This window comes from Oncorhynchus clarkii, chromosome 32 (genome assembly GCF_045791955.1).
Source record: "Oncorhynchus clarkii lewisi isolate Uvic-CL-2024 chromosome 32, UVic_Ocla_1.0, whole genome shotgun sequence".
Lineage (NCBI taxonomy): Eukaryota > Metazoa > Chordata > Actinopteri > Salmoniformes > Salmonidae > Oncorhynchus > Oncorhynchus clarkii.
This window is the reverse complement of record NC_092178.1, coordinates 29585367-29646314: the sequence shown is the minus strand read 5'-3', so window position 1 is coordinate 29646314 and position 60948 is coordinate 29585367. Positions and strand designations below refer to the sequence as shown.

The 60948-nt window shown below is 43.0% G+C and overlaps 1 protein-coding gene across 1 annotated transcript; it reads left to right on the top strand.

The window, feature by feature from the left end:
• The first annotated feature begins 855 nt into the window (after positions 1-855).
• On the top strand, positions 856-42674 carry LOC139391949 (brevican core protein-like). The gene is made up of 14 exons (XM_071139559.1): positions 856-1055; positions 22663-22742; positions 23408-23794; positions 24030-24204; positions 24586-24713; positions 25706-25999; positions 27694-29367; positions 30384-31364; positions 35701-35808; positions 36984-37142; positions 37711-37793; positions 37932-38076; positions 38390-38572; positions 39634-42674. The coding sequence occupies exons 1-14, from the start codon at positions 1036-1038 to the stop codon at positions 39711-39713; spliced, it is 4497 nt and encodes a 1498-aa protein (XP_070995660.1). The 5' UTR covers positions 856-1035; the 3' UTR covers positions 39714-42674.
• Positions 42675-60948: the final 18274 nt, after the last annotated feature.

The following is a 60948-nucleotide window of genomic DNA, read 5'->3' as shown; positions in this document are numbered from 1 at the left end:
AACAACCAACTTGAATGAGCTTGAAACTTAAAAAGAATATTGTTCAAATATTGTACAATCCAGGTGTGGAAAAAGTCAAGGGGTGTGACTACTTTCTGAAGGCACTGTATGTACTGTGTACCAACCACTCAACTCTACTCTGTTTCCCAAAATTCACAGTTTAACCCTTGGGATGGGATGCCACACTGTGCTTGCTTTAACTTTGAAGTTCAAAGGTCTTTGTCAACCTTTGTGGACATAAACATTGCATGTACTCATTTTGATCTAAATAATATCCCAATTTAACATAATATATAGAATTTCTAAATAATTTGCATTATGTTCATTGACCAATATTAAACTATTGTAAGTGTATTGTAAATGCATTATTCATGGTTATCTGCAGGCATACGTTATATTCAATATACTTTTTTCGTAGGCTGCAGCCCATCTTCACATCGTTTTCTTGCCTGCTTCCTGCTAATCTAGTGGATACTCTCTCTCAGCGCGTGCCTGCAGCATCAGCAACTTGCCCGCATGCTGCACTGACTGACGCACTATCCCCATTTGTCTCCTCTCTACGCACGGCATTTCTCTTCTCTCGCCCTTTTACTGCAATAGAACCCTGTGTCCTTTCCATTAAATGTCATATTCACCATCAGTTTTATGACGAATAAGCCTACATTGAGACGTTGCTCAAGCAGTTCAACTGCATTGCTCTGTAGGCTGTCATTCCATCCCACTTTATACCCCATCCCTTTTTGACGGACACATTCTCCTCCATCCTCTTAGTTGCATGAAAAAAGTGGGCAGTTCAAGATTTTATATTTGCCCTCACTGTCTCAAACTCCCTCTTTTCTCCCTGTTCTTTGCAGCCGGTCGGACGCACGCGTCCCATACCTGCATAGAGCTCCCTGCATTTTTGAGGACCGTCCCTTATCGAACGTCGCAATATCCCGCGCGCACTGCACCAAGAGGGAGCCGATACCGAAAATAATTAACTTCACTTCAACCAAAAATATTATAAAGTCCAGTACTTCACAACCATTAGTCGAAATGTTTGTCAAAAGAATGCGGTAGGTGACGTTTTATTTCATTTAGCCTAACAGCTTTGGACCGATGCCGCTTAAATGAGGGCAGAAAGTTATAGTTGACCATGTCAGAGTATATTTATTGTATTTACCCATAACCTGCACTTATATGTGACATGGAGCTTTTCTTTCTTTCCTCGCATTGCGTTCCTCCCCCGGTGGTCCTGAATTTAGCCTACTCTTATTTACATGGGCTATAATAGGGCTACAAACAGGATTAGACCATTTAGGGTCGTATTTCTTTGAAGCTCACCCGCGCACTGTCAGGACAAAAGTATATGTTAAGAACAATACCTTTCAAATTTCTTTATTCCACTGTGACATTTGGCAGCGTAATTTTAACGTCTTTGCATCAGATTGAGGATAAACCCAGTAACATAACTTTTCATGACATAATCTTAATGCAGTGTCTTTTGGCTGATACGTTTTAAACTTTGTTTTGGAGCTTAAAGTTTGAACCAACTATGTGCCGAAGGTGTCGCCTATTAAATGCTGCTGATGAACGAGGGTTTTTATGTGGACATTTGAGAGTTCTGATATGGTTTGTGGAACATCTTGCAAAGCTCTTTAATGACATTAAGAAACGTACAGTAGACGTCTTCACCCTTTTTCTAATGTAGAAACTTACACATAATTCAACTCCATACTTTCCTTCACCACTTTCTTTTTTGCTCTTCTCCACTAGTACAGTACCCCTCCTAGTAACTCTCAGTTTAGACAGGGTCATAAATAGCATCTCTCACTGTCTTTAGTCTTTCTTTCTCTCTTACACTCCCTCTCTTGTCTCCTCCCTGCTACCTCTATTTCTCTATCTCTCTCTCCTGCTCTCTCTCTCTCACTCCCCCCTCTCTAATGCAGTCTCTTAGTGGACATGTTGCCTTTGGCATCACAGGCTAGAAGCCTCAGTCTCTGTCAGTGACATTCGACTTTAAAGGTCCAGTACAGTCAAAATCGTGATTACCTGTGTTTTCTATTTATTTCCACACTATGAAGTTGGAATAATATTGTGGAAATTAGGACAAATCCCTTTTTGTGTAAGAGCTGTTTGAAAAGACTGCTTGAATTTTCAGCCTGTTTTGGTGGGATGGAGTTTTGGCCTGCCTGGTGACATCATCAATAGACCAATAAGAGAGTTCCAAACCTCTCTGCCAATAACATCTAGTTTTCAGTTTTCCCCTCCCCACTCAGACCACTCCCAGACAGTCCTATCAAAATTCTTGCTTGAGAAATAGCTCTTTGCTAAGAAGCTATTTTTGTTTCATTTTGACAATTTTAATTGAAAACAAAGTAGTAAATATAGTAAATATATGTATTTATTTATCCTTTATTTAACCAGGAAGAGCTCATTGAGATTAAAATCTATTTTTCAAGAGCGCCCTGGCCAAGATAGGCACCACCAAGTCATTACAAAATAATTACAGACAGGACAACATGAAAAACTACAAGTAATCTAGTAAACCATTGAATTCACAAGAGTATAAAACAGCAAATTAAAAACATTGACAGGTCAGGGAATCAGCCTCAAAATCCTTCATCAGTGATTTAAAAACACCAATCGGGACAAGTTCTTCCAGTTTAAAATTATTTTGTAAGGTGTTCCAAGATGATGGCGCAGAGTACATAAAAGCCCTTTTACCAAATTCAGTTCGGACATTTGGAACAGTTAGCAGGATAAAGTCCAGCGAACGAAGAGAGTACCCACCACATTTCTGAACAATAAAAATGCACTACTAAAAAGGTAGTAAACCCAAAATGGCTTTGTAAATAAAAGTATTCCAGTGACAGCCTACGAGTGACTAGAGAAGGCCAGCCAACCCTGGTATACAAAGTGCAGTGGTGCGTAAGGGTTTTGCAGTTTAAAATACATCTCAAAGTGCCATGGTAAAGACTGTCAATTGATCTCAAACACTGAGCGGAAGCATTCATATACAGTGCCTTGCGAAAGTATTCGGCCCCCTTGAACTTTGCGACCTTTTGCCACATTTCAGGCTTCAAACATAAAGATATAAAACTGTATCAACAACAAGAAGAAGAATCAACAACAAGTGGGACACAATCATGAAGTGGAACGACATTTATTGGATATTTCTAACTTTTTTCACAAATCAAAAACTGAAAAATTGGGCGTGCAAAATTATTCAGCCCCTTTACTTTCAGTGCAGCAAACTCTCTCCAGAAGTTCAGTGAGGATCTCTGAATGATCCAATGTTGACCTAAATGACTAATGATGATAAATACAATTCACCTGTGTGTAATCAAGTCTCCGTATAAATGCACCTGCACTGTGATAGTCTCAGAGGTCCGTTAAAAGCGCAGAGAGCATCATGAAGAACAAGGAACACACCAGGCAGGTCCGAGATACTGTTGTGAAGAAGTTTAAAGCCGGATTTGGATACAACATTTTTTCCCAAGCTTTAAACATCCCAAGGAGCACTGTGCAAGTGATAATATTGAAATGGAAGGAGTATCAGACCACTGCAAATCTACCAAGACCTGGCCGTCCCTCTAAACTTTCAGCTCATACAAGGAGAAGACTGATCAGAGATGCAGCCAAGAGGCCCATGATCACTCTGGATGAACTGCAGAGATCTACAGCTGAGGTGGGAGACTCTGTCCATAGGACAACAATCAGTCGTATATTGCACAAATCTGGCCTTTATGGAAGAGTGGCAAGAAGAAAGCCATTTCTTAAAGATATCCATAAAAAGTGTCGTTTAAAGTTTGCCACAAGCCACCTGGGAGACACACCAAACATGTGGAAGAAGGTGCTCTGGTCAGATGAAACCAAAATTGAACTTTTTGGCAACAATGCAAAACGTTATGTTTGGCGTAAAAGCAACACAGCTGAACACACCATCCCCACTGTCAAACATGGTGGTGGCAGCATCATGGTTTGGGCCTGCTTTTCTTCAGCAGGGACAGGGAAGATGGTTAAAATTGATGGGAAGATGGATGGAGCCAAAATACAGGACCATTCTGGAAGAAAACCTGATGTAGTCTGCAAAAGACCTGAGACTGGGACGGAGATTTGTCTTCCAACAAGACAATGATCCAAAACATAAAGCAAAATCTGCAATGGAATGGTTCAAAAATAAACATATCCAGGTGTTAGAATGGCCAAGTCAAAGTCCAGACCTGAATCCAATCGAGAATCTGTGGAAAGAACTGAAAACTGCTGTTCACAAATGCTCTCCATCCAACCTCACTGAGCTCGAGCTGTTTTGCAAGGAGGAATGGGAAAAAATTTCAGTCTCTCGATGTGCAAAACTGATAGAGACATACCCCAAGCGACTTACAGCTGTAATCGCAGCAAAAGGTGGCGCTACAAAGTATTAACTTAAGGGGGCTGAATAATTTTGCACGCCCAATTTTTCCGTTTTTGATTTGTTAAAAAAGTTTGAAATATCCAATAAATGTCGTTCCACTTCATGATTGTGTCCCACTTGTTGTTGATTCTTCACAAAAAAATACAGTTTTATATCTTTATGTTTGAAGCCTGAAATGTGGCAAAAGGTCGCAAAGTTCAAGGGGGCCAAATACTTTCGCAAGGCACTGTATAAAATATCCCCATAGTCTAGTAAAGGCATAAATGTAGCTGATACTAGCCTCCTTCTGGCTTCAAAAGAAAAACAGGCCTTATTCCTAAAATAAAATCCCAATTTCAGCTTCAATTTTTTTGTAAATAGTTGAATATGCAATTTAAAAGAGAGGCCGTCATCAATGAAAATTCCAAGATATTTATATGAGGTTACAACCTCAATCTCCTTGCCCTGACAGGTAGTAATAGGTGAAAGGTTCAGAGGACTATTTCTTGCATTAGAAAACACCATTAGTTTAGTTTTGTCAGTATTGAGGATAAGCTTCAATTGACACAAGGTATGTTGAACAGTATAAAAAGCAGTTTGCAAGTTCTGGAAAGCTTCTGTAAGAGACAAGGCACAACAGTAAATAACAGTATCATCAGCAAAACATGAAGTTGTGCATTTTGGACATTTTTGTCTAAATCAATTATATAAATAGTGAATAAGAGAGGACCAAGTACAGAGCCTTGGGGCATACCATTCAAAACAGACAATTTAACAGACATAAGACCATCAAATTGAGTGCACTGAGTTCCATCAGACAGATAGTTAGCAAACCATGCAACTGCATGCTCCGAAAGACATACACTCGACAATCTCTGCCCTAGTATAGCATGATCAACTGTATCAAAAGCCTTAGAGAGATCAATAAAAATTGAGACACCGTGCTGTTTTTTGTCAATGGCTTCAGTGATATCATTTAAAACCTTCATGGCTGCTGTAAATATACACTGCTCAAAAAAATAAAGGGAACACTAAAATAACACATCCTAGATCTGAATGAATGAAATATTCTTATTAAATACTTTTTTCTTTACATAGTTGAATCTTTGAATCTTTGAATTTATCAACCCATGGAGGTCTGGATTTGGAGTCACACTCAAAATTAAAGTGGAAAACCACACTACAGGCTGATTCAACTTTGATCTAATGTCCTTAAAACAAGTCCAAATGAGGCTCAGTAGTGTGTGTGGCCTCCACGTGCCTGTATGACCTACCTACAACGCCTGGGCATGCTCCTGATGAGGTGACGGATGGTCTCCTGAGGGATCTCCTCCCAGACCTGGACTAAAGCATCTGCCAACTCCTGGACAGTCTGTGGTGCAACGTGGTGTTGGTGGATGGAGCGAGACATGATGTCCCAGATATGCTCAATTGGATTCAGGTTTTGGGAACGGGCGGGCCAGTCCATAGCATCAATGCCTTCCTCTTGCAGGAACTGCTGACACACTCCAGCCACATGAGGTCTAGCATTGTCTTGCATTAGGAGGAACCCAGGGCCAACCGCACCAGCATATGGTCTCACAAGGGGTCTGAGGATCTCATCTCAGTACCTAATGGCAGTCAGGCTACCTCTGGCGAGCACATGGAGGGCTGTGCGGCCCCCCAAAGAAATGCCACCCCACACCATGACTGACCCACTGCCAAACCGGTCATGCTGGAGGATGTTGCAGGCAGCAGAACGTTCTCCACGGTGTCTCCAGACTGTCACGTCTGTCACATGTGCTCAGTGTGAACCTGCTTTCATCTGAGAAGAGCACAGGGCGCCAGTTGGGAATTTGCCAATCTTGGTGTTCTCTGGCAAATGCCAAACGTCCTGCACGGTGTTGGGCTGTAAGCACAACCCCCACCTGTGGACGTCGGGCCCTCATACCACCCTCATGGAGTCTGTTTCTGACCGTTTGAGCAGACACATGCACATTTGTGGCCTGCTGGAGGTCATTTTGCAGGGCTCTGGCAGTGCTCCTCCTGCTCCTCCTTGCACAAAGTCGGAGGTAGCGGTCCTGCTGCTGGGTTGTTGCCCTCCTACGGCCTCCTCCACGTCTCCTGATGTACTGGCCTGTCTCCTGGTAGCGCCTCCATGCTCTGGACACTACGCTGACAGACACAGCAAACCTTCTTGCCACAGCTCGCATTGATGTGCCATCCTGGATGAGCGGCACTACCTGAGCCACTTGTGTGGGTTGTAGACTCCGTCTCATGCTACCACTAGAGTGAAAGCAACGCCAGCATTCAAAAGTGACCAAAACATCAGCCAGGAAGCATAGGAACTGAGAAGTGGTCTGTGGTTACCACCTGCAGAACCACTCCTTTATTGGGGGTGTCTTGCTAATTGCCTATAATTTCCACCTGTTGTCTATTCCATTGAACTGTTGTCTATTCCATGAACTATTTTCTGAGGAGAGTTTATGATGGGTATTCTTCTCCTCTCAATACAACCCCGCTTGAAGAAGATCATTGCACATATATGATCTGACCCCCGCGGTACTGCTTTGGCACTTTAATCTAGTGGCACCAATAGGATTCTAGCTCATAACTACCAAACTATTATCAATATTCAACTTCAGGGCTAATTTTAACCAACCTAATTTGCCAGACGTGATTTAAAATGGCTGGTGACAGAGTGGGAGTATATTACTTGTTATTATCCTTGGCTTGTGTGCTTTGTGGTCACAAAGGTTGTTGTCCAGAGCCCACATTAGTGTAGAACATCCACCCCCCAAGCTACGTCTGAAGATTCAGTCTTGACAAACAAATGTTATTGCCACCATTGGTTGTGAATTTGATCTTTTGAAGAGTTTGTCAACCACTGGTAGGTAGTACAACTATGTTGACACAAGGGTTGGGGTCAATTCAATTTCAATGAAGTCAAATCAGGGGGTTGGCTAAAATTCAATTTCCATTTTTTTGATGCTATTTCAGTTTATTTGAAGACACTTTCTGATAGACTCTTGGGTTCAATCAAATGTCATTTTCACTCCCAAGTGGAGCAGCTGTTAAGGCACTGCATCGCAGTGTTTCTAGAGGCATTGTGGCTTGGCAGGGTCATGTTTCGGAGGACACATGGCTCTCGACCGTTGCCTCTCCCGAGTCCGTACGGGAGTTGCAGCGATGGGTCAAGACTGTAGCAATTGGATATCACAAAATTGGGGAGAAAAAGAGGTAAAAGAACCACAACAAAAATTATTTTCAACCAAGAATCTGAAATTGCAATAGTGGGGGTGGTTGTGTGATTCACACACTTTTTATTAGCTACATGAAAAGGAAGGATGGATGGATAAATAGATAAATCCATTAGGATTTATAATCTATTGAATATGCAGCCCAAATAATATGTAATAATCCTTACTAGAGATTTCCACATCAATGACATCAATCTCCCATTGACATTAATACTTGACTTACGTGAAAGTTCAAGTTACAGCACACACACATTTCTCAACTTACAATGCAGCCATAAATGACTGTAGAGGTAAGATGAGCAAACTCTTGGGATGTGTGATAGAGAAAACAGACACTGGGGAGTTGAAGAGTAATCTTCCCTAAGGGGCTTTTTTTGTGGTAACGGGACATGAGTGATTTATGAATATGTGGAAGCAGGTTAAATGAACTTAACAGAAAGTAACTGGGTTCTACATGGTTCAAATCAAATCAAATCAAATTTTATTTGTCACATACACATGGTTAGCAGATGTTAATGCGAGTGTAGCGAAATGCTTGTGCTTCTAGTTCCGACAATGCAGTAATAACCAACAAGTAATCTAACTAACAATTCCAAAACTACTGTCTTGTACACAGTGTGAGGGGATAAAGAATATGTACATAAGGATATATGAATGAGTGATGGTACAGAGCAGCATAGGCAGATACAGTAGATTGTATCGAGTACAGTATATACATATGAGATGAGTATGTAAACAAAGTGGCATAGTTAAAGTGGCTAGTGATACATGTATTACATAAGGATACAGTCGATGATATAGAGTACAGTATATACGTATGCATATGAGATGGATAATGTAGGGTAAGTAACATTATATAAGGTAGCATAGTTTAAAGTGGCTAGTGATATATTTACATCATTTCCCATCAATTCCCATTATTAAAGTGGCTGGAGTTGAGTCAGTGTCAGTGTGTTGGCAGCAGCCACTCAATGTTAGTGGTGGCTGTTTAACAGTCTGATAGCCTTGAGATAGAAGCTGTTTTTCAGTCTCTCGGTCCCAGCTTTGATGCACCTGTACTGACCTCGCCTTCTGGATGATAGCGGGGTGAACAGGCAGTGGCTCGGGTGGTTGATGTCCTTGATGATCTTTATGGCCTTCCTGTGACATCGGGTGGTGTAGGTGTCCTGGAGGGCAGGTAGTTTGCCCCCGGTGATGCGTTGTGCAGACCTCACAACCCTCTGGAGAGCCTTACGGTTGAGGGCGGAGCAGTTGCCGTACCAGGCGGTGATACAGCCCGCCAGGATGCTCTCGATTGTGCATCTGTAGAAGTTTGTGAGTGCTTTTGGTGACAAGCCGAATTTCTTCAGCCTCCTGAGGTTGAAGAGGCGCTGCTGCGCCTTCTTCACAATGCTGTCTGTGTGAGTGGACCAATTCAGTTTGTCTGTGATGTGTATGCCGAGGAACTTAAAACTTGCTACCCTCTCCACTACTGTTCCATCGATGTGGATAGGGGGGTGTTCCCTCTGCTGTTTCCTGAAGTCCACAATCATCTCCTTAGTTTTGTTGACGTTGAGTGTGAGGTTATTTTCCTGACACCACACTCCGAGGGCCCTCACCTCCTCCCTGTAGGCCGTCTCGTCGTTGTTGGTAATCAAGCCTACCACTGTTGTGTCGTCCGCAAACTTGATGATTGAGTTGGAGTTGGTTGTTAAAGGGTTGGAGTTGGTTGTTAAAGGGATAGTTCACCCAAATTGCATTGTAATTTGCATGAACTATCCCTTTAACAGACAAGGCTGCGGGGAAGAGTCAGAGGTAGTACTTAATAAAGGAACTTGAATGAGCCTCCGGTATTCATTGAAAAAGGGGAAGTTAGATGAATGAACTAGGGTTACGGAGGACAGACCAGCGATGAAGAGACAATGAGCTGAGAGAATTAAAAACAAGCCGCCAACCTTCTCTTGTGTGTCTGTGCCAGAACCGTTCCTTTTGTAGTTTTCTATAAAACAAAATGCGGATGTTGTGCCTCGCTGGGCCGTGCAGAGACTGCTAACATCTTCTGCTTCCCCTGTGACACTGTCTCCTCAGTCTCCTCATCCAGGGAAACCAGGACATCATGCACCTTCTTGTCTTTCATCCCACCCTGCAGGAGGCGAGAGCCGGGCTGCTCTGAGTGCACTCTGTTTCTCTGGCTTTCACCACGCAGCCTCTGGGACTGTGGGCTCATTTAGTTCACTTCAGTAATGGACACAACATATAGGCTGGGCGGGTGGAGAGGAGAGGGGGAGATGGAGGAGTGGGAGCATAAGCAGAGAAGTGAGAGGTGTCCTGACAGAAGTGAAGGGATGGAGAGCAGGAGGTAAGGAGGGAAAGCAAGATTTGATCTAAACTAAACACTCCATTAAGCATCCCCCAACCTTGAAATTAAGTGACAGAAAACACAACCTCACTAAAATGGTTGCAAGAGCTACATAGCTTCAAATCAAATCAAATTGTATTGGTCACATACACATGGTTAGCACATGTTATTGTGAGTGTAGCGAAATGCTTGTGCTTCTAGATCTGACAGTGCAGCACTATCTAACAGGTAATATTTAACAATTCCACAACAAAACCTAATACACACAATCGAGTAAAGGAATGGGATAAGAATATATAAGTATATATGGATGAGCAGTAACAGCGGCTAAGATGCAATAGATAGTAAAGAATAGATAGTGAAGGATACAGTATACAGTATATACATATGAGATGAGTGATGCGAGAATGTAAACATTCTTAAAGTGGCATTATTTGTCACGACTTCAGCCGATGTCGGTCCCTCTCCTTGTTTGGGCGGTGTTCGGTGGTCGATGTCACTTATCTTCTAGCCATCACTGAGCCATTTTTCATTTTCCATTGGTTTTGTCTCGTCTTCCTTCACACCTGGTTCCAATCCCATCAATTACATGTTGTGTATTTAACCCTCTGTTTTCCCTCATGTCCTTGTCTGAGATTGTTTGATTGTATGTTAGTGTATTATGTGTTGGTGCGCGATGGGTTTTATACCCACTTTTTATTATTTTGTCATTTTGGTTTTGGAGTTTTGTGAAGCACTGATTAAACAACTCCGTTTACACCAAGTTCGATTCTCCTGCGCCTGACTTCCCTGCCACCAACCCGCACCCATTACATTATTAAAGTGACTAGTGTACCATTTATTAAAGTGGCCAATGATATCAAGTCTGTAGGTAGGCAGCCGCCTCTCTGTGCTATTGATGGCCTTGAGATAGAAGCTGTTTTTCAATCTTTCTGTCCCAGCTTTGATGTACCTGTACTGACCTTGCCTTCTGGATAGAAGCGGGGTGAACAGGCAGTGGCCTTGATGACCTTTTTTGCCTTCCTGTGACATCGGGTGTTGTAGGCGTCCTGGAAGGCAGGTAGTTTGCCCCCGGTGATGCGTTGTGCAGAACTCACCATCCTCTGGAGAGCCCTGCCATTGTGGGCGGTCTGTTGCCATACCAGGGGGTGATACAGCCCGACAGGATGCTCTCAATTGTGCACCTGTAAAAGTTAGTGAGGGTGACAAGACACACAAAAAAGTTAGTGAGGGTGACAAGACACATTTTTTTCAGCCTCCTGAGATTGAAGAGGCGCTGTTGCGCCTTCTTCACCACACGGTCTATGTGCGTGGTCCATTTCGGTTTGTCGGTGGTGTGTACACCGAGGAACTTAAAACGTTTCACCTTTTCCACTGCTGTCTCGTCGAAGTGGATAGGGAGGTGCACCCTTTGCTGTTTCCTGAAGTACACAATTATCTCTTTTGTTTTGCTGACATTAAGTGAGAGGTTATTTTCCTGACACCACACTCCTAGGGCCCTCACCTCCTCCCTGTAGGCTGCCTTGTTGTTGTTGGTACTCAAGCCTACCACTGTAGTTGCATCTGCAACTTGATGATCGAGTTGGAGGCGTGAATGTCCTCGCAGTCATGGGGGAACAGGGAGTACAGAAGGGGGCTGAGAACGCACCCTTGTGGGGCCCCAGTGTTGAGGATCAGCGTAGCAGTGGTCATGTTTCCTACCTTCACCACCTGGGGGAATCCCGTCAGGAAGTCCAGGGCCCAGTTGCACAGGGCAGGGTCGAGATCCAGGGTCTCAAGCTTAATAATGAGATTGAGCTGTAGTTGATGAGCAGCATTCTTACATAGGTATTCCTCTTGTCCTGATGGGATAGGGCAGTGTGCAGTGTGATGGCGATTGCATCATCTGTGGACCTATTGGCGCGGTAAGCAGTTGGGTGTGACAGGTAGGTTGGAGGTGATATGATCCTTGACTAGTATCTCAAAGCACTTCATGATGACATGATACGTCTCGTGTTTGAGACTTTGAATTGCGACTCCACTTTGTCTCTATACTGATGGTTTGCTTGTTTAATTGCCTTATGGAGGGAATAACTCATCTGTTTGTATTCGGTCATGTTTCCAGTCGCCTTGCCATGATTAAATGCGGTGGTACGTGCTTTCAGTTTTGCGCGAATGCTGCCATCAATCCACGGTTTCTGGTTAGGGAAGGTTTTAATAGCCACAGTAGGTACAAGATCTCCTATACTCTTCCTTATAAACTCGCTCATCGAGTCAGCGTATACGTCAATGTTATTGTCTGAGGCTACCCGGAACATATCCCAGTCCATGTGATTGAAGCAATCTTGAAGCATGGAATCCGATTGGTCACACCAGCATTGGATAGGCCTAAGCATGGGTGCTTCCTGTTTTAGTTTCTGCCTATAGGAGGGGAGCAACAAGATGGAGTCATGGTCGTATTTGCCAAACAGAGGGCGGTGGAGGGCCTTGTATGCATGGTGGAAGTTGGAGTAGCAATGGTCGAGCGTATTACTCGCTTGTGTACTGCAAATGATATGCTTATAGAATTTAGGTAGCCTTGTTCTCAAATTAGCTTTGTTAAAATCTCCAGCTACAATAAATGCAGCCTCAGGATATATGGTTTCCAGTTTGCATAAAGTCCAGTGAAGTTCCTTGTTGGCCGTCTTGGTATCCGCTGCGGGGGGATATACATGGCTGTGATGATAACCGAGGAGAGTTCTCTTGGGAGATAATATGGTCTGCTTTTGATTGTGAGGAATTCTAGGTCAGGTGAACAAAATGACCTGAGTTCTTGTATGTTGTTACAATTACACCATGAGTTGTTAATCATGAAACGTACACCACCGCCCTTCTTGTTACCGGAGAGATGTTTATTCCTGTCGGTGCGATGCACTGAAAAACCCTCTGGCTGTACGGACTCCGACAGCATGTCCCCAGCTAGCCATGTTTTTGTGAAACGGAGTATGTTACAATTCCAGATATCTCTTTGGAAAGCAACTCTTGCCCTGATTTCATACATTTTGTTAACTACTGTAGGGACTGGATATTAGCAAGTAATATACTCTGAAGCGCACATCCGAAGCCTCACTAAAAGACCGCTCCGGTACCCTCTCCTCCGACGGCGTTGTTTTGGGTCGGCCTCTGGAATCAGTTCAAATGCCCTGGGAGGTGCAGACAAAGTATCCATTTTGGGAAAGTCGTATTCCTGGTCGTAGTGCTGGTTGTGCTGGTAAGTCAACGTCTCTCTGATATCCAACAGTTCTTTCCGGCTGTATGTAATAACACTTAAGGTTTTCTGAACTAACAATGTAAGAAATAATACATTTAAAAAACGAAATAGTGCACAGTTTCCTAAGGACTAGAAGCGAAGCTTCCATCTCTATCAGTGCCATCTTGTAGCTGTTTATGTGATTTGACCTTGGTATGCCTCTTGTATGAGACATGTACTGCGGCAGTACACCTGTATACAACCAACCCAGGATCCAGGAGAGATACAGGGTGTGCAGGCTTTTGGTTCAGCCCTGCACTAAAGGCACCATAATGAACTAATTTGATTCAACTAATTGATTGGAACAGAAGTGTTTGTGGTGGGCTGGAACAAAAAGCTGCACACACACACTCGCCTGGTTGACCAACTACTTCAGTGTGCCAAATCGGAGGGCCTGTTGTCCGGACCTCTGACAGTCTCTATGGGTGTGCCACAGGGTTAAATTCTCGGGCCAACTCTCTTTTCTGTATACATCAATGATGTTGCTCTTGCTGCTGGTGATTCTCTGATCCACTTCTACGCAGACGACACCATTCTGTATACTTCTGGCCCCTCCTTGGACACTGTGTTAACTAAGCTCCAGATGAGCTTCAATGCCATACAACTCTCCTTCCGTGGCCTCCAACTGCTCTTAAACGCAAGTAAAACTAAATGCATGCTTTTCAATTAATCACTGTCCGCACCTGCTCGGCCGTCCAGCATCACTACTCTGGACGGCTCTGACTTAGAATACGTGGACAACTACAAATACCTGGGTGTCTGGTTAGACTGTAAACTCTCCTTCCAGACTCACATTAAACTAAGCATCTCCAATCCAAAATTAAATCTAGAATCGGCTTCCTATATCGCAACAAAGCATCCTTCACTCATGCTGCCAAACATACCCTCGTAAAACTGACCATCCTACCGATTCTCGACTTCGGTGATGTCATCTATAAAATAGCCTCCAACACTCTACTCAACAAACTGGATGCAGTCTATCACAGTGCCGTCCGTTTTGTCACCAAAGCCCCATACACTATCCACGATTGCGACCTGTACGCTCTTGTTGGTTGGCCCTCGCTTCATACTCGTCACCAAACCCACTGGCTACAGGTTATCTACAAGTCTCTGCTAGATAATGCCCCGCCTTATCTCAGCTCACTGGTCACCATAGCAGCACCCACTCGTAGCACGCGCTCCAGCAGGTATATCTCACTGGTCACCCCTAAAGCCAATTCCTCCTTTGGTCGTCTTTCCTTCCAGTTCTCTGCTGTCCATGATTGGAACGAATTGCAAAAATATCTGAAGCTGGAGACTCACATCCCCCTCACTAGCTTTAAGCACCAGCTGTCAGAGCAGCTTACAGATCACTGCACCTGTACATCGCCCATCTGTAAACAGCCCATCTATCTACCTACCTCATCCCCATACTGGTATTTATGTATTTATTTTGCTCCTTTGCACCTCAGTATCTCTACCTGCACATTCATCTTCTGCCGATCTACCATTCCAGTGTTTAATTGCTATATTGTAATTACTTCACCACCATGGCCTATTTATTTCCTTAACTTACCTCATTTGCACTCACTGTATATAGACTTTTTGTTTCCTTTTGTTCTATTGTATTATTGACTGTATGTTTTGTTTATTCCATGTGTAACTCTGTGTTGCTGTATGTGTCGAATTGCTACGCTTTATCTTGGCCAGGTGGCAGTTGCAAATGAGAACTTGTTCTCAACTAGCCTACCTGGTTAATAATGTCCTCTTGAATCTAGGGGGCACTATTTTCATTTTTGGAAAAATAACGTTCCCAAAGTAAATGGGCTATTTTGTCAGGACAAGATGCTAGAATATGCATATAATTGACAGCTTAGGATAGAAAACACTCTAAAGTTTCCAAAACTGTAAAAATATTGTCTGAGTATAACAGAACTGATATTGCAGGCGAAAGCCTGAGAAAAATCCAATCAGGAAGTGACCCTTTAGAAACCTCTGCGTTCCTATGCGTCTCTATTGAGCAGTGAATGAGATATCAACCAGATTCCTTTTTCTATGGCTTCCCTAATGTGTCTAGTGTCACAATACATAGTTTCAGGCTTTTATTTAGAAAAATGAGCCTGAACGTCAACATTGCGTCAGTGGTCAGCTGGAGTCTCTCAGAGTGTTTTGTGCGTAAGGGACAAATGCTGCCATTGTTTCTCTCTTTCCTACTAAGAAGCCATCTGTCCCAGTTGATATATTATCGAATAGATATTTGAATAACACCTTGAGGATTGATTATAAACAACGTTTGCCATGTTTCTGTCGATATTATGGAGCTAATTTGGAATATTTCTTGGCGTTGTCGTGACCGCAATTTCCGGTCGAATTCTCAGCCAAACGTGAAGAACTAACGGAGTTATTTCGGCTACAAAAATAATATTTTTGGAAAAAAGGAACATTTGCTATCTAACTGGGAGTCTTGTGAGTGAAAACATCCGAAGCTCATCAAAGGTAAACTATTTAATTTGATTGCTTTTCTGATTTTCGTGACCAGGTTGCCTGCTGCTAGCTAGGCATAATGCTATGCTAGGCTATTGATAAACGTACACAAATGCTTAACAAGTGATAAACAAAAGGCTAAGCTGTGTTTCAATATATTTCACTTGTGATTTCATGAATATTAATATTTTCTAGTAATATTTATGTCCGTTGTGTTATGCTAATTAGTGTCAGTTGATGATTACGCTCCCGGATCCGGGATGGGTAGTTACAAGAGGTTTTTAAATAAAGGTGAAATAAATAAAATAAATGTAAAAAACACAGCCCCCTTGGCTCAGGGTTGGTGACTATAGTGCACAGTGCATCACAACACAGTACAGTACAGTATAAGTGTTTGATATCATAATAAAGTGCAGTATGGGTTGTGATAACCTATTTCCCCACAGTTACTTCTCCACAACGTTTTGCTTGCATTCTACCTGTCTTTTTGTGTCTGCATAAAACGGGTAACATAGTCCAAACCTTGTATGCATTGGCACAGCAGTGTTCTAGAACATTGTACCATTGGCATTCATACTTGTCAAATTCTCAGCGCGGCCCAAGCAATTTCTCTAACTGTCAACACGTTCCGATGAAAAAAATAACTTGTACATGGGAGCCGCCTTGGTTGTGAAGTTTGGGAAGGTGTGCGTTGGAGCTGTGCGTCCCCCGGGGACAATGGTCTCAGAGCCGCGTATGTCACAATGGGACGCCGGACTATCAAGTCTTAGTGTCTATGGACTATGATTTACGCTTTAAAACCTCTTAAGGATATGCCCCCTTATTTTCAATTTTCTCCTAAAATCACATAACCAAATCTAACTTTCTGTAACTCAGGCCCTGAAGCAAGGATATGCATATTATTGGTACCATTTGAAAGGAACACTTTGAAGTTTGTGGAAATGTGAAAGGTATGTAGGAGAATATACAAAACAGATCTGGTAAAAGTTATGAACCGGTTGAAAGAGCCCTATTTTATACTGTGTGTATCATGTACTTGAGGATATTGCACAGGCAGCTTTTTCTGGATATGGAATTGCTCTTGGTGGTGTCTCTGGGTGATGCTTGAGTTCTATTCACTGTTTTCTTAATTAAAAAGAGCAGAAAAGCTGGCGGCACAATGACTTCAAGTCCAAGGACGTTCTTCCTGAAAGATAACCAGGCATGACCTCCATTTTATTCCTCGTCATCAGTCTGTCGCCATTAGGATGGATACAAACCTGTGTTTATGGATACTCATATAACAATTATATAGTTTCAGACATCCCTGGTTAGCGTCCTCTTCATGTGGTCAAGTCCTGTTTAAAGGGATTCCTAGTGGTTTTCGGCTTCCTTTTCCATAAAAAAATTGAATAAAGTGTGCCAGAGCATCTTGTCCTGTAATCTTCCCACATGGACTTTTGTAAGAGAACTGATATAAAGGGAAACACAGTGTGCAGCTGTCCTCTTGCCCGTCACTCGTCTTTTGTGAGACATTTTCTAGTGGAGAATACTAATGGCTGCATGTCTGTGGAGCTAACCCAGCTGGCATGAATACAAACAACATTTATTCGACCACAAGAGAGTGCTGTTTTATACTACACTTGTGTCTCTTTGTTGTCCTTGTTTTTGGAGACCTTTGCATGGATAGGTTGTCATTTGATATAAAGTAACAGTAATGATGAGAGTAAGGATTAAAAAAACACAGATGAATGACCTGTGCACTGCGATTGACTTGATTGCGAGTCTTCAGCTAACATGATTGCCTTTTAAAGTATACTGTTGTGCGCAGCTCACTAATCTGTGTTGGATGGTATCCCGGCCTAAATTTTGACTCAGAAAGAAACACATACTTTATAGTGCATGTGTGCTTATGTACAGTACCAGTCAATAGTTTGGACACGCCTACTCATTCAAGTGTTTTTCTTTCTTTTTTTAAACTATTTTCTACATTGTAGAATAATAGTGAATACATCAAAACTATGAAATAACACATATGGAATCATGTAGTAACCACAAAGTGTCAAAATATATTTTTTTATTTCAGATTCTTCGAAGTAGCCACCCTTTGCCTTGATGACAGCTCTCACGCCCTGACCTTAGTTATCTTTGTTTTCTTTATTATTTTGGTTAGGTCAGGGTGTGACGAGGGTGGTATGTGTGTTTTGTCTTGTCTAGGGTTTTTGTACATCTATGGGGTTTTGGTATGTCTAGGTAAATGTAGGTCTATGGTGGCCTGAATTGGTTCCCAATCAGAGGCAGCTGTTTATTGTTGTCTCTGATTGGGGATCCTATTTAGGTTGCCATTTTCCATTTTGGTTTTGTGGGTTATTGTGTAGGTGCATGTCAGCACTCGGTTTATCATAGCTTCACGTTAGTTTTGTTAGTTTGTTTAAGTGTTCTTCGTTAATTAAAGAAGAATGTATTCTTATCAAGCTGCGCCTTGGTCTCATCATTACGAAGAACGTGACAACAGCTATGCACACTCTTAGCATTCTCTCAAACAGCTTCATGAGGAATGCTTTTCCAACAGACTTGAAGGAGTTCCCACATATGCTGAGCACTTGTTGGCTGCTTCACTCTGCGGTCCATTAGTACAAAGGACAGATTTCCACCGGTCTAATGTCCATTTTTCGTGTTTCTTGGCCCAAGAAAGAGTGCACAAAAACAGTTGAATGAGTAGGTGTGTCCAAACTTTTGAGCGGTAGTATAGGTATATATAAATAAATACATATATATATATATATTTATACTGAACAAAATATAAGCGTAACATGCAACAATTTCAAAAATTGTAGTGGGTTACAGTTCATATAAGGAAATCAGTCAATTGAAATTTATTAATTAGGCCCTAATCTATGGATTTCACATGACTGGACAGGGGTGCTGCCATGGGTGAGCCTGGGAGGGCATAGGCCCACCCACTGGGGAGACAGATCCAGCCAATCAGAATGAGTTTTTCACCACAAAAGGGCTTTATTAGACAGAAATACTCCTCAGTTTCATCAGCTGTCCGGGTAGCATAGTTACATGTGGTCTGCAGTTGTGAGGCCGGTTGGACATACTGCCAAATTCTCTAAAACGACTTTGGAGGCGGCTTATGGTAGACAAAGTAACATTAAATTCTCTAGCAACAGTTATGGTGGACATTCCTGCAGTCAGCATGCCAATTGCACGCTCCCTCAAAACTTGAGATATCATTGGCATTGTGTTGTGTGACAAAACTGCACATTTATTTATTTATTTGTACTGTAATCATTGAAATGCAAGAGAAAGGCCATAATGTATTATTCCAGCCCAGGAGCAATTTAGATTTTGGCCAGTAGATGGCAGTAGTGTGTGTGCGCAAAGTGTTAGACTGATCCAATGAAGCATTGCATATCTGTTCAAAATGTTGTATCAAGACTGCCCAAATGTGCCTAATAGTTTTTTAAATACATTTTCAAGTTCATAATTGTGCACTCTCCTCAAACAATAGCATTGTATTATTTCATTGTAATAGCTACTGTAAATTGCACAGTGCAGTTAGATTAACAAGAATTGAAGCTTTCTGCCCATATCAGATATGTCTATGTCCTGGGATTTTATTTTGTTACTTACAACCTCACGCTAATCACATTAGCCTATGTTAGCTTAACCGTCCCGTGGCGGGGACACCGATCCTGTAGAGGAGGTAGACTCAGCGATGCAAGATGTATACACAATATCGGGCTGATTTCCTCAACAATGTTGAAGCGTGAGGCTAAACTTATCCGTTGTTTTGGTTCTGTATCTACTACGTTGTAGCAGCATGAAGCACACCTGCACACATGTGTAGATCATATGTGTGACTGTGTGAGAGCAACGTCTTGCATCGTTCTCAGCTCAACTTCTGTGGTGCTGCTCGTGCCAATGTCGTAGCGCTGAGTCTACCTTTAAATATTATGGAATAATATGTATTTACACTGTAGTTAAACTGTCTCTGCCTACGTAATTACTTTGTAAAGACACATTTTTAGGCAAATGCTTTGAAGTGGTCCCGAAATGCTCACATTCAAAGGGTCATATAAGGACATGACTTTCAATTTCACTTATCTCATCAGAGAGTGAATATCCACAAATCGTAGTATTAGGAGTAGTAGTTTATTACATTTTACATGTAGGCCGTACTTGGCAGCCTAAAGCTGAATTGCAGTACACAGCATATATACAAGTAACAAATCTCAAAGCGCTTGAAAAGCAAAACAAGCATCAATTAAAAGTATGAATGACATGAGTATAGGTCTGCACAGTTCTAAGTACTTCAAGCCTCTAAGAGATGAAGCGACAACCGCTTATACATTTGTAGCTACAACCCGCATCAGAGTAGCACAGTAACACAGACAGCTCAGAGTAAACTATGTGTTGTCTCCTGCATTTACATATCCCTTACCATGACTTGTATCATGATGGAAGCTGATCTTGGATATCCAGAGAAGTGTACTGGTATAACATATGTGCTGGGTCTTCCTTGGTCAGTCGAATGAACGTGGCTCTTTTTTGAGGGTGTCTGGGGCTCGTTTAGTAGGTTTAGTAGTAAGCTTTGTGAAACGGTGGGTGGTGGATTGGTGCAACTGGTGCTTGACTATTAGAATTTCAGTCACATAGAATGACTAGAAAAGCCTGAATCAAGCCAGCTGGATAGGAGTGTACTCTCCCAACACAAAGACACACAAACACACGCGCGTGCACACACACACACACACACACACACACACACACACACACAGAGTATTTGTGTATATTTTGACGAGAAGACATTCTTCATTTAATGTGAGCAGGGTTGTATTTTTTTGAGCAGCTCACAGACTCTGCTTGTCTCGGAAACAGTGTCTGCAGTCCAAGTGACTTAATAGTCTACTGTGTCTGTTAAAAGTCTACTGTGTCTGACTGAAAAATAATACAAATGAAACAGAAACAATATTCACAAATATGTGTAACAAAGACAGATAACTAAGGGTTGGTTTCCTGCAATCATTGCAATTTTTGCAGAAAAGGCAGTCAAGTTTTCCTTTATCCGCAGAATTTACAATTGCTGCAGAATTTCCCCAAAATGCATTTTTTCTTCAGCGCTACTAGATGGCACCAGCCACACTGTATACTTACCCAGTCAGCTAACCTAACATAGCTAGGCGTAAAAGAAACACCTGAAACTAGATCCTGGCAGGGAAGGTTCTCTTCTGCACTTTTCAACCAATCCAGTAAATGTGAAGGAGAAGTTAAGATGGAGTGTCGCCTCGTTAACTTCCGTTTGTTGGCAACTCTGCTAATGCTACCAGTCGACAAACATTCAGGGAGATTCTCAATTGGCCGAAAGTCTGTCCTGACCTCAACTCCGCTCTCCTCTGTGACCCGGAAACGGGTAAGTGGTCAAGTGGTCGAGGAGAGTGTCAGTTTGTCAGTAGGCGAATGCCGGAGTGTCCTCTGCACCTCGATAGCCTCGTCTCGCGAAATCCTCCGCAGAAGAGTTTTGAAATCTGCCACACCACCTTTGAATCGGCTATTGCACATATTTAAAAATGATACACTACTTATCCTTTTATCTATACTATCTGTAGCACAACTACCTACATTTATTTTTAATGCTTCACACATTTATGTTGGGATACCACGTCTGTAACTGTCATGACGCGCTAGTGAAGAAGGTCTCATTTCATAGAAGTGCATTTGTTTCAATGTTTCATCCCCTCCTCTCCTTGATTACCTTTTGACTTTTTAAAAAAAGAAGTGAGGAGAAGAGGATGCAAGGAATTGAGAACACCAATTGAGATTCTCCCTTCGTCATTCATGGAGGAAGAGGTTTTTTTACGACCAGCTAAGCCAAACGCAGGAAACTAGGCAACTTATCAGGTTTAGAGGGTTTTTGACAATTTAAATGTTTGCTCTAAATGGTAATTTAGGCACATTTTTCAAGTCTGCAGAATTTTGGGAAAGTGCATCTAGTAAAACGGGGATGGCATAAAGATATAATGAGTGAAATCATAATCGTATAGGTGATTCAACTGGTGGTCAAGACGCACAAAATTGAAATATTTTTATTTCTATGAGGTCAAAGGTAAAAAGCATACCCTTTTGGAGAAGGTTCTGAAAGTACTCAAAAGTATGAGGTAAAGTTTGTTGCCTTGTCCTTTCTGAAAAGTATTTTTGAAAAACATAAACTGTCTTTTGTCAAAAATTCACTTATTTGTGTGAGGTAGATGTTTATGGCCCCTCCCCTTTCCATCGTGGCTGCCTCTGAGGTTGTGTGAGGTCAGTGAGAGCCGCCTGCCATGCCTGCTGAGCTAATAACAGGGTCAGACTGGTGAAGAGGCACTGGCAGAAAACCCTGGGCAATGCAGACGTGTAATTTTCTCTTGGAGGTGATGAATCGCTTGCGGTCAGATGTGGATGTGCCGCCGGATTCCTTTTTGGGGTCTGAGCAACTGCTCCTCCAATGTCTCTGTGTCCTGTATTAGGATATTTCAAGGTCCTTGATCTTTTTATATTATTGAATTAAGACCGTTTAGTCTTTACTTTATTCCCATAAATGGTCAATTTTCTGTCACCACCACATTTTTTCCTCATACTGCATGTGCTTTTCATCAACTACACTTTCAATCTCATCATCCTCCATTTCTCCACACATCCTTCTCTCAGCTCCTGCTCTCTCTCATCTCTCATCGATCAGTTAGACGCTGTTTGTCAATCAAACTACTTGTTTACCGTCTGGCATTGATCTAACATTTTAATACTCATCATTCATCACTCTCTGCCCTCTCTGTCCTTATCTACACTCGAATCATAGAGGGTATATAATGTAGGAGTAAAATAAGCCAACAAAAATAATACTGTAACCAATTGGCGAAGTAGAGATTGTTTGTTAAATAAGGTGCATATGCCATATGTAATATGTAAAAAAAAAAAAAAACTCCCTTATCTCACTCTCACTATCTCTCCTCCACAGACCAGTAAGGTTCCTCCTCCTTCTGTGCGCACTTTGCCATCTGACCCTGGCTTTCCCCGCCCAAACAGGATACTCAGAAGGTACAGATCTTCTAACGTGTATTTTGATGCATTATCATTATTTGGGATGACAATGCATTGCATTAAAACTTTTATTTTGATTTCAGGTTATTATTTTAAAGGGATACTTCTGGATTTTAGCCGTTATCTACTTCCCCAGAGTCAGATGAACATGTGGATACCATTTTTATGTCTCTGCTAGCATTAGCGCAAATAGCATGCTAGCTGTTCCTGTAGACTTCTAGTCATTGTGCTAACGTTAGGTAGCATTGGCTCACGAAACTACCTCTTAACTTCCGTCATACTGGACGCAGAGACATAAAGTAGTATCACAAAGTATCCCTTTAGCCTAAGCAGCGCTGTGGTCCTCATGAACTGAAATTTAAAGACTCAGTTGCTGTATAGTAATTGCTGCATAATAGTTGCTGTATAAACATGGATTATGTCTAATTTATATTTCTATATATTCAACATGTAGCTGATTAAAGCATTTGTTTTTCTGCCCACTCCGTAATCATATAATATTTTGAGGGGAAATTACACTCATCCATGGAATATAACCATTGCTGCAGAATTTTGAAGATTGTCCCCGAAATGCATTATTCACCATCACCACTAGAGGTCAATAGCCGGCCACTTACTCAGTCAGCATCATTTACTCACTGTGTCTCTCCTTCCTGACTCAGATGACAACCGACAACTCCAGGTCACCATCTCCAAGGCAATCCCGATTTCCACTGCACAGCTAGGAGGCTCCATCACAATCCCATGTATGGTGTCCCTGTCCCCTGGGCCCCCCTCGTCCTCCTCGCCCCCCAGCCCGCCCCGGGTCAAGTGGAGCGTGTTGCATGATGGGGAGCAGGAGGAGACGGAGATCCTGGTGGCGCGGGGTCAAAGGGTGAAGGTCAACGAGGCCTACGGAGAACGAGCTTCCCTGGTCAACTTTGCTGACTCGCCCGAGGACCTCTCCCTCTGGCTGGGGGAGCTGCGCTCAACAGACACAGGGCACTACCGTTGCGAGGTGCAGCAGGGCCTGGACGACGCCAGCGACTTCACACAGATCAAGGTCAAAGGTAACAAAAGGAGAAGGATTTTTAAGGCTGTAGGAGTCTGTGAATATTTTAGATTTTTAAAAACTTGTCTAACAGGTTTAGAAACTGCGAACAGGTTTAGAAACAACCAGATTTAGCCTTATATGCAACTATTAATATGTTTTCTTTCAGTTTTTACCACATATTGTGTATTTGAACCTGTCAATATTTATCTGTGTGTGTATGTTTGTGTTTGTGCACACGTGTGTGCATGTAGGTGTGGTCTTCCACTACAGACATGCCTCTGGTCGCTATGCATTTTCGTTCAGTGAGGCCCAGGCGGTGTGCGAGAGCATTGGGGCACACATCGCTACTCCCGACCAGCTTCTGGCAGCCTATTACGATGGCTATGAGCAGTGTGACGCCGGCTGGCTCGCTGACCAATCTGTCAGGTATCCACAACTTGTCTTATAATACAAAGACACATTTCTTAAAGGTGCAATACTTTGTTTTGACTAATTCACACGCCTATAGGCTACTGGGAATTTTGAATTTGACCCACTGTGTGGTATGTAATACTATTTTCTGGCAGACTGTATGTTGACCTGAATCAGTTTCACTCTAGTCCTGATGTTAATTAAGCTAGATTTCCTCATGAGCATTATCATGGCTTACATGTGTAAAATAGGGACTCTATTTGGTCTGTGTTCCCAACACACACATCAATTCCCGCTAACAGATTAAAAAATAATGACTGAGGCCCCTCACTTATCAGAGTTAGTCTTTACAACATTTTCTTAGCACAGGAAATACTAATATTTTCTATTTCGCAGATATCCAATCCAAGTTCCCCGGGAAGGTTGCTATGGTGACATGGATGGTCGCCCGGGAGTGAGGAACTATGGGACACTGGAACCAGAGGAGCTGTTTGATGTGTATTGTTATGTGGAGCATATTGATGGTAAAGAACAACAACTTGTGAATAGCTTCCCGTAAAATAGTGACAGTGTGATTAGCTCCCCGTAAAAAGGCAGTGTAAATAGTGACAGTGTTAATAGCTCCTCGTAAAAAGGCAGTGTAAATAGTGACAGTGTGAATAAATGTGATTCTACTGAGCAATAACATATGTTTGTGTCATTGTGTCAAAAAATAATAAAGGACAATATGTCATTTTGCCAAGACAGATGCTTTGTCATTGTACATCATCATGTGTTCTGAAGGCACTCTATAAAATGACTGTGTTGGGTCTCCTTAAAGGGATAGTTCACCCAAATTGCAAAATTACATATTGATTTTCTTACCCTCCAAACATTCTCTGAACAAAGTATGACAGCAATCCATGCTTTGATTTAGTTTCCCTGGTACTGTTTCCACATGCTAACCTTTTAGTATTCAGCATTTGTGGCACCATCCGAGTCATGGGACCGATATTAGCATTTTTCACGCATCATATTCAAATAATTTATAAGTGACTTTGTTGAGCTTTACAATTTTAGATACTTTCTGATTATTTGGACATGACGTGCAAAAAATGCTAACATCGGTCCCATGACTTTGAATGGGATGTGTGCCACAAATGCTAAAACATGGTAACAGTGCCAGGTAAACTAAACCAAATCATGGATTGCTGTCATAACTTTACCATAGACCACTTACAGGGCAAGGAAACCAATATATCATTTTTTAATTTGAGTGAACTATCCCTTTAAGTTACAGTCATGTAGGGATTTCAGCTAGTGGACAGAATACACACTTTAGATGAGTCAGATCATTTGTATTTACAGGTACAATACATATCAAATACTGATGTCATTTTCCCAACCGAGATCTCATTCTCCCATGTGTTCAGCCTTTTGTATTTTTCCAGATACTGCAGGAAAATTAAGGATCTAGGACAATCGTTCGAAATCTAAATCCCATTAGGACTCTAACACATTACCTTTTTTTGTGCAGGGGAGGTGTTCCATGGCTCTGCCCCTAAGCAGCTGTCATTGAATGAGGCTTGGGCGTACTGCGAGAAGGAAGGGGCAGAGCTGGCTACCACAGGGCAGCTGTACATGGCATGGAGTGAGGGTCTGGACCGCTGCAACCCTGGCTGGCTGTCTGATGGCAGCGTGCGCTACCCCGTCATCACCCCTAGAGCGCGCTGTGGAGGTCCACAGGCAGGGGTCAAGACCCTGTATCGCTACAGCAACCAGACAGGCTTCCCTGAATCCTCCAGCCGCCATGATGTTTACTGTTTCAGAGGTCTGAGTCTTGTACTGGACTAATTAGTAGTTAACCTCTATGGGACGGTTGAGCTAATGTGATTAGCATGAGGTTGTAAGTAACAAAAAAAATCCCAGGACATAGACATATCTGATATGGGCAGAAAGCTTCAATTCTTGTTAGTCTAACTGCACTGTCCAATTTACAGTAGCTATTACAGTGAAATAATACCATGCTATTGTTTGAGAAGAGTGCACAATTATGAACTTAAAAATGTAATAATAAACCAATTAGGCACATTTGGGCAGTCTTCATACAACATTTTGAACAGATATGCAATGGTTCATTGGATCAGTCTAAAACTTTGCACATATAATACTGCCATCTAGTGGCCAAATTTGTGCCTGGGCTAGAATGACACATTATGGCCTTTCTCTTGCATTTAAAAATTGACAGTACAAAAAAAAAAAAAAAAAGTTTATTATTTGTATTATCTTTTACCAGATCTAATGTGTTATATTCTCTTACATTAATTTCACATTTCCACAAACCTCAAAGTGTTTCCTTTCCAATGGTATCAAGAATATGCATATCCTTGCTTCAGGTCCTGAGCTAGAGGCAGTTAGATTTGGGTATGTCATTTTAGGCGAATATTGCAAAAAAGTGTTGGCTCCTTAAGAGATTTTAAAAGAGATAGCAAAGTACTTATTTGAGGTCTGTTTTGTACTGGACTAATTACTAGTTAAAAGATTCTTAAGAGTATATTGACGCACCTGTGTGTTAAACCTTAGTAACATAATAATAAAATCCCCATCAAAATCTGTCAGTTTAAGCTAGAGATATCAGTTTTTTTTGCATGGGCTGCGTCTCAGTCCATAACAACTGTCTATGTCGGCCTTCCGTATCTGCGGTGGAAGGTGGCCAAGCTACAGTGGTGTTTGTCAGACCATTAGACATCCCGAAAATCGGTCTTCTCGCAAAAACGGATGTAGCATCTGAACGGTTTGGCCTAAAAAACTGTTATGACCACTCTATGGAAAAGGGAGACGCTCACGAACACGTTTTCTGTTTATCTTTACGAGGACACTGGTCTCGTCTGAAGGTAACACATACAAACAAATGGAAGTGTGAAGGTCGTTTTGTGCCTAAAAAAATAAGGGTTTAAATATGTGTGAAGATTTTCTTTTAAATGTATCCTGAGCTTTCTTATATCTCCTAAATATAAGACATACACTTCAAAACCATATTTCTTATGAAGTTTATTGTTTTACTATTTTTTGCCATGTTTGAATGTGTTATTCAATGCGTTTCTATGGGCTATAGTCGTAAAGTCCTAATTCAATATTTAATCAAATAATGTAAAAAAAAAAAAAAAAAAAAAAAGTTTTAAAAAGTTGATGCCTAAATGGGTCCTAAAATTCTAATCAGATATCCATATGATCCATGGTATGACCATCTTAAAATATTTCCATATTCCCCACAAATTTTAGAGGTCTGTTTTGTACTGGCCTAATTAGTAGATAAAAGAGATAGTACAGTGCCTATTTCAGAGGTCTGTTTTTGTACTGGACTAAATAGTTGTTGCATAGATAATAGTCTTTTTTTATTGCAAGATATTTGTTAGATTGCATGCTTCTATGGATTATTTTGTGTTATGCAGAGAATGTCTTAGTTTTATGTCCATTCATTAAACAACCTCACTGAGTCTCCTGTCCACTCCCTGTTCTTCTCAGGTAATGGGAATCCTCACACGGATGCCCCCATGGACTACATGGCCACTGAACCAGAGGACATCGGACAAGATATTGTTGTTCTTATGGAGCCTGCGGAGGAGCTCCATCCGAGCCTGGATCCAGAGCAAGTGGAGCGAGAGGCCCAGAGTGTCCTGCAATCCCTCCCCGTCTTCCAGTCAGCTCCTGCTCGGGAGGACCTGCAAGGATCTCCCCCTACTTCCATGTCAAGCACAGAGGTCCCACTCACCCGTACAGCTTCCACCCAGGACCTCCTCCAGCCTTTTGATGAGACTTCACTTCCTGTAGAAGAACTCTACCACTCCCAGCATCCTACTTCACTTCCCAGCACCTCCAGTGAGCCAGACTCCCTTCACGATGGAGACTATCACTCCCAGCATTCTACTTCACTACCCAGCACCTCCAGTGAGCCAGACTCCCTTCACGAAGGAGACTATCACTCACATAATTCTACTTCACTTCCCAGCACCTCCAGTGTGCCAGACTCCCTTCACGAAGAAAACTATCACTCCCAGCATTCTAGTTCATTACCCAGCACATCCAGTGAGCCAGACTCCCTTCACGATGGAGACTATCACTCCCAGCATTCTACTTCACTTCCCAGCACCTCCAGTGAGCCAGACTCCCTTCACGAAGGAGACTATCACTCACATAATTCTACTTCACTTCCCAGCACCTCCAGTGTGCCAGACTCCCTTCACGAAGAAAACTATCACTCCCAGCATTCTAGTTCATTACCCAGCACATCCAGGGAGCCAGACTCCCTTCACGATGGAGACTATCACTCCCAGCATTCTACTTCACTTCCCAGCACCTCCAGTGAGCCAGACTCCCTTCACAAAGGAGACTATCACTCCCAGCATCCTACTTCATTACCCAACAACTCCAGTGAGCCAGACTCCCTTCACGAAGGAGACTATCACTCACGGAATTCTACTTCACTTCCCAGCACCTCCAGTGTGCCAGACTCCCTTCACGAAGGAGACTATCACTCCCAGCATCCTACTTCATTACCCAACACCTCCAGTGTGCCAAACTCCCTTCACGAAGGAGACTTTCACTCCCAGCATCCTACTTTTTTACCCAGCACCTCCAGTGTGCCAGACTCCCTTCACGAAGGAGACTATCACTCCCAGCATCCTACTTCATTACCCAACAACTCCAGCATGCCAGACTCCCTCCACGAAGGCAACTCCAGTTTCTACCGACTCGAACTGGAAACAAGCCCAGAATTCCCAGAGCCGTCCTACAAGCCACACATACATTACCAGCCGATGCCAGAGATGAACCCGGAGGAACCCGACTACCAGCAGTCAGGCTCTTCCAAGCACTTCCAGCCAATGCCAGAGACCAACCTGGAGTTGGATCAACTGGAAGCCAACTACAGCACAACAGCAGGTAACCAGAGCCATCGGGAGAATGCACAAGAGACTACCAACATGGCCTTTGACCCCATAGAGAATGCTACCGAGGCACGTGACCCCACCGCAGAGAGAAGACACAAAGAGGCGATCGTGGGAGAACTTGAAGAGACATCCATCTCGACCGAATCCCTGGGTGAGCTTGATCCTCACCCAGTCGGGTCTACACTCTCCCCCCACGGAAGGGCAACCTCAGTGTGGTTGCCCTTGGATGGATCTGGAGATATGTCCCAAGGTATGGATACCTTGCAGCAGACACTCCCATCCAGAGCGACCCACAGCTAGTACATTCATCTTGGGGCGGCAGGGTAGCCTAGTGGTTAGAGCGTTGGACTAGTAACCAAAAGGTTGCAAGTTCAAATCCCCAATCTGACAAGGTACAAATTGTCGTTCTGCCCCTGAACAGGCAGTTAACCCACTGTTCATAGGCCGTTATTGAAAATAAGAATTTGTTCTTAACTGACTTGCCTAGTTAAATGAAGGTAAAATAAAATTAAGATAGCCAGGCGAGACAACCACATATCACAGTCAAACACGTATCACATACATAATTCAATGCAAAATACGATACAAAATGCATAAAAATGTATGTGTGCCTCTTCACAGTCCCCGTCGTGCCGTTAGTTGTTCTTTTATCACATTTTTAAATCTGGTTTTATTAGCTAGCTTTAGTTACCTGGGGTGGCTGAGAGTTCCATTTAGTCATGGCTCTATTTAATATGGTGTGTTTCCTAGCCTAAGTTCTGGACCTGGGGACTGTGAAGAGACCTCTGGTTGCATGTCTTGTGTGATACCGATGAGTGTCCCAACTATGTGCCAACTGCTTGAACAGACAGTTCTGTACCTTCAACACATAGACCACTAGCGATGCAGTCAATCTCTCCTCAACTTTGAGACAGAAGAGATTGACATGGATGTCATTGACATTCGCCCTCTGTGCACATCTAAGTGTGATATGTGCTGCTCTGTTCTAGACCAACTGCATCTGCCCATTGCATGAAAACATGCTTGTTATTTTAGAAGCAAGTGTACTTTGATCATACTTGAAAATTGTGTATAATGTAAAAAATAAAATCAATAATATCTTAGATGTTATAATGTTACAGATGTTTTTGATCTTATAGATGTTTGATCGTACAGATGTTACTCCTAACTCCTTTTCTCAAAAGTATGTACTTTGTCATTGTAGGGCTGTGTAGAACAAGACTTGATAATCATGCAATAATAATGTATATCGTACCTTCTTTACAGAGATTGACCTAGGTGTCCAACAGGGAATGCACACAGACAGATCCCCCACCTCAGAACCCTCTGACTTCACCACTCACATGTCTGCTTCCCCTGGAGCCACCAGCATCTCCAATGAGCAGCAGACAGGAGTTCCACATTCAAGCAGCATCTCATCTGGACTGGATCATTCTGAGGAGCTGGGACTGGATGTGTACTCCACAGTATTCCGTCCACCAGTAACCTCCCAGGGAACTTCCTCCGCTAGACCAGAAGGCAGCACCAGTCTAGATTTCGAGGGTATCGTCAATCCAGAGAGATTGGAACCTTCAGGAGCAGTGGAGCTGGCACCAGGGGAGTCTGAAGAGGAGCACCTGGGGTCTGGAGTGGAAATAGCTACGACTGAGTCTCCAGACCTGTCCACCACCTCCCAGCTGCCTGTCGAGTTTACCACAATGGGCTATCAAACAACGGCCATGTCCAGAATAGAGGTGGATCCCACAACCACGGACCCTGAAGAAGACGGAAGTGGACATGAGCCAGGCACTGATGAACCATCCCTCGGAGAAAAAGTTACAGTCTTCCCCCTTGAGTCGCAAACAACCAGTTGGGATCTGCACCGTACCACCTCTGCACCCCAAGAGTCTCAGGACGACCTTGAATACAGCGGGGAACCCGCTTCCTCCTCTTCCCAGACAGAGTTTCCAGACTCCTCAGCAGAACCTGAACTGTTTGGGTCAGACTCCTTGTCCACCTCAAGTACAGATCCCACCGCTGCCACTATGTCCACATCCACCGTGTACACATCCACAGAGTGGGCTACACAGACCTGGAGCCCCGTCACCTCCACTACACAAAGTCCCCCAGAGCCAGAGAGGGTGACGGCTCTTAAACGCCCTGTGAATCATGGCCAGATGGATCTGGAATTTGGCCTCACCCAGCCGCCAACCCTGCTCATCTTGCCCAATGAGAGAGCTGCTGTAGGCAGTTCCAGGAAGATTTCAGGTAACACTCGAGCCACCCTAACCAGCCTAACCACCCTCCTCTTGCTGCTCGACACGGCGATGCACTAAACCCCGGCCTCTCCCACCCCAAGCTGCCTTGCTCCATTTTCTGTAAACTGCCACCCTCCCAATGGCTCCCCCCTCTTCGTCTGTCTCACTGTTTGTCTCAGCAGCCCACTCACCCTCCTCCCCCTCCCTCCCCCTAAAGAGCACCCTGCTCCTTGTGATGCCCAAGAATTGAGCATTGAGAGAGATATGGGACAACCCCCTTTTGACATTTGTCAAACAAACAAGTCTTGCGGTGCATGATGTTTTTTTTCACTCAAAGATTGACTTCTGTGAAGTACTGTATTGCCTGGACACACCATTTCTGTGAAAGAGAATTGCTATGCTTGATTGTCTCCCTCTACTCTTCCTGCAAGAGTGAAGTCCAACTTGCACCATGACCGTCCTGAATGTTTTTCAATTCAAACAGTCAATTTCCTCTTACCGGGGGGCCATATTAGTTTCAGCACAATTCCAAGTGGGGGAAAAAAAACAGTGTTATTCAACCGGACAAACATTTGTCCTTGCATTGTAACTCCACTAACTCTGAATGTAACAGCACTGACTCCCAAATGCAACACCGCTGACATTTTATTGGTCACGAACACAGATATTATTGATTTAATAGAGGGACAGTATCCCAATTACAAAACATCAGCAACTTTTTAAACTAACTCAGCAGCTATTGAGTTAGTTTATAGTGGAGAATGTATGGCAAAGAATGTGCCTTTCATAACCATAATAAGGGAATATCTGGTTTTCAAGTCTTGTAGATATGTAAATGACATCTATCAGAATATTTGTAATGTTATTTGAGGTGAAAATGTCTGTACTGCCATCAATCTCCCATTGTAACAGGACGTACCATTTGAAAAATGACCTCCCAGATGGCGGTCTGATCATAGTTTCTCCCAAATCTTTTAAACATTTGTAATGAGTTGCTAAATGCGAAATGGAAACTATTGAGGCTGGTTTATTGTTTGACGTGAAAGTGTAGTCAGTGTGGCATGATTAGTGCCATGTCATCTAAAATGGGTCTTTTTTTAAAAATGATGTACAGTGTGTGCAAATGTAGTAAAGTTAGGGAGGTAAGGCAATAAATAGGCCATAGTGGCGAAATAATTACAATTTAGCATTAACACTGGAGTGATAGATGTGCAGATGATGATGCGCAAGTAGAGATAATGGGGTGCAAAAGAGCAAAAAAATAAATAACAATATGAGGATGAGGTAGTTGGGTGTGCTATTTACAGATGGGTTGTGTACAGGTACAGTGATTGATCGGTAAGCTGCTCTGGCAGCTTCTCTAACCACTGACACAGCATCTGATATTTTTTTAATCTATCAAGTCAAATCAAATCAAATTTATTTTATAGCCCTTCGTACATCAGCTGATATCTCAAAGTGCTGTACAGAAACCCAGCCTAAAACCCCAAACAGCAAGCAATGCAGGTGTAGAAGCACGGTGGCTAGGAAAAACTCCCTAGAAAGGCCAAAACCTAGGAAGAAACCTAGAGAGGAACCAGGCTATGTGGGGTGGCCAGTCCTCTTCTGGCTGTGCCGGGTGGAGATTATAACAGAACATGGCCAAGATGTTCAAATGTTCATAAATGACCAGCATGGTCCAATAATAATAAGGCAGAACAGTTGAAACTGGAGCAGCAGCACGGCCAAGTGGACTGGGGACAGCAAGGAGTCATCATGTCAGGTAGTCCTGAGGCATGGTCCTAGGGCTCAGGTCCTCCGAGAGAGAGAAAGAAAGACAGAAAGAGAGAATTAGAGAGAGCACACTTAAATTCACACAGGACACCGAATAGGACAGGAGAAGTACTCCAGATATAACAAACTGACCCTAGCCCCCGACACAAACTACTGCACCATAAATACTGGAGGCTGAGATAGGAGGGGTCAGGAGACACCGTGGCCCCATCCGAGGACACCCCCGGACAGGGCCAAACAGGAAGGATATAACCCCACCCACTTTGCCAAAGCACAGCCCCCACACCACTAGAGGGATATCTTCAACCACCAACTTACCATCCTGAGACAAGGCCGAGTATAACCCATAGTAGTGACTCAACCCACTCAGGTGACGCAGAGGGGTATGAAAGAGCCCCAGTAAGCCAGTGACTCAGCCCCTGTAATAGGGTTAGAGGCAGAGAATCCCAGTGGAAAGAGGGGAACCGGCCAGGCAGAGACAGCAAGGGCGGTTCGTTGCTCCAGAGCCTTTCCGTTCACCTTCCCACTCCTGGGCCAGACTACACTCAATCATATGACCCACTGAAGAGATGAGTCTTCAGTAAAGACTTAAAGGTTGAGACCGAGTTTGCGTCTCTTACATGGGTAGGCAGACCGTTCCATTAAAATGGAGCTCTATAGGAGAAAGCCCTGCCTCCAGCTGTTTGCTTAGAAATTCTAGGGACAATTAGGAGACCTGCGTCTTGTGACCGTAGCGTACGTGTAGGTATGTACGGCAGGACCAAATCAGAGAGATAGGTAGGAGCAAGCCCATGTAATGCTTTGTAGGTTAGCAGTAAAACCTTGAAATCAGCCCTTGCCTTGACAGGAAGCCAGTGTAGGGAGGCTAGCACTGGAGTAATATGATCAAAGTTTTTGGTTCTAGCAGCCGTATTTAGCACTAACTAAAGTTTATTTAGTGCTTTATCCGGGTAGCCGGAAAGTAGAGCCATCTAATGGCTAAAATACTGGGTTGGGTAATCTGTTCCTACATCTGTACATCTGTAGTTAAGGACAACTTCTACATCAAATTTTCTCGACACTGAGTTAATGCCAGATTCAGGCTTTGTGAGTGTTGTTATCAACTCAATATGTGAACTTTGGTGCCATCTACTGGCTAATTGGGAGGTAACTTGTGGAATAGACCACATCAAATCAAACCAAATTGTATTTGTCACATGCGCCAAATACAAAAATGTAGACCTTACTGTGAAAGGCTTACTTACAAGCCCTTAACCAACAATGCAGTTCAGGAAATAGAGTTAAGAAAACATATTTACTAAATTAACTAAAGTAAAAAATAATTGAATCAAAAGTAACAAAAGAAAATTACATAACAATAACGAGGCTATATACAGGGGGTAATGGTACCGAGTCAATGTACAGGTTAGTCGAGGTAATTTGTACATGTAGGTAGGGGTAAAATGACACCAGCTGGAATGCGGTTTTAACCAATCAGCATTCCGGATTAGAACCACCTTGTTGTATAATGTCCGATTTGCGTGTCCTCTAGTCTGACACACGAGGCAATGTGATGCTTTCAGTTAGATTCTTTTTGGTGTTATTTTGGTGATTTCACTCATTTCCACACCAAATCGTCTAATGTCTAAGTCTCACTCGCTCACTTCTGGTTCCAGCCCAGGTTACATTTACAGTAGATTGCAGAAATACCACTAAGGTATGAGGCATCCATAATGTGTCATAGTTCGTTTTTACAATTGTCAGCACTCTTAACACTGTACTTTGGTAATGTGTTCTCAAACCAAAATATAACATCTACACAGAGATACCTGCAAAAGTATGACCAATGCAAAACAGCATGAGAGGTTAATTGTAGGTAATCAATTGCAGATAAAGACAGTAATACTAATTCCCTTGCACTCTATCACATCACCTTCATCATCACAACACTGAAATCATCATCGTAATTGTCAACGTGATAGAAATGCCTTAGTCATCCTTGCCAGAGAGGGCATAATTATCCTGAGGGTTAATAAGTACTTGCCCTGGTGAATAGCCAGGGAGTCAGTCAAGGTAATGGTGATATATTCAGCAGATATGACAAGGACTATGTTTTTATTTATTTTTATTTATTTAACCTTTATTTAACTAGGCAAGTCAGTAAAGAATAAATTCTTATTTACAATGAATGCCTACCGGGGAACAGTGGGTTAACTGCCTTGTTCAGTGGCAGAGTTACAGATTTTATCTTGCCAGCTCGGGGCCCAACGCTCTAACCACTAGGCTACCTAGTGAACATCATTCTGGCAGGAGACGAGGCACCTGATTGGGCAGCCTTACAGACCTTCACCAACTTTTATTTTTCTTTACGTCATCTCTGAAACTCTTTGTCTTCAACTCTTTTATCATCATACTCACATTCTTTGCTGCAGCTGCCCTCCCTGCTTTCTACACACTAGGCTGTAATTGTATGATATTATCATTGTATTGTTATTTTTACTACAGTACAACTTTATTATTTACCAGTATTACTACAGAAGTAGGCTGCATATGATTATCAGAGCTGGCAGGACTGGCCTCTTGCTGTGTTTCAGATGCCTGTCTGGAGGACCCCTGTGCCAACGGCGGCACCTGCGTCGAGATGGGCGGGAGCACCAAATGCCTCTGTTTGCCCAGCTATGGAGGTGACCTCTGTCAGATGGGTGAGCTCCTCATTCAGCTGTTACAGTACCTCTGTAATTGTAAGAGTGCTATTAAACATTGTTCTACTGCACCAGGTGGCAGAATACTGGGCGACAGGTAGTCTAGCGGGTAAAGCTCAGGGATTTGCAGGTTCAAATAGTTGAAAAATATGCCAATGTGCCCTTGAGCAAGGCACTTAACTCTAATTGCTCCTGTAAGTCACTCTGGATAAGAGCGTCTGCTAAATGACTCAAATATAATGTAACGCACCACCACATTCAGTAATAATAATTGTGGGTTTGTATGTAATGGAGCAGATTGTCAGGCTCCGATGAGTGGATCCACATTCCAGTTATTTTCGTAATAAGGAAGTAATTGGATATATACGGCCAAAACATTAACAAAGTAACAGGTCCTTCATTGTTTTGTTTTTAGAAGGTAGGACATTTGTACTAGTCTAGTAGTACTAGTCTATTAATAACTAGTAGTACTATTAACTCAATCAATCAAAATATACATATTACACACTGTGGCTTTAAGAGCCCATTAATAACAAAGACCCACCTTGTTTTGAAGAGGACAATCCAAGAATGGCTGTTCCATCCCTGAGCCCAACTCAAGAAAGAACAAAGCCTTGTTTTTGGAACAATTGTCCCCTTCAGTTCAATCGGGCGAAGCTTTTTCTTTGAGACCTGCTTGCTATGCCACCATGTTCCTGTCACATAGATTTAGGGATGTGAAAATAGAGATGGAAAGAAGGTGAGATGAGAAGTGTTCTTTAGATGGATGAACCTCATGGATCCATCTGCTCAGGGAATCAGGGAAACTGTCTCCCTGGGTTAGAATCATCTAGTTTCAGAGTAAGGCCAGGATTCAATCAAAGGCCATTTTCCTGACATTGGCGGCGATCACATTCACGTCAACACTGGGCATGTTGGCTCAAGCTTAAACAATTTCCTTCAAAGGTCAAGTGTATTGAACTTGTCGATAATGCATCTTTGATTGAATCCCGGCCAAGGTCTTAAGGTAGTTTCATGCGGATCCCCTCATTGTTTTTCATCAACACCACCCCTTCGCTCTCTTTCTTGTTCAATGGTCAGAAAATCTAAACGGATCTTACCTTTCCCTCTTAATCATTCAAATAAAAATAATGACATCTAGTAAATCTCTCCCTTCCTCCGGTTCTGTCTCTTAGATCTGGAGCAGTGTGGGGGGGGCTGGCAGAAGTTCCACGGGAACTGCTACAAGCACTTCAACCAGCGGCTGAGCTGGGAGGTGGCGGAGCAGCACTGTCGCATGGTGGGGGGCCACCTGGTGTCAATCATGACCCCTGAGGAGCAGGACTTCATTAACAGTACGGTGGGAGTGGTGACAGCGAGCCACCGAACTTCATGCTCCACCTTTTCTCTTTCATTGATAGGCAACTCCCTTTGTTAGCATAGCGTACCATTTTACAGCACATTAATACATTGGAAATGCAGCAGCAAGCTCTCAAGGGTTTGTGTGTGCTATTTATTAGCGTAGGAAGGCCCATGACCCTGCTGTGCGGAAGTGCTACATGCAAATGCTAATCTGGTCCATTAAAGAGGTAGTTCATCAAAATGACTAAATAAATTAGACGCACGCTTACTTTTAACCAGAGTGACAGACTGTGTTCTAAGTCACTGTCACCAACTGCTGACATTAGCATTCATTGCCAAAAAAACAATGGGAGTGATGGGGGCAGCTTTAGCAGGTTCTAAATTACATGGTCACATGACTTCCGAGTAACTTCATGCCCAGTCAATTGGAAACACAAACCCTGGCAGAGGTGTTGATATTCGCAGCGGAAGCACAAAGACAAAGGCCTACTGTATAATTTCTTCGAGACGTGACAAGCCTACTGCTTGAAAAGCAAATAAAATGGCTTATTCTATCCGCAGATAACTATAAGGAGTATCAGTGGACTGGACTGAACGACAAGACCATCGAGGGGGATTTCCGCTGGTCCGATGGTAACCCATTGGTGAGTCCAGACAGATTGGGTTAACATAGAAAAAGTACTGTGTCGAAACATGTCCACAGGATGGCATGCAGGTACAAAGACACAGGAACACAAGACATAAACAACTACAGCTCTGTGTCTCTTACCTTGTCTTCACAGCTCTATGAGAACTGGTACAGGGGCCAGCCTGACAGTTACTTCCTGTCTGGAGAGGACTGTGTGGTGATGGTGTGGCATGATGCCGGGCGCTGGAGTGATGTGCCCTGCAACTACCACCTGGCCTACACCTGCAAGAAAGGCACCTGTGAGTAATGGACAGGAAGTTACGACAAGCAAGCACCTATCTACCAGTGCCTTTACATACCTGTAACTACCTCTGTGCAATAGATTATATTGCTACAGTATACAGGCAATAGGTCACAGAGGTAGTTAACTTAGAGGTATGTAGAAGTAGCAGTAGATGTTTAATGTACACATTCAATACAGTCCCAAACTAGTGTAATGCTCAAAACGTAACTGAATGTGTACATTAGGACAAATAATCGTTCAACTTTTCATTCATATGTTTTTGACTTAGAGGACATTATCACCTACAGTCTTTGTAACTCCTCCCACAGCTTCATGTGGCCCTCCCCCCAAAGTCCGGAACGCATCTGCGTTTGGCAGAATCCGCCAGAGGTACGAGACAGACGCCATTGTGCGCTACTACTGTGCCCAGGGCTTCCAGCAGAGACAAAACCCTCTGGTCAAGTGCCTGCCAGGTGGCAAGTGGGAGGAGCCCCAGATCCTCTGCATTCCTGGTATGAACAGTTCTCTGATCAGCCCACCTATCTCTAATCCATGACCATGTTCCATTGCACTTCTGATATTGCTAAATATGACTCAAGAACAGTTATTGGGATACAGTTCATCTCTCATGACAGACTGTCAGCAAGAATCTGCCTCACTAAAGAAATACTGAAGAATTGTGATTTAGTACATCAGTCTCAGTGATTCTTTTAAAGAACTAAGGAGATGCTTAAGAGCAGAGACAGGTTTTTTTAAACTGGAAAGTTAGTTGTTGTTCTGTAGTGGGGAGTTGCTGAAACTGCTTTAGCTCTGGAGGAAAACATCTATCTTTGGGTTCAAGGCTGGGATTCTATCAATCGCATTGTCGACAAGCGCACTGCACTTCACTTTTAAAGGTAGTTTACACTTGAGCCAAAATCCGCAGCGTTTACTGCAAATTTAATCTACACGACCGTCAGGGAATTGCCTGTAGAAGGCACAATGTCAGCTGTCGACAGTGCTGTGCTCTTGTTGAAATGTGCCTTTCAAGTCAAGGCAATTTTTATTTTATTTATTTCACCTTTATTTAACCAGGTAGGCAAGTTGAGAACAAGTTCTCATTTACAATTGCGACCTGGTAAGATAAAGCAAAGCAGTTCGACACATACAACGACACAGAGTTACACATGGAGTAAAACAAACATACAGTCAATAATACAGTATAAACAAGTCTATATACGATGTGAGCAAATGAGGTGAGATAAGGGAGGTAAAGGCAAAAAGGCCATGGTGGCAAAGTAAATACAATATAGCAAGTAAAACACTGGAATGGTAGATTTGCAATGGAAGAATGTGCAAAGTAGAAATAAAAATAATGGGTCAAGTCAAGGCAGTGGCAATGCCATAACAGCAGGGAAAGCCAACCAAGAAAACTAGTGTCTAAATCGGACAATGTTCTCACTCTGCACATTATGTGGGGGGGGGGGGGGGGGACAAGATAAATGTATGAAAGGGGTGTACATATGACACTGCCTTTTTATCCAACAGATTTGTCAGAAGTCTTTATTTTCAACTTGTTGGGGTTTTCTTTCAGGGGCAGGAAACACAGCACAGGTAGCAGGAGTAACATCACCAACAACAGGAAACCAGGAGCTGACTGGAGAGGAATCATAAACAAAGAAAACGCCTCAATATTGGGACATGAAGTGGAACTTTTCAATTCCATACCATGTCCCATTACACTTCAAGAGTTTTCTTTCTTCATTGACCAGAGATCTGAAATGGCTGAACATGTGAAGGCAATATTGTGATCTTGAAAGGAGACAAGGAAAGAGTATTGGGACACAGGGTCAGTTTGGCTTTACATTCCTACTCCTCATCGAAGCACATCGATCTGAATCTGTAGTTGGGATAGCCTGGGCTTTAGGGTCTCTTGCAGCCCTACATAGGATGCCATGAATTGCAATGGTGTGCTAGAATGCGGAACACGGAACATTTTCTGTGAAAAAGCCTTGGGCTTTCCGAAAATCCTGTCACTGACGCGTGTCTATTATCAGTAACTCCTTGTCCATCCATCCGGATTGTACACTATATATATAAAAGTATATGGACGCTGTTTCAAATTAGTGCATTTGGCGTTTTCAGCCACACCCATTGCTGACAGGTGTATAAAATCGAGCACACCGCCATGCAATCTCCATAGACAAACATTGGCAGTATAATGGCCTTATTGAAGAGCTCAGTGACTTCCAACATGGCACCGTCATAGGATACCACCTTTCCAACAAGTCAGTTCGGCAAATTTCTGCCCTGCTAGAGCTGCCCCGGTCAACTGTTAGTGCTATTATTGTGAAGTGGAAACGTCTAGGACCAAAAACAGATCAGCCACAAAGTGGTAGGCCACACAAGCTCGCAGAACGGGACAGCCAAGTGCTGAAGCTCCAACTGTGTTAGACAGTGGTAGGATACACGGTAGCTCGTCTTGAGAAAATTTGGTTCAGACGGTTTCTTTAACGATATCCACACATTGTACAATCCAGAAGGACGGACAAGGAGTAATGGGTTATAAATATGCCTTAGGTAGCAGAATTTTTGGAAACCTGGATGCCAAAGGATTTTTCACCAAATATGTCCCGGGCTCCAAATTATAGCGATCTAGGATGCCATTTCATTCAATGTGCGATGTCAACTGTAGGCCCAGGACTCTTGTTGGTTTTAAACAGCCGTCATCACGCTAACGGTGTCAATCATTGTTTATTGACTATTATTGGCAAATCAGCTTTATAAATCCACCCATCATATTTTAAACGACAGCTGGCCTGTTTGCAATTCCATTCATATTCCATCAGCTAGGGATTACCTGGGGTCTGTTCAGGAGGGGGAATGTTACAGAACGTTCAGATAGAAATGTATTGTGTAGAACAGATATGATTGTCCAGCCTGGCCTCAGAGCCATATTAAACATACTTGATGTATTTCTGAGCACCTCCAAGACGTATGATACCTACTAATGGTCTAGTTACTTGAGACAGAAACTCCAAGTAGGGAGGTTGGTCAGGGAGGATGGGTGGGTGTAATCTGCGACAATCTAGCAATCCAAGGTTTTGCATGTGTCATCTGTAGCATTTTAGCTAACCCTTATTCTAAACTTTACCCAATTCACCTAACCTGCTATGTAAATTCACCTAACCTTTGTCGTTTTAGTTCTCCTAACCTTTGTCGTTTTAGTTCTCCTAACCTTTGTCGTTTTAGTTCTCCTAACCTTTGCCGTTAGTTCCCCTAACCGCCCATGTAAATTCTCCCTGTAATTCTCCTTTGTTGTTACAGAGCAACAAGGAACCTGGTCTCAGATAAAGACCTGCAATACTATACGTCCTCCAAGACGTATGATAAGTTACGTCACCCAATTCGTATGTTTTGTATGACCGTGTAACACCTATGACACTGTACGTCCTCTAATTTGAATGATATTGTACTACTGCTATTCCATTTAGAATCTAATGCAACGTATCATACTAAATTGAGTCTTAGACTGTCACAGATGTATGTACAGAATAATATGAATTGCCCTGAGACCACATTGGATTGCCTGTAGACTTGGGGATGAATGTAGTTCTATTAATAATATTTCTACCTGCAATGTTTTTGAACCTTTTTGTCTCACCGAGTACACTCCAGGACAGGTGAGTCATTATTGGGATGTTTGGTTGAGTGTCAGGGAAGACACACAACTGACTCTGTGGTCCATATCCAAACCTGTCCCACGTCACAACTTCTAGGTCCTTTGAGTCCCCTTCATAGAACTAAAAAGGACTGTATAGGTGTACACAATATTGTGGGAACTCCGCCAAGCCTACCAGAGGGCTAGGTGAGGCTATTACCACATTGCTGATACCAATCCAAATATTTCAGATCCACAAGGTGACTTGACAAAGTCTTTAGAAATGAAGCAATGGTTGGTTTGGAAATGGAGCATCGAAATCCCTGTCCTCCTAGGAACCCATATCAACTCTTCAACTCAGCATTATTTCCATCTCAACTTTCTCACAACCATAGATAGGCCTTCTTAGACGTTTATCATCAACAGACTTTATATGAAATATGGTGCTCACACCCTTGCCTGATGCATTTTGACCTCCTTTTAAATCGCAAAGAATCAAAATGGCACGTTTGTGCAGTAGGATGTCAGAAAACAAACTGAAAACAAAACAAACGACTCCAAACACAGCATGTTTATAAAGCCAATTCCATTATCAAACTAAAATGTACATTTCACACAGTAGTTTATTTATTCACTCTTAACTATTTTGGGGTGAAAAAAGGCTAGAGTGGGTAGCCTGCAATTGTTTTTACAAGGGTGACAATGCCTTTACTGTACGTATCAATGATATTGGTTAGATTTTGTTTCAAAAATATTGTTGAATTACTGTCCACTCTTCCCTGTGATAGATGCCCTACATTTTACTGATACAGTCCTATGAAAAGCTTTATGTTGTAATAAAGTTTTGTAGAATAAAGCAAGGACTTATTCAGTATTAACCACAAAGCCATTTTCAGACATTTTTGTTTGTTCTTTATTTTCCGATTTTATAAGTATCTTTTCCAGTAACACTCTTCCTTTATAAACAAAATAAAATAACAGAGCGTTTCTGTGACTGTTTGTGTGCCTGTTTAGTTGACGTGGAGCATCAACTGTTGAGAGGTAGTCAGAGGTTCAGATGCATAAACATTGTGGAATTTATTTAACAGTCCAGGTGATGATGAAGACTATATCCAGAGGTTGTATTTACACTGAACAAAAATACAAACGCAACATGTAAAGTGTTGGTTCCATGAAACGAGCTGAAATACAAGATCCCAGAAATGTCCCATACGCACAAAAAGCTTCTCTCTCATTCTGTCAATTTTGTCCACAAGATAATCCATCCACCTGACAGGTGTGGCATATCAAGAAGCTTATTAAACCGCATGATCATTACACAGGTGCACCTTGTGCAGGGGACAATTAAAGGCCACTCCAAAATGTGCAGTTTTGTCACACAACACAATGCCACAGATGTCTCAAGTTGAGGGATTGTGCAATTGGCATGCTGAATACAAGAATGTACACCAGAGCTGTTGCCAGAGAATTGAATGGTCTCACAACCGCAGACCACGTGTATGAGCGGTTTGCTGATGTCAATGTTGTGAACAGAGTGCCCCATGGTGGCGATGGGGTTATGGTATGGGCAGGCATAAGCTATGGACAATGAACACAATTGCACTTTATTGATGGCAATTTAAATGCACAGAGATACTGTGACGAGATCCTGAGACTTTATTTGTGCCATTTATCCGCCACTGTCACCTCATGTTTCAGCATGATATTGCACGGTCCCATGTCGCAAGGATCTGTACACAATTCCTGGCAGCTGAAAATGTACCAGTTCTTCCATGGCCTCCAGACTCACCAAACATGTCACCCATTGAGCATAATTGAGATGCTCTGGATCGACGTGTACAACATCGTGTTCCAGTTCCCACCAATATCCAGCAACTTTGCACAGCCACTGAAGAGGAGTGGGACAACATTCTACAGGCCACAATCAACAGCCTGATCAACTCTATGCGAAGGAGATGTGTCGTGCTGCATGAGGCAAGTGGTCACACTAGATACTGACTGGTTTTCTGATCCACACCCCTACCTTTTTTGTAAAGGCATCTGTGACCAACAGATGCATATCCGTATTCCCAGTCATGTGAAATCCATAGATTAGGGCCTAATGAATTAATTTCAATGGATTGATTTCCTTATATGAACTGTAAATCCAGGGGCCAGGGGAAAAGGTTATTCACCAGTTTGTAATGTCAACCTTCCAGGCTCCTCCAACAAACACATTAACAGGATACAAAGTGTGAGGAGGAGCCCTCACCACATTCCTATTTTACAGACAATCAGGGGGAAAATAATTTATTCACCAGTTTGTTCTGGTAAGGTTCCAGGTTCTCCCAATTTCTCTTCCAAATCTCTTTCAGGTTTCCCCTTTAACACGAAGAAACAAACAAAGGCCATCTGAGAGGCTTCTGGCCTCCCTCTCCTGGACTGACCATCATACTGATTGCCCACACCTGAGTCATTATCAAGGCTACCTGGCAGAGCACATCCCCTAAACCTTTGCTTCTGCCCCCTGGGGATGGAGTGTGGAAGTGTATCATGGAGAAAGTTTGCTAACGGGAGAGGTACTTGACACAGCCTGCAGAGTTTTTTGTACATTTCATGGACAACAAAAAAAAACAGAAGGAAAAATAAAGGCAGATGATTATGGTTCATGATTAACAACTCATGGTGTGATGTAGGACTGTACAAACCCATGAAGACTTTCCTGCTCCCAGCCAATAATTAAGTTCCCGGGTTGCCACCGACAAAAACGAGTATACATACAGTCACTGGGTTCATCAGGAAATGCATGGAGGATGTTGTCCCAACATTGACTATCCGTACATATCCCAACCAGAAACCATGGGTAAATAGTGACATCCGCGCAAAACTGAGAGAACGGACCAACACATTCAACTCCAATCGGATTGCTGAGGATATGGATGAATACAAAAAAAAACAGCCACGACCTCTTGATCTTCAAGCTTGTGAATACTCGCAAAGCAGCTGGCCCAGACGGCCTCCCAAGGAATGTCCTCAGAGGACTGGTGTTCACAGACATATTCATCCTCTCCCTGTCCCAGTCTATGGTCCCCACATTCTTCAATATGTCCAAAATTGTCCCTGTAACCAAGAAAACTAAGGTAACCTGCATAAATGACTATTGCCCTGTAGAATTCACTTCTGACATCATGAAGTGCCCCGAGAGGCTGGTCAAGGACCACATCCAGCTCCACCTTACCTGACACCTTGGACCTACTCCAATTTCAACACCATAGTGCCTTCCAAGCTCGACACTAAGCTCAAGGCCCTGGGTATGAGCAACTCACTCTGCAACTGGATCATGGACTTCCTGACAGGCAGACCCCAGGTGGTGAGGTAGGCAACACCTCTGCCACACTGATCCTCAACACTGGGGGACTCCAGGGGTGTGTTCTCAGCCCCCTCCTGTACTCCCACGACTCCAACACAATCATTAATTTTGCAGATGACGACGGTGGTGGGCCTGATCGTCGACGAGACAGCCTACTGGGAGGAGGTTAGAGCCATGGCACAGTGGTGGAGAGCACGCCCCTGTTCTCATCTACAGGGCTGCAGTGGAGAGGGTCAACAGCTTCAAGTTCCTTGGCGTGCACATCACAGAGAACCTGACATGGTCCAATCATACCACCACTGTGATAAAGGCACAGCAATGCCTCTTCAACCTCAGGCGCCTTTAGAAATTCGTAATGGGCCCTCCCATTCTAAATAAGTTCTTCAGCTGCACAATTGAGAGCATTTGGACTGGCTCCATCACCACATGGTACGGCAACTGCACAGCCCTCAACTAGAAGAACCTACAGAGGGTGGTGCGAACAGCCCAATGCATCACTGTGGGCAATCTCCATGCCTTCAAGGACATCTAAACCAGGCGGTGTCTGAGGAAGGCACGAAAGATTGCCAAGGACCAGTAACCCGAGCAACAAACTGTTCACTCTGTTACCATCTGGCAAGTGGTATCGGAGTATTGGGTCTCGGACCAACAGGCTCAAAAAGCTGAAAAGCTAAACCTAGCCATCTCCCAGCACAGACCTGCACCTTAGAGACTATTTGCATTTTAGAATTGATTTGCACTGACTACCCACACATCCATGCCTTACACAAACACACCCACACACACACACAAAACACTGCGGTTCTATTATTGATTGATTCCCCTACCCACTTTATATTTGTAAATATAGTCCATTATTACTATGCATACTACATTACTTATTTCTACTATTTGTTACTTTTTACTTGACTCAACTCTTCATTGTTGTTGATTAGTGTACTTCATTGTTAAGGGAGGTGGCACATAAGCATTTCACCGCACCTTTAATATCGGCTATAAACTAATACTTTTGATTTGATTTAAACAGTTAGCACTAGGCTAGCTAGTGGCTAACACAAATGCATGTGCCAGAGTCCTCCACACTGGGAAATCCAATCCTACAAACACCAACAAAAGCTACCAAAACCATAGCCAAAAACAGTCAACACAAAATGTTCCGGCCCATGAGCAAAACACCTCACCAGCCCTAGTAGTTAGCGACTACCAGCTGTAAACTACTGACTAAACACATGGCCGTCACCCCAAACATCTGTTGACCAAAACAATGAGCTATATTGCTAGCCAGAAAACTGAAACTCACAGTAACACTGCTGCAACCCTGTCCTACCGTGCTAGCTTGACACACCTGCTACAAACTCAAATGCACAACCACAAAACCAAGCCATATCGGTTCAAAACCAACCAGACTAGAACCAGAAATGCCAACATTTATCCCGGACGAGCCCCCATATCTTCTGAAACCAATAACTAGCCTGCTGATATTGACACGCTTGCTAAGTTGAGGTCTTTGGCCTAGTTAACTGGTCTGTAACCTGATTTAAGATGTGCATCTATGTGAGAAATCAGCGTATGAGAACTGTTGTATGTACATGTGACCAAGAGACAGCAAATTTAGAGAATTAAGGCCCAGTGCCATTTTGACCTCTTCGTTTCAGCTTGTCCAAGCAGATTATTCATATGTTCATGGTGACAAAATAAATATGTAAAAAAAAAAATACAAGGCATGCCCAACTGAATAGGTTAACTTAGAAACAATGGCCAGCTGAGAGGGTTCTGGCCATCATACGGATTGCCCACACCTGAATAATTACCAAGGCTTCCTGGCAGGAGCACATCCCCTAAACTGGTTGCTGCTGCCCCCTGGGGATGGAATGTGGAAGTGTATCTTGGTAGTGCGTTGCCTAACTGTGTGCTAACACTATGTGTGTGAGAGACTGTGCCTTGTTACAATTGTTTTTACCAGATGCAGTGAATGCTATCAAACGCAGTGTAAAATACTGTTAATATCTTAGTTTAGTTTAAAAACACTACAAACATCCTGTCAGTGTTCACTTAAACCAATAATAATAAATACTCAGGGAGAAAAAGGTGTAGATTAATGTGCAGAGCGCAGCAGGTGTTTATTTCACCTTCGCAGAAGGCAGGAATCGTGGTCGCAGGCAATGGTCATACACAGGTAGGAAAACAGGCAGGTGAATCAAAACTAGGACTGACGGCTGTAACTGGTTCTAGCAAATAACCTAGGAATAGGCTTTGTAGAGTCAAAACAAACAATACCTCACAAAAGCACAAACAGAATGAACTGAACTAAACAAGGAGCTGATGAGACCAGGTGAGTAACTAACACAGGTGAAATCAATGAACAAAAATGAAAGACAGGGTTACATTCAAGAACACAAAGAAACAGGGCTACGTTCATGAACACAACGAAACAGAACACATGGTTGACTAAGAAAAAAAAATACGGAACCTTACAGGAACAAGTGTATACCACTCTAAAAAACATTTGATGTATTTGATAATGTTGCAGTTATAATCCACATTTACTTGAGGCTTCAAGTTGCAATAAATTAGGTTTATCGAACTTGGTCAGCATTAAATCATACCATTAAACAGCCATATAAAAATGACTGGTGGCCGATCTCAGCTCTTCAGTATGTCTACCATGCTGAACACATAGTGAAGCCTTCAGGGAGCTATAATTAGAATCAAAATTGGCAGGAAAGGTTCCCTGGGTGAGAATATCAAAGTGACAGTTGAGTCAAAACACACATTTGTTCAGTTAAAACATATGCTCGCAAATTGTTGTTTTTAACCTATTTCTAGTTTATGTTGCAGGTTTTGTGAAAGACATGGTACAGCCATGTTCTTGGACACATCATAGAACTATGGTTCCCGTGATCCTGAGGCCCAAAATGGAAGGTCCAACTCCAGGCACACGGTCGTATGCAGTATTTACATAAAGTGTAGTTTTCGTGGTTACAGGTTCAACAGTATTCAACAGGAAAAGGAGGAGGGAAAAGAAGCAAGTCATATAGCATTGATAACTTGAACTCCTCAAATGGAGAAGAGATGGTGAGCGAGGACATTTTGAGCGAGTTTGTATCCCATGTTATAGCTGCTAACCAGGCAACTGCGTGACAGAGAAACTAGGACTGCATAACTAAATAGGCCAATGTGGACAATGTGTACCTTCAGTGTCCAAAAGAGGCAAAAGCTGCTTCAAAGGTCATAACTAGAGCATTAGTCAACATTTAGGGATTTTCAATTTCCAAACTGTGCAATATTGAAAGTGTAATCCAGCTAACAAAAAGTGTTCCCCCAACTTTAGTTTCCTTAAGAGTCTCATTAGCTCATTAACTGTGTTTTCATACGAATGTTCCTGTAATGTGCAAGGAATGTTTCCAATGCACCATTTCCTTAATAACAAATGGAACTTACCCAAAACGTGGTTACCATGTTCTCAGAACTTAATATATTCATGTTCTAGACACATTTCATGGGAACATTGAAAACACATTAGTGTCCAGTTTTCTGTGGGTTAGGAGAATATTCTGTCAACGTTCCCGCAAACATACACAGAACATGGTTGGCATGTTTTAGAACATAAGATATTAATGTTCTAGACACGTTTCATGGGAACAGTGCAATGTCTGCCTCAGCATACAAGACTTTCTGTACTACTCTGATCCTGGCAACCTCGACCTGCCTTTCTCTCACCGGAAACTTGTGATCTCCAGCGCCATGGGTAGCCCTACAGTTAACACACACGGCTTTTTCCACCGATACTACACATTAATTTGTCTCATGCCCTCCTGCACACTTCTCACTTCTAGGAATCTCAGGTGACACACTGCTGCAACATGACCAAAAGCTTGGCACCTAAAATACTGTAATTGGTTCGGGAACAAAAGCCTCACGGGATAACTGACACATAACTTGACTTTGTCGGGTAAAGACTCTGCATGAAAACTCAGCAGGACAGACAGAGTCTTTCTGGTTTCACCACGCTCTCCACCAGGTCTGATTCGCACCAAACAGCGGGCGTCAAAAACACTGTGAATCTTCAATTTCAGTTGGTCCTCCTCAACACTTAATGCTACTCCGGTTATCACTAATTTCCCTACTCCGGAGAGCAAAGCAAGTCACAGGTCTTGTGACCTCTGGATGGAAGACACAAAAAAATCATCACAAATACACTTACTTTCCCCATCAACAGTCCACAACCTCTTCTCCACCCATCCTGACACGACATATGATCAGCCAGAAGGCAAGGGTCCATTTTCATAACTCCGACTGTACCAGAATCATCCTTGTCATCATCAGAACGAGGCCCAAACTCGGCGGTCTTCACCACACCTGCCACCGCAGGTAATTCATCCTCACTTTCGCCAGGCTAGATTTCTGAGCTACCAGAGTACGTTTTTTAAATTTTTGTACACGCCGCCAATCTTCTTCACCACACCGCTCCTTACCTTCTTCCTTGTTCTCCATTTCCACATCTTCACTCTCTTTCTGCTCCTTCATCCACTGTAACAGCAAACTGTTCAAATGGTTCTGGTATCTTGAAGTTAAAAAAAACGTTTTTATCTGTTGTTATTTAGTACTGTCTTTTTGCTAGCTAGAGCCATCTACTTTAAGTGCTGCCTGTCTCCCAGTAGCCTACTTGGTGTGTGAACTGCTGACTGCTCATCATTTGCAGATAGTTGTTTACACATCAAACAGGATCAAGGGGCAGGGCAATTTGTGACTTGTTTTAGTAATCAGTGGCTGTATTGGAAAGGGAGTGGTTTAGTCTCTTTTCTGAGTCTATATAACCAGCTTCTCAGGCTCCATCTCGTTGTACTTCATTCTATAGCTAGAAGACTCCAGATATATCCAGAAGTGATATGTCATTTTTTTTAAACAGATGTTCTAATTTTGCTATTTTGTAGGTTTGTCAACTATGTGTGTGTGTTCCATACTTGTTCGCACCTCTCCCTGTAGGCTTTACAATCTCTCCCCACCCCTTGGCTGCAACCCTTCTAATTTAGTGTACCATACTTGCACAAGCAATGTGGAATTTCGGGTCTCAGTCTATACTGCCCTTCAGTCCCTTGACTGTTTGGCCCTGAAGGAGACATGGATCACTCCAGAGAACACTGCTACTCCAGCTGCTCCTTCTTCATCTGACTATGTTTTCTCTCATAGTCCGAGAGCATCTGGTCGTCGCGGTGTTGGCCCAGGTTTACACATTTCTCCTAAGGGGAGATTTTCTATTTTCTCCCTCTCACCTGTCCATCTCCTCATTTGAATTCCATGCTGTCCCTGTCACTTGTCCACTCAAGCTTAACATTGTTGTCATCTATTGCCCACCAGGTGACCAGGTGCCCTTGGAGACTTCCTCAATGAGCTTGACACATTGATAAGCTAATTTCCTGACGCTGGCTCACTGCTCTTCGTAATCTTCCCTCTCTCTCTCCCACTACTCTCTCCTCTTCTATCCTATCATCCCTTCTGCTAAATCCTTCTCTCTCCTGTCTCGTGCTTCTGCCTCTTCGACACTACTCTCCTCCTTTTCCGTATCCTATGACTCGCACTGTCCCCTTTCCTCCCGGCCGGGTCGGCCCTCCCATCCTGCTCCGTGGCTGATTGACTCATTGCAAGCTTACGGAACAGGGCTGCGGGCAGCTGAGTGAAAATGGAGGAAAACTAAACTTCCGGAGGACCTATTATCCTTTCACTCCCTCTCTACCTTCTCTATCTCTATATCTGCTGATAAAGCACTTTCTACCACTCTAAATTACAAACTTCTGCCTCTTATCCAGGAAACCATTTTCTACCTTCTCCTCCCTCCTTAATCCTCCACTCCGTCCCTCCTCCCTCTCTGCGGATTACTTTGTCAACCACTTTGAAAAAAAGATTGACGAAATCCATTACTCATTCACTTAGCCTATAGAGTCCACTGGTCTCACTCACACAGAACTACACTATGCCTTGACCTCTTTCTCTCTTCTCTCTCCAGATGACATCCTGCGACTAGTGAGGTCTGGCCACCCGACAACCTACCTGCTCAACCCCATGCCCTCCTGCCGTCTCCAGACCATCTCTGGAGACCTTGTCTCATTCCTTACTTCCCTCATCAACTCATCCCTGACCACTGGCTGCATTCCCTCTGACTTGAAAATGACCCGAGTTGCTCCCCTCCTCAAGAAACCAACACTCGAGTGAACCATCAGATTCTCTTCTCCACCCTCTCAGGACTGGGCGTCTCAGGCTCTGCACACTCTAGGATTGCATCCTACCTGGCAGGCCGCTCCTACCAGGTGCCGTGGAGAGGATCTATGTCTGCAGCACATACTCTCACTACCGGTGTCCCCAGGGCTCGGTTCTAGGCCCTCTCCTCTTCTCTCTATACACCAAGCCACTCGGCTCCGTCATATCCTCACATGGTCTCTCCTATCATTGCTATGCGGATGACAATCAACTACTTTTCTCTTTCCCCCTTCTGACACCAAGATGGCGACGGGCATCTCTGCGTGCCTGGCAGATATGTCAACTTGGATGTCGGCCCACCACCTCAAGCTCAACCTCAACAAGACGCAACTGCTCTTCCCGACGGCGAAGGTCTGCCCACTCAAACACCTCTATCACAACTCCACAGTGTCGCCCTCCCAGAGTGCAAAACACCCTGTCGTTCTCTGCAAACATCAAAGCAGTGACACGCTCCTGCAGGTTCATGCTCTACAACATCTGTAGTGTACAACCCTTCCTTCCATTGAGGGGGTTGAATAGTCGACTCACTTTGAATTTAATTCCGCTACTCTATAGATTGCACACACATTCCGTCTGAATCTGCCATCGCAAAGCTAACTAAAAAGCAGCATTCCTCAAGTGAGGATGGCTTTCACTTCAGCAGTAATATATTCATGAACTTCTTTGAGGAAAAGATCATGATTATTAGAAAGCCAATTACGGACTCCTCTTTAAATCTGCGTATTCCTTCAAAGCTCAGTTGTCCTGAGTCTGCACAACTCTGCCAGGAACTAGGATCAAGAGAGACACTCAAGTGTTTTAGTACTATATCTCTTGACATAATGATGAAAATAATCATGGCCTCTAAACCTTCAAGCTGCACACTGGACCCTATTCCAACTAAACTACTGAAAGAGCTGCTTCCTGTGCTTGGCCCTCCTATGTTGAACATAATAAATGTTTCTCTATCCACCGGATGTGTACCAAACTCACCTAAAGTGAAAGTAATAAAGCCTCTCTTGAAAAAGCCAAACCTTGACCCAGAAAATATAAAAAACTATCGGCCTATATCGAATCTTCCATTCCTCTCAAACATTTTAGAAAAGGCTGTTGCGCAGCAACTCACTGCCTTCCTGAAGGCAAACAATGTATACGAAATGCTTCAGTCTGGTTTTAGACCCCATCATAGCACTGAGACTGCACTTGTGAAGGTGGTAAATGACCCTTTAATGGCATCAGACTGAGGCTCTGCATCTGTTCTCGTGCTCCTAGACCTTAGTGCTGCTTTTGATACCATCGATCATCACATTCTTTTTTGGAGAGATTGGAAACCCAAATTGGTCTACACGGACAAGTTCTGGCCTGGTTTAGATCTTATCTGTCGGAAAGATATCAGTTCGTCTCTGTGAATGGTTTGTCCTCTGACAAATCAACTGTAAATTTCAGTGTTCCTCAAGGTTCCGTTTTAGGACCACTATTGTTTTCACTCTATATTTTACCTCTTTGGGATGTCATTCGAAAACATAATGTTAACTTTCACTGCTATGCGGATGACACACAGGTGTACATTTCAATGAAACATGGTGAAGCCCCAAAATTGCCCTCGCTGGAAGCCTGTGTTTCAGACATAAGGAAGTGGATGGCTATAAAACTTTCTACTTTTAAACTCGGACAAAACAGAGATACTTGTTCTAGGTCCCAAGAAACAAAGAGATCTTCTGTTGAATCTGACAATTAATCTTAATGGTTGTACAGTCATCTCAAATAAAACTGTGAAGGACCTTGGCGTTACTCTGGACCCTGATCTCTCTTTTGACAAACATATCAAGACTGTTTCAAGGACAGCTTTTTTCCATCTACGTAACATTGCAAAAATCAAAAACTTTCTGTCCAAAAATGATGCAGAAACATTCATCCATGCTTTTGTTACTTCTAGATTAGACTACTGCAATGCTCTACTTTCCGGCTACCCAGATAAAGCACTAAATAAACTTCAGTTAGTGCTAAATACGGCTGCTAGAATCCTGACTAGAACCAAACATTTTTTATCATATTACTCCAGTGATAGCCTCCCTACACTGGCTTCCTGTCAAGGCAAGGGCTGATTTCAAGGTTTCACCGCTAACCTACAAAGCATTACATGGGCTTGCTCCTACCTAACTCTCTGATTTGGTCCTGCCGTACATACCTACACGTACGCTACGGTCACAAGACGCAGGCCTCCTAATTGTCCCTAGAATTTCTAAGCAAACAGCTGGAGGCAGGGCTTTCTCCTATAGAGCTCCATTTTTATGGAACGGTCTGCCTACCCATGTGAGAGATGCAGACTCGGTCTCAACCTTTAAGTCTTTACTGAAGACTCATCTCTTCAGTGGGTCATATGATTGAGTGTAGTCTGGCCCAGGAGTGTGAAGGTGAACGGAAAGGCTCTGGAGCAACGAACCGCCCTTGCTGTCTCTGCCTGGCCGGTTCCCCTCTTTCCACTGGGATTCTCTGCCTCTAACCCTATTACAGGGGCTGAGTCACTGGCTTACTGGGGCTCTTTCATGCCGTCCCTAGGAGGGGTGCGTCACTTGAGTGGGTTGAGTCACTGATGTGATCTTCCTGTCTGGGTTGGCGCCCCCCCTTGGGTTGTGCCATGGCGGAGATCTTTGTGGGCTATACTCGGCCTTGTCTCAGGATGGTAAGTTGGTGGTTGAAGATATCCCTCTAGTGGTGTGGGGGCTATGTTTTGGCAAAGTGGGTGGGGTTATATCCTTCCTGTTTGGCCCTGTCCGGGGGTATCATCGGTATCATCATCACAGTGTCTCCTGACCCCTCCTGTCTCAGCCTCCAGTATTTATGCTGCAGTAGTTTATGTGTCGGAGGCTAGGGTCAGTTTGTTATATCTGGAGTACTTCTCCTGTCTTATCCGGTGTCCTGTGTGAATTTAAGTTTGCTCTCTCTAATTCTCTCTTTCTCTCTTTCTTTCTCTCTCTCGGAGGACCTGAGCCCTAGGACCATGCCTCAGGAATACCTGGCATGAGGACTCCTTGCTGTCCCCAGTCCACCTGGTCGTGCTGCTGCTCCAGTTTCAACTGTTCTGCCTGCAGCTATGGAATCCGGACCTGTTCACCGGACGTGCTACCTGTCCCAGACATGCTGTTTTCAACTCTCTAGAGACAGCAGGAGTGGTAGAGATACTCTTAATGATCGGCTATGAAAAGCCAACTGACATTTACTCCTGAGGTGCGGATTTGCTGCACCCTCGACAACTACTGTGATTATTATTATTTGACCATGCTAGTCATTTATGAACATTTGAACATCTTGGCCATGTTCTGTTATAATCTCCACCCGGCACAGCCAGAAGAGGACTGGCCACCCCTCATAGCCTGGTTCCTCTCTAGGTTTCTTCCTAGGTTTTGGCCTTTCTAGGGAGTTTTTCCTTGCCACTGTGCTTCTACACCTGCATTGCTTGCTGTTTGGGGTTTTAGGCTGGGTTTCTGTACAGCACTTTGAGATATCAGCTGATGTACGAAGGGCTATATATATACATTTGATTTGATTTGATCCTAGATCATCTCTAACAAATCAGAGTATCAAAGTTGATAACTCATCATGTAGGCTGGCTCTGGCCCAACCCATCAGTTTCTGATACCAATCAGAACGGTCAGAATGTGTTCACATTATGGAAATCGTAGGGGAGGGAGGTAAATCCAGATTTATCTTGGAGAAGAAACGTTAGTTAGGTCGGAGCGATGTGGATAGGTTGAATAGGCATTTGCTCTCGCCTCCTTCTCTACCACTAGATGGCATCATTGAGACATGTTTATACACTCATAGTTGGGTGTGCTAAGAGAGCCAAAGGAAGACGGGGCAAATGTTCTTAAATAGATTCAACGCTAGTGCATTTATTTTCGATAGCGGTTTGGGGTTTATTAACTGTGGGATCATTTAAGAGGGGAAACAGCCTGTTTTCTTAGGGTATCTGAATTTGAGATATTGAGGGTATAGAGTTTAAATTCCCCTCTTTACATGTGAAAATTGTTGTGCCTATGTTTGTGAAAGTGTGTGTGTCTTGGCCGTGTGTGTGGGAGCTAATCTTTATGAATTCATTATGTAAGCTGTGATATCAGTGCAGCAAGGGATACTGCTGGCGTCCAGATGGTATTTATCTTTGGCTTAATTAACACAGTTTCAGTTATGAAAAGGATCAAACGACTGAAGTCACAGTTGCCATGCCTCTTTTTTGATGCACTGCATTCAGTGGTGTAAGGTACTTAAGTACTACTTAAGTCATTTTTGGGGGGTATCTGTACTTACTTTACTATTTATATTTTTGACAACTTTTCCTTTTACTTCACGACATTCCTAAATAAAATAATGTACTTTCTACTGTTTACATTTCCCCTGACACCCAAAAGTACTCGTTATATTTTGAATGCTTAGCAGGACAGGAAAATGGTCCAATTCACAGACTTATCCAGAGAACATCCCATGTCATCCCTTCTGCCTCGGATCTGGCACACTCACTAGACACATGTGCTTTGTTAGTAAATGATGTCTGAGTGTTGGAGTGGGCCCCTGGCTATCCGTAAATTTAAAAAAAACATGAAAGTTGTGCAGTCTTGTTTGCTAAATTATTTTACTTTTGATACTGAAGTATATTTTTGCAATTACATGTACTTGTTATACTTAAGTATATTTAAAGTCAAATACTTTTAGACTTTTACTAAAGTAATATTTAACTGGGTGACTTTCACTTTTACTTAAGTCGTTTTCTACTGAGGTATCTTTGATTTTACTCAAGTATGAAAATTGGGTACTTTTTCCCAACACAGACTGCGTTAAGCTGGGCCTGGGGGGTAGCTAGAGTGGTGTTTGTGTGTGATGGCGGAACAGAGTGGGCATAATAAGCAGAATCCCGCTTTAGGCCCCGCCTCCACGTGAACCAGGGTGCCAGGGCTTTCCCATGAGCCAAGCCAGGTGTTCTTTGCATTAATGAATGGACAGTAATTAAGAAACCGTTTAATTATGGTGTAAAGCTCTAATTATAAAATGCAAGAAAGTGCTGCTAATTGTGATTATGATAATAATCCCGCTCCGAGCAGAATCTTAAGCAAATTTCTCAGATCCTGACCAAGGTTGGCCCCAGCTAATCTTTTCACTGTCAGCAACATGAAAAACAGTGTTATCAGAATTTGAACAGTGTGTGTGCGTGTGCGCGTGCGCATGCGTGGAGTGCGTGTGTTTGTGTGTATATGCACTTGTGCAGTGACAGCAATGAGGTGAACCCTGAATGCAATTTTTCTGACGGTTGTTTGGAGAAAGTTTCAGGGTCTCCACCATATAAGTAAACCACACAGCCCCAAATGGGGTTGCATTGTGGGCCTTGATCCCAAGGTCATAGGGTCTATAAGAGGTGAAGAGAGGCCAGTGCTTATGAACACTTTATGGAGTTCCTCCTTCTTTTCAAAGGACGTGTGGCTCTTTAAGCAAAGGGAAGCTAGCGGTAATTGAAAACTGGTCAAAATTTTGCTCTCTGCCCCCGTCCCAAGTGCAAAGTGCTTTTCACTCTGTGATGATCAGCCACCCCCAACCCCCATGGGTAGATGGAAAGAAAGTTTATTCGAAAAATATTTGATTTTGCAGTATATTTCATTCCTTTTCCCTTGTAGCCTACTTCAACAAGTGTAATAAAAAAAAAGGTTCCTATTTAATAATTCAGTACTTGTCATTTCCATTGAAAAACATACCATCTACTGTGACCTCCTAAATGATTTGCACCCTAGGTAAATATGAACAAAAAAGGCTGAGAGAAAATCTCATTGTTGTTTATCAGCTTGATTCTACACTCAAAATATCATATTAATCTAACTTTTAATCGAGTTAAAATAGGGTTTGTTGTGTGTCGTCATCAATAAATAATTTTATTCAAAAACATGCATGTAACAATTATTGACACCCCTGCATTTAGTACTTGTCCCTTTGCCCTCTCTTTGCCCTCCTTTTGCCAAGATAACAGCTCTGAGTCGTCCCCTAGAATGTTTGATGAGGTGGGAGAACACACCCTCCCTTTGCCAAGATAATAGCTCTGAGTCGTCTCCTAGAATGTTTGATGGGGTGGATTGGAATGGATTTAAGACCATTCCTCCATACATAAACTCTCCAGATCAGTCCTTAGTCCTCAGTTGTGGACTCTCCTCTTCAGCTCAGCCCACAGGTTTTCAATAGGGTTTAGGTCATGGGACTAGGATGGCCATTGCAAAAGCTTGATTCTCTGGTGAGTGAAGGATTTTCATCTGGATTTGGAGGTTTGCTTTGGATCGTTGTCCTGCTGGAAGATCAAACGACGACCCAGTTTGAGCCTCCTGGCAGAGGCAGACAGGGTTTGGCCTAAAAACTTCTGGTACTTGATGGAGTCCATGATGCCAAGGTTCCCAAGGCCCTTAGAAGTGAAACTGCTCCACAACATCCCAGATCCACCACCATGCTTCACAGTGGGGATTAGGTTATTTTCTGCATGACTTGTTGCCAAAAAGCTATTTTGGTCTCATCAGACCATAGAACCTGGTTCCAATCAAAGTTCCAATGACATTTGATCAAACTCCAGGCGCTTATGTTTGTGGTTTGGTGACAGAGGCTTTCTTCTGGCAACCTATCCAAATAACTTGTTGGCGTGGAGGTGGCGTCTAATTGTAGTTTTTTGAGACTTGGTGACCCCGAGATGTAACCAACTTCTGCAATTCTCCAACTGTGATCCTTGGAGATTTTTTTTTTGCCACTTGAACCATCCTTCTCACTGTGCGTTGGGGCAAAGTACACTTGCTTCCTTTTCCAGGCAGCTTCATCAAAGCTCCAGTTCTTTTACGTTTCTTTCTCATTGCCCTAATAGTGAAGATGGGTATTTTCAGACATGTAGCTTTCTTTTTATAGCCTTTGCCTGATTTGTGACGGTCAACAACCTTTTTGTCTCATTTCATTTGTGTGTTCTCTGACCTTTCCCATGTTGATGGATGGCTAAGGGAGTTTAGCCTGTGTGTCACCTCATATTTATACCCCAATGAAACAGGAAGTCATTGATGATCACTTAAAGGACGATTCCACCCCAAAACAGCATCATATGATGCAAAATGAAAACTTGAGTGCTGACAAGCAAAATATTTTGAAACTATGTCAACTGCTCGGCCTCCGACCGCAAGGCACTACAGAGGGTAATGCATACAGCCCAGTACATCACTGGAGCTAAGCTGCCTGCTATCCAGGACCTCTATACCAGGCAGTGTCAGAGGAAGGCCCTAAAAATTGTCAAAGACTCCAGCCACCCTAGTCATAGACTGTTCCCTTTGCTACCGCACGGCAAGTGGTACCTGGGTGGCAAGTCTCGGCCCAAGAGGCTTCTAAACAGCTTCTACCCCCAAGCCATAAGACTCCTGAACATCTCATCAAATGGCTACCCAGACTATTTCCATTGCCCCCTCCCCGCACCCTCTTCTACGCTGCTGCTACTCTCTGTTATTATCCATGCATAGTCACATAGTGCATAGTTTTCCTTTAAGAGTTCCCAAAGACTCAGATTAACTTTAAAAAGTAACATTTTTATCGGATTATACAGTACATCAATTATCATTTCCAGGGGTGCATGTTTTTGAATAACAGTATTATTTCTTGATGCCGATGATTGTTATTTACTTTTTTTTACTCAATTAAAGGTCAGATTTATAGGATATTTTGAGTGTAAGATCAAGCCGATAAACAACATTTACATTTTTTCACAGCCTTTTTTGTTCATATTTACCTAGGGTGCCAATAATTCAGACGGCCACTGTATTTAGCAACAAGCCATTTTGTTATCCGTTATCAGAAGAAAATAAATGTTTGTTTTAAAAGCAAACTATGCTTATCATAACATGTTTTAACCTAGGGCCATTTGGAAGAACAAAATATGTCATATTTTCTGGTAGTTCACGGCATGACCTGTTACATAGTATATTTTATAGGTATACTTGTAAAAATGTCAGTAGCCAATAAGAAAATATGGGGAGGTTTTAGTTAATGAGCAACAAATTGCAGCACTGGAGTCATAGGAGGACTGGCATCTACAACATGAAAAAACAAAACGATGAAGTGAGAGAAAAAATAATGTTAGTTGGGCGTGCCAAATTGGCTAGGAATCCCGACGATATGCTTTTACCCATAACCCTTCACCCCAACTCTCGTTGCATCCTTTCTCAAATTACAAACAACCTTTGTGCACACCAATCTCCCTTGCAGTCCAATTAGCACAAATACAATATCAACAGCACTTTCTACGTTGACAGCAACACCTCAAACACTATCCTTCCCCAGCTCTGGATGAATCACTCACACATGCGCACGTCACCATGCACGCGCACACTCAAACTAAGTTCATCCTGCAGATGGCACTTTTGAAACAATTAACTTTTGATTAATTAACAGATGTGGGATCTTAATTTGAGCCAGTTTGCTGCAGCAGGACAATAATCCTGCAGCGACAGGAAATGTGAATGTGAATTATTGGACATATTTTGTAGGGGTTGATATATTTTTTTCTTAAGGGAAAATCAAGTCTTAAAATTTCAACGTGGAAATTACACACTTCAGTAGCCTTTTTAAACCTCAAATAATACGCTGCAAGTAGACCTGCAATAGGGTGATCAAATGAAGATCCTGCATCTACACAGAGAGAATGGGAGGAGAATGGAGGCAATGGAGGGCATAGCCTGAATGTTAATGAAAGGTCAACAGCCGAAACAGAGCAGTGGCGAGGAAGGAGACGGGTCTACTTTTTGCTCCATCGCTATCTGCTACTTTTGTTCCGTGGCTATTGTGTAAAGATACAGTTCTAGAGACAGCTATACGGCATGCGCCACGGGCAAGATCATAGACTCTGTTCATGGTGAAAAGTTGTAGCTAATTGCCTGGCGTTGAGCCCACAGCTCTGAGTCGGTTTACATGTTGCCAATCTGACAATTTTCTAAAAGAATTGGAAGTGGATCCAGAAACAGGGGGAGGATCTGTTATGGTAAAGTGACTTGGCCAAGATGTAGACTACGAGAGAAATACTGAGATGTGGCAATACAGAACAATGGTTAATATCCAACTGTTGCTTTTACGATATTCGTCTTTTACCACACACCCATAGCAGTCTGATGTCAAAGAACTACACCCCCCCCCCCAAAAAAAAAATGAAGGTAGGCCTCTTAATTGGATCACCCTGTTTCAGGAAATGTAAAACAAACTTATAGTGTATTTGAGGTTTGAAAAAGCTTCTGAAGTTTGTCATTTCCACTTTGAAATTCCTCTTTCCCTTACGAAAAATGTATCAAGGCAGTTCATGCAACCTCCATTGAATCAGGTGCCTTTTCCCCATGTTGCCTACAGAGGGGTTGGCTGATAACGTCACAAAAACGATGGGCACACTTCAAAGGGGCAGAAGGCTGTGTGTTGTGATTCTGGAGGGCCAGATTGCCATCAATAATGACAAGAAACTTCCATGTGGTGAATCTCAAGTGGCTCATTTCAGCTTGTTTGATCTTGTTCTTGATACCATGTCTTGGTTTGAGGTGTTTTGTCTGATGTCAAATTGATGCTAATATGGCAAAACATTTGCTAGCTAACAATATCTATGAGCTAAAAAAAAAAAAAAAAAATGTTAGCTG

What these genes read in the sequence shown, in the direction of transcription:
- LOC139391949 (XM_071139559.1), top strand. Translation starts at nt 1,036, where the DNA reads ATGTTTGTCAAAAGAATGCG. An exon ending in CACACAGATCAAGGTCAAAG is followed by an intron (nt 23,795 to 24,029) that starts GTAACAAAAGGA and finishes GTGTGCATGTAG; the next exon opens with GTGTGGTCTTCCACTACAGA. An exon ending in ATCTGGAGATATGTCCCAAG is followed by an intron (nt 29,368 to 30,383) that starts GTATGGATACCT and finishes CCTTCTTTACAG; the next exon opens with AGATTGACCTAGGTGTCCAA.